Source organism: Numida meleagris, chromosome 2 (assembly GCF_002078875.1).
Source record: "Numida meleagris isolate 19003 breed g44 Domestic line chromosome 2, NumMel1.0, whole genome shotgun sequence".
Classification (NCBI taxonomy): domain Eukaryota; kingdom Metazoa; phylum Chordata; class Aves; order Galliformes; family Numididae; genus Numida; species Numida meleagris.
The window spans coordinates 104,515,354-104,587,442 of NC_034410.1; the positions used below are offsets into that span (position 1 = coordinate 104,515,354).

Here is a 72,089-nt window from a genome sequence, read left to right on the forward strand (position 1 = left end):
GTCCATAAGGGTACGGACCCTTGCTTCATCATGGTTTACTTCATATTTTCATAGAATCATAGAATCATAGAATGGCCTGTGTTCAAAAGGACCTCAAAGATCATCGAGTCTCAACCCTCCTGCCAAGTGCAGGGTCGCCAACCTCCAGACCAGGCTGCCCAGAGCCACGTCCAGCCTGGCCTTGAACGCCTCCAGGGACGGGGCATCCACAGCCTCCCTGGGCAACCTGTTCCAGTGCGTCACCACCCTCTGAGTGAAAAACTTCCTCCTAACATCTAACCTAAATCTCCCCTGTCTCAGCTTAAAACCATTCCCCCTTGTCCTATCACTATCTACCCTCACAAACAATCGATCCCCCTCCTGTTTATACGCTCCCTTCAAGTATTGGAAGGCCACAATGAGGTCTCCCCAGAGCCTTCTCTTCTCCAAACTAAACAAGCCCAGTTCCCTCAATCTTTCCTCATAGGAGAGGTGCTCCAGCCCTCTGATCACCTTGGTGGCCCTCCTCTGAACTCGTTCTAAGAGCTCCACGTCCTTCTTGTGCTGGACACAGTACTCCAGATGGGGCCTCACAAGAGCCGAGCAGAGGGGGACAACCACCTCCCTCTCCCTGCTGACCACTCCCCTTTTAATGCAGCCCAGAACATAGTTGGCCTTCTGGGCTGCCAGCGCACACTCATTTTCCTCTCTATCTAGGAAAAGGCACCAAGATGGTCTGGCCCTTCCTTTTCCTTCAGAGCAAAGCTGAGTCTGTGATGAAAAACAGGTGAAACTTGCCTTAAGCTGGAGTTCTATGTTTAATCATGGCAGGCATATCGAGAAATTACAAGGTCAGGGACAGTGCTTGGGGGACACTGGTGGATGGGAAGCTGGACATGAGTCAGCAATGTGTTCTCACAGCCCAGAAAGCCAACTGTGTCCTGGGCTGCATCAAAAGTAGTGTGGTGAGCAGGGCGAGGGAGGTGATCCTGCCCCTCTACTCTGTGCTAGTGAGGCCTCACCTGGCATACTGCGTCCAAATGTGGAGTCCTCAGTATAGGAGAGACATGGATTTATAGAATCATAGAATCAGCAAGGTTGGAAAAGCCTTCTAAGATCATCTAGTCCAGCCATCCACCTGCCGCCAACGTTGCCCACTAAACCATGTTCCTTAGTACCACATCTGCATCTTTCTTGAATACCTCCAGGTACCATGACTCCACCACCTCCATGGGGAGCCCATTCCAGTGCCTGACCACTCTTTGGGAGAAAAAGCTTTTCCTAGTATCCAACCTGAACCTCCCCTGGCACAACTTGAGGCCATTCCCTCTCATCCTATTGCTAGTTACCCGGGAGAGGAGGCTGACCACCACCTTGTCCCAGCCTCCTTTTAGAGATTTACAGAGAGTAATAAAGTCTCCCATGAGCCTCCTCTTCTCCAGGCTAAACAATTCCAGTTCTCTCAGCTGCTCCTCATAAGAACTGTGTTCTAGACCCCTCACCAGCTTTGTTGCCCTTCTCTGGACATGCTCCAGAGCCTCAGTGTCTTTCTTGTAGTGAGGGGCCCAGAACTGAACACAGTACTCAATATGCAGACTCAGACCAAAGCTGAGTACAGAGGGATGATCAGCTCCCTACTACGCTATTTCTGATACAAGCCAGGATGTCACTGGCCTTCTTGGCCACCCAGGCACACTGCTGGTTCATGTTCAGCCGAGCATCCACCAACACCCCCAGACCCTTTTCCTCTGCACAGTCTTCCAGCCACTCTAACCCAAGCCTGTAGCATTGCATGGGGTTTTTGTGGCCAAAGTGCAGGAGTCAGCATTTGGTCTTGCTGAACTTCATCTCACTGGCCTCAGCCCGTGATCCAGCCTGTCCAGATCCTTCTGTAGGGCCTTTCTACCCTCAAGCAGATCGCCATTTTCTCCCAACTTGGTGTCATCTGCACACCTACTGGGGGTGCATTCAATCCTCTCACTCAGATCATCAATAAAGAGATAAAACAGGACAGGCTCCAATACCGACCTCTGGGGAACACTATTCATGACCATATGCCAGGTGGACCTGCCAGAGTGCCTCCAGAGGAGTGCTGAAAAAATGATCCAAGGGGTGGAATGTCTCCTGTACGAGGACAGGCTGAGAGCTTGGGCTGTTCAGCCTGGAGAAGAGAAGGCTCCGGGAAGAACTGAAAGCAGCCTTTCAGTATCTAAAGGGGGGCTACAGGAAGGAAGGGGTCAGACTCTTCAGCAAGGTCTGTTGTGTTAGGACAAGGGGAAATGGTTTCAAACTAAAAGAGAGGAGATTTAGACTGGATATAAGTTAGACATTTTTTGCAATAAGTTTGCTGAGGCACTGGAACAGGCTGCCTGCCCAGAGAGGTGTCCTGGAGGCACTCAAGGTCAGGCTGGATGGGGCTCTGAGAAACCAGATCTAGCTGTAGGTGTGCCTGCTCACTGCAGCAGAGTTTAACTAGATGGCCTTTTAGGGTACTTTCCAGATCAAATGAGTCTATGATTCTGTTATTACTCATCCTGTCGAAACTGGGTATTCTGAAAAATAGTGGGCTGCAGTGATCTAAGTCATTTCCCTTATGAGGACAGGCTGAGAGAGCTGGGGCTCTTCAGCCTGGAGAAGAGAAGGCTCCAAAAAGACCTTGTAGCAGCCTTTCAGTACCTGAAGGGGGCCTACAGGAAAGCTGGGGAGGGACTTTTTATAAGGGCATGTAGTGACAGGACGAGGTGAAATGGTTTTAAACTGGAAGAGGGAAGATTTAGACTAGATATTAGGAATAAATTCTTTACTGTGAGGGTGGCAAGACACTGGAACAGGTTTCCCAGGGAGGTTGCGGATGCCCCCTCCCTGGAATCATTCAAGGCCAGGCTGGATGGGGCTTTGAGCAACCTGGTCTAGAAGGAGGTGTCCCTGCCTGTAGCAGAGAGGTTGGAACTAGATGATCTTAAAGGTCCCTTCCAACCCAAACCATTCTGTGATTCTATGATTTAGATTTCTTGGGTCCCAAAAATGTAGATTTTTACTACTCTGGTCAAAGGTGGAGTTTAGACTGCAGATGACGAGTCACAAAGACTGTAGGATGACTGTAGGAGTGAAAAGAGAAAATTTTCTATTTTTGAAGGGTATTTTTCCTCCTTCCAGAACAAATTCAGGCAAAGGATCCTACCCAATACTTTTTCTTTTTTTTTTTTTAAAAACAAAAGTAGACTGTTCATGTGGGCAGCAGACAAAAGCAGAGGCTGCACATTACTCAGAAATACATGCTGGTCTCTCTTCCTGCTCTTTCTCTGCTTTCCAGAGTGTCCATATTGCAAGCTCTGGAGCGGTTCCTGAGCACTGCTATGACAATGTCAGTTACACTCATTCAAACTGAAATCCCCAAAAGCTGTGTCTCAGAGGTGGGCAACAGAACAGACTCTGACCAGGAAGGAAGATAAGAAGATGCTTCCTGTCCTCATTCAGGGTGCTGTGCAGAGAGGAGGAGAAATGAAAACCAATTCAAGTCTGAAAGAGGCGCATAACATACATTGGAAAAACTTGTTCTGGGGTAGGAAACGCAAAGTGAATGTTTGCCTTGTGCCTGATCAGCTGCATTAGCACATCTCAGTAAGAGGAGTTCCCAATTTTGAACTCATTCCTTTGGATGCCGCCAACCCTGATAGGTGGCTGCTGAGCTGAAACTCGACTCAGCAAAGCCAGAACAGTTACCTCCAAAGAGAAACTGCACCCAAAGCTATAGCAGAGGCAGGCAGCAGAACTACACAAGCTATTCAGAAAAAAAGGTGCATTTTCATTAACTCTAAAATCTCTCTCACACACACACACAAAATCTCCTTTGCAAGGTGCTCCAGCAGGGTACCCATAAAGAATAAGGCCTTGAATAGGCACATGGGCAACGCATGTTGAATGTCAGCTTAAAACACAGAGATTTCAGCCTTGTTTTTCTCTTGAGTTCCTGCTTCCCCGGGAGGCTTGAGCATAAAAGACCCAGCTGATAATTAGCCTCCCTCCCCAGCTCAAGCAATACTACCCAGTTGCACAGCTTCCTGATTTTTCCATGCGCTTCCCATTGGTTCCCTCTAAGTAAATTTTTGCTAGAGGTTCGCCCTTAACGTTTAGTAATTCCTTGCCACTTGGATTTGTTTCTTCCTCCACCTTCTGAAGCTTCTTGAGTACTTTTGCTTGAGAGAGTGGAATGGTGTTGGCTGGGAAAAGAGAAATAGAAAGAGGGAATTTCTCAATGATGGAACCAAGTAGGAGACCTCTGAAAGATCCAAGCTGTCTAAGCCATTTTACTCACTCCTTCCTGTTTTCTCCTGAACCCAACCATTCAGAAGGGTAGGATCTTAATCTCTGGGACCTCCTGAGAGCAGAGATCATCCACACAATCTGTCAGGGTGAGCCACCCTTGGACTCTGAGGCTGCTTAGAACCTGAACGGACCCCAAGGACAACAGATCTATGGAGGGGTGAGGGTGGGGTAGGGGCATGGCAAGCAAAAATCAGTTCTCAAATAAGTAAATGAAATGCATAATTACACAAGAGCACTGAATAGAGATTTCTGTTAATCTATGATCCTATAATCTGCTTTCGTTGCCACTTAGCAACAGAATTGCAAATTGAGGACAAAAAGCCAGGGTGACTTAACATTCCTCTCTTTGTTTAAAAGAGGGGAGAAAAGGTCCCCCAGCAGGCAGAGCAGCATTTTCAGGTGCAGGCTGTGCTGTGCTTTTCATCACTATTATGCAGAAACCTGAATTCCAATTTGCCTGAAGTCCAGTTCTGCTGGGCAAAAAAAAAATGTTTATAACAATTTGGAAACTTTAATCACAGAAACACAGGATTAATTCAAACAAATATATCCATGGACTAGTGTTAAGGTCATACATTGTAAGTAGGAGGAACATGGAAGGGACTTGTACCAGAAATTGATCTTGATTGGCAAACAGCAGCCCTCACACCTGTGGGTTGCAAGGTGCCACAGGGATGGTAGGGGAGTGGTGCAGGAGGGCATCACCCTGTGGCTTCAAGCTATCAGAGCCACTGACCTTCATCATCCTACCCTGAGAGGCTCTCATGCCCAGCAGTGCCAGCCTACCTCAGCCCTCTCCTAGACTCAGCTATTTTCTTGAATGGCACAAAAAGTTCTTTCCATCTCAGCCTGTTTTTCAGTTCTTCTTCTTATCTTTTTTTCCTTTCTTCTTCTTACCTTCTCGTGCTTTTTTGCTAATGGGCCTGGGGCAGTCACACAAGCTGACATCTTTTGCAACATTTCTATGAATCTGGTCCAAAGAGGCAGGCAAAAGACATGCTATGAGCTGCCTGGCAGCCAGGTTCAAGCCATTTTTGAGCAGTTGATAGGACTGCATGCCCTGTTTGCCATTCAAACCAGAGGCAGATTCTCCCTCATAGTCCAGCTCAGATGTCTGTTTCCTTGCACGTGGCCTGATCCTCAGAGGCAAGGCTCCAGCAACAACAGCTTCTTCCCTTAAGTGCTGTGCTCCTCCTGTACTGCAGGAGGGATGGGCTCCCATGTGCTGACCAGCAGCAGAGGAGAGTGGGGAGGTATCCCAGCCAAAGGGCAACAGAATCAACAGTTAAAATGAAAGTTTCATTTAATATTTACATTTTAACGGGATTAACTTTCACCAGGTTTGTTTATCTTTCATCAAGGGCATGTTTGTTTTTCTTTTTTTTTTCATTTTTACAGTAGTGTTTTGCTCCAAAACTAAACAGCCAAGACCTTCTTTTATGCCAGACGCATTCACCCAGTTTAACCTACAACACAACTCTCATTCAGATTTCCCAGGCCAAACTAATCACGGAGGCATATGTCTGGCCATCGGGATTACAGAACGTCACAGGTTCCCCTCAGTAAGGAGATAAGGGACAGATGAATGGGAAGGGCAGAAATGGGCACTCTACTTCTTTGAGGTGGTTGGCCAAAAGGGACAGCCAGAGGAATTCTGGCTTTTCAAACAGCCCAGGGGATGGTTTCACAAAGTAATTTCACCTGTAGATGTTACTGGAGTACATAGAGACGTCTACAAGTCATAGACATACCATCCACAAGCCTGCTGTATGCATGCTGTTATGCATTCCACTTCAGGTGGGAGGAAAAAAAAACCTCTAATAAGCCATATATATATGCTTTCATGAGTTCAGCTTATTCCCAACTTCTGCACACCAACCCTGCATTTTCAAAAACAAAAAAAAGACAAATTGCTCAAAAGAAAGGAGTGTGACAGGCAATCACACACTTCTACTATTTACAGCCTTCCTCATGTAATGGTACAAAGGAGCAAAAATAGTACAATGTTCCTGTTTTTATATGACTCTCCACAGTTTGTGAAGGAAATCAATAGACCCATCAAGCTGATGCTAATAAAGAAAAGATCTCCAATTCTGTCTGTAGTCAAATATTCCCCAGCTAACAGTCGTAGGCTGGTGCGCTGGTGTTATTTGCTATTTTTTTTCCTTCTTAGTCTATGCTTCTTTCATCATTATTTCAAGATCTAAAGCACATACCTGCGGAGTATCATCTTAAAGAAATGGCTCAAATTAGCTTCCTCCCTGTCAACCAGCACTCAGTGACTGACAATGTCAAGCTCACAGGAAATTGTAGAATTGTTTAAGTTTAAAGGGACCCTTAAAGGTCATCTAGTCCAACTCCCTTGCAATGAGCAGGGACACCTACAGCTAGAGTGGGTTCCTCAGATCCCCATCCATCCAGCCTGACCTTGAGTGTCTCCAGTAACGGGGCATCCACCACCTATCTGGGCAACCTGTTCCAGTGCCTCACCACCCTTATCGTAAAAAACTTCATCCTTATATCCAATCTAAATCTCCTCTCTTTCAGTTTGAAACCATTTCCCCTTGTCGTATCACAACAGACCCTGCTAAATAGTCTGTCCCCTTCCTTCTTATAGCTCCCCTTTACATACTGAAAGGCTGCTATTGGGTCTCCCCAGAGCCTTCAGTCATCAGTACAAAGCAGTAGCTAGTGGCATAGAGAAGTCTTAAATAGAGGACTGAGGGAATCTTTTAGATTGTGTGAGGGAAAGCAGAATACAGACATTGTCCAGAGTGAGTAAGGCTTTTGTCCTCCGTTCATGAAGAATGGAACTGGCAAGGATGGAAAAGGATTTTGACCTGAAACTTCAAAACTTTTTGAAGGATCCAAGAGATCCAAAGGACTTCTGGCTACACTTGACAGTTACTTAAGGCAGTGTGGGAACGTAAAATGTGGTAACTATTCCGCTAGGTGTGGACAAGCTTTCAGCCTCAGCGCTTTCTCTGGTCAACATGAAAGAGGATTAAAATTCCTTTGAAACACATTCAGAGGGGAAAATCACAAATGAAGAGGATTAAATGAATTTAGTTTACCAGCACATAGTTCCCTAAGCTAGTTTCCAGTGACTCTGATGTTATGCGCTTGTGATGGATTTTCAGGAAAACATGGGGTTCTGTGCACTTGTCATGTATCAGCAAAGGGACATACAGGGTGAGCAGCACCCACCAGTTGTCTTTGGGCTCTGCAGGAACACTGGAGATGTCCAGAGCAAGAGTGGTCCATGACCTATGGTCTTGTCTGTGTTGTTAGAAGGGCCAGTACAACAACCACGGTCCAAACAAGGACTTCCAGGTCTTCTTGGATGACTTTACTCAAGTGATACTGAGTTGTTCAGATATTTTAGGAGAACAAGCTCAACTTCTGAAGGAAAAAAATGTCCCTAAAAGCAAAACGAAACCTTGGCCTTCACTGGAAGATTCTACAGTACAATCTGCATTACAGAATTTATAGATTTTAGAGTCAAGCAAAAAGTGTTTCAACTAATTGTCTGAATATGAAAGACTTGTGGACTTATACTGAAGTCACTGACATATAGCATTCACTGGACAACATCCAACATCAAGTGATCTTTGGACAGCTCTTCTGCTAGCTCAACTTGCTGCAAGCAAGGAAGAGGAGCCTTCAGAGAACACTACTTGAGACCTCTATGTTTCATGAGAGTGGTCAGTGGGAATAACACCTCAAGATAACCCCATGCTCACCCAGTACTGCAGATCACTGTGCTTGCACTGTGTTCTTATACAGAGTATTTAAAATCACTATGTGAACTCCACATTTCTTATGCAAGAGGTTGGAGCCTAGAAGTAAAACTGTTTGCCTCTCTGACTTGGGTACACGTCATCATTTCGTATCTCTAGCAGAAATCTGACTGCCTGCTATTGTTTCACTCCCTGGGCAATACATCCTTCATGATGCTTTTGTTCTGAACTAGAGCATGCCCCTGCTTCATTACTGTTACTTGGATGTAGAATACAATGGAACTGTTTCTCAGCAATGGTATGTAGCAGTACTGTACACTGTGCAGACCAAGAAAGAGAAGGTATACACTTCGCAGGAAGAACAGACACAGACACAGATCAGGGATAAAATGCATAACCCAGCTGCAAAACACAGGCTTGTAATTGCTGTGATTGTGAATTTAGAGCAGTAGTGCAACAGCCATACCTATAGATAAGTTGAAACCTCAGCCATTGTGTACTTTATTTATGTGCTATAAGAGGTGTTCTGAACATAGTTTAGAGATGGTGAGTGAAGAAACTGCTATTTTTGTCCTTAGCAAGAGTTACACTAAACTACTGACAAGCTTGCATTCTACAAACCTGAGCATGTACGTGCTACCTGATTAGAATTTGCCCAACTTGGCTGGCAGTAGGTAAAGGGGTTATAAGCATAGACTGAAAATATGCACATGTAGCCTCTGTTGGTCCCTTTAAAGTAGCAATCTGGGTTTGCACTTTATACAGAATGCCCAAGGGAAAAAAATGGTGTGTTTTCATGTGTTGACAGTGACAGGACAAGGGGAAATGGTATTAAGCTCAAGGAGGGAAGGTTTAGATTGGATGTCAGGGGAAAATTCTTCACAGAGAGAGTGCTGAGGTGCTGGAACAGGCTGCCCAGAGAGGCTGTGGATGCTGTGTCCCTGGAGGTGTTCAAGGCCAGGTTGGATGGGGCCCTGGGCCCCAGATATAACCCAGGGACAGCTTTTGGCTCACGTGAGCTTATCTAGGAGCAGTGACTGACCTCCAACAGCTATCAGCTCTTTTCTTGTACTTTTCTTCTGCTTACACATCATGCTGTTGCTGGTTCTGCAGCACTGGAATAGTTCTTAATTCTTCTTCAGGAGTTTTTCTCCTTGAACTGGTGTAGTACACTTTGTTCTTGTTGAGGAAGTGCAAAAAAAAAAAAGAGAAGAGGAAAGTCCTGTTTCAGACGTAAGGTCCCTAATTTGCCTTGTTGCTGCCCCTTAGCAACCCTTTTTTTCTCTCTTTTTTTTTTTCCCCTAAGAGATACGGGGTTGCTTCCTCTTAGTTCCATTTTCATATGGTGTACAACTATTTTTGCCAGAACAGTAAATCCAGTAAATGGATTTGGAAACTGATGCAAATGTTCAGTGAAGCCCATGAAAGATACAGGCACACAGTTTATGAGACAAAATGGGGCAGGTCTGCAGGAGCATAAAAGGGGCTGGGCAGCCCAGGATACACAGTAGAGCATAGTAGGCACTCCAGCAACAGTTCACTTCAGAGCTCCATCCAGACGAGTCCACGTGATGATCTCTTTGTATTGATCTCCACTGAAGAAGAAACTGAGTAATTTAAATGACATTATAGGATGAATAGGCATTGGCCAATGCCTAGTTTGGCTCTGTGCAAATTTGAAGAAGCTTTTGAAGAGCCTATCCAAGTGGACCTGCATGCTGGAAAAACAGGCATTTCCACACACCTATTTGTATTCAGGTACCAGAATGAGGTGTCTGGGAATAAAGCCTTAGACTCAGCATTTTGCAATCTTAAACAGCAAGATGCAGAACAAAGTGCACAGCTGTAATAGCTGACACAGGACCTTCAGTAAATATATAGGTAACCTAAGAAAAGATTATAATTTAACCCTACAGAATCTTTTTAATGGTCATCATACATACAGGGAAGATTTTCACTGTCAACAGTGTTGGGCCTAAATATTCATTTAACATCTGCACTCTGCTGAGGATACATCATTAATTTGTGGAGATTCCCTTAAAAACTTAGCCTAGCAAAGGTCCTGTGAAACTCATGTTCTCTGTTATTGCTTTTATGCTATTAAAAACACTTGCTTTGTGTTGTGGATTTACTGTGTACCTCTTACTGTAAGAACGGGACAAAAATAAATGAACAACTTTCACCATTTTGCTATCAAAGAAATTGACCTTTAAAAAACATTGATCTCACGGCAAGTTCAAAGCATTTTTCAACAATACAAAAGGTTAAGTCACCAGGGTTGGCACAAGGATTGTTAAGTTAGTTTTGTGAGTAAATTGGTATGGGGTTTATTTTTGCAATCACTTGTCTAGACTGATGGATTAGTATGTAAACATGAATCCATACTGAAGCTGAAGAACAGAAGCTTGTTTTAGAGGAAACACAGGGACTGCAGGGGTACTAGCAAAGTAGCTGTTGATGAATGCCTAGCCACCTTGGAGCTGAAATACTTCAGAGTGGAAGCCTGCTCAGATGAGAAGGTGTCAGGTGAATTCAGAAATCACAAATGCCCCAAAGCAACCATCGTCTATTTAGATGTTTCAGTTTTGTAGATGCTGGGCTATGTTCAAGGAGCATCCTGGGATGTAACTTTGAAACGATCAAAAACTGTGGTTTTTTTACCAGAAACTTAACCCAACCCATCTGTCATCTAAGTCATTTGCTAACAGACTAATTGTGTTTCATACAGTGTATAAGGTAAGGATCATTTTCTTATTTTTCTATTTCAGAGCAGTAGTATTTCCTTACTTCCCACTAAAAGAGCCAATGTTATGAACAAGGCAATTTGAGAATGATCATTAAAACTCTAAACACAGACACATTCCCTAGACAAAATCAAAATGTACAGCAGACTGACAAACATGGACTCACCAAACACCTCTGAACTCACACTATTTTTAAAGCAATTCTTTGAAAACTGAAACTCAGCCTCAAGCATGAATCTCCCTGAGCACATTTTTAGTCAGAAAAGTACTATTCCTGGCTCTGCAGAATGGAAAAATGGTGCATCATTAGCAAATAGCAAAATCAACGGAAAATCTCTCATTGACCTCAGCAGCTCCTGATGTGCCAGAGCTCAGCCACAGCTACTCAGTGGCAGATGCCTTTTCACGGGGAATCACAAGCACACAGTCTATTTTCCTTTTAGACTGGTGGCTCTGCTAATAGTTCTCGACTCTAGTTCAGAATGTTCAGGCAAACTTAGTCAAGAGGTAAATCTTAGGTCTTTTCCTCTAAGTACTAATGGAAGGTGACTCCAGAAAAGTCTGGGGGGGAGAAAAGTGCAATAGTCTGTCTTATAGAACAGACTTTTCTGAGCTCAGAAAATCATTACTTTTTTAGAAAAATTGCTAAGGAAATTTATCCAGATTACCATCTATCACCCCCTTTCCTCCCAATGTCAAATGAGTAGCTTACAGTACTTTATGGTCAAAGTCAGATGCACCAGCCTGTCTGAACATTATGCCATGTAGAAGCAGTTGGCTTTCTAAATAAAATAAAATAGAAGAGAACGGAGCAGAGAATAAAGAGATTATCTGTGTAAAATAAATAAAACTGTATGAGACTAAGCAGAAGGGAGAGAAAGGTATACTGTAAAGCAGTTGGAAAAATCCTTGACATAAACAAAAGTATTAGTGGGACATGTTTGTTCTTGAACTGAACGCTGTAAAGCTTCCAAGCAGGGAACATGCTTTCTGTAAAAATAGGCATTAATTCTAATTCTTCAGAGATGAACTTCAACTGATTTGGAATTCAGATAAGCTTTAAAGTATTTAAATATTTGAGGATTATCTATTTTTTTCCACAGCTGGGGGGGTCTCACACCTCTTGGCTTCCGTAAGACCATGGTTACTGCGTGCACCAGGGACTCTGCTGTTCTCTCATACAGCTTTCTAATCATTCTGCATGCTACTCCCTTCCTCTGGGTTCGGAGTGCCCCTCAGCCCCAAATAGCCTCTTTCTATCTCCATGTTAACTACATGACTCTACTTTTTCTTCCACACCAGGATTCCTAAATATCTTTTAAGGTGTTTTCAGTGATTGCATTTACTCTTTCCCTACAGTAGGGCTTTTATGCTACTGCCCCATGCCTAAGGCTCTGTGTTGTAGCCCTTTTCTTATGGCACGTACTCTGCTAGCAGAAGCTCCAGGAGATGATCAGTTTCCTTCTCTTCATGGCTCTTCCCATGGCCCAGTTTCCTGCTCTTCCCTACCGCCTCAGAAAACTGAGTTTGCTCTTAGCCCTACTTGCTCCTCAGTGCTCAGCTTCTTTTCATTTCCCTTATAAATTCAGCTTATAAACAGATAGAGGGTTTAGAAACAATAGACAGCAGTCAGTCATCACTTGCAGATGCTCAGCAGTTACTCATCTCCTTTATCCTTCTCTCCCCTACAATCAAGTGTTTTGATTCTTGCCCAAGGTAGTAAGATTTCATTCACTGAAGTGGGTACATTCTATAAAATGTTCATAGAATCATAGAATTAGCTAGGTTGGAAAAGACCTACAAGGTCATCCAGTCCAACCATCCACCTACCACCAGTAACCCCACTAAACCATGTCTCTCAACACAACATCTAAACATCTAAACGTTTCTTGAACATATGTTAGAGCTCAGCTGGATGCAGATGTCAAAAACTGAACAAACACACACGCAATCTGGATGATAGCAATTTTGCAGCCGTGTCCTTTAAGAAATACCACTCTGTTCTCCATTTAAATCCAGCCAAATAGGAGCCTCTATCTGTTTTTTTTTTGTGTTGTGTTTTTTTTTTTGATGTCATCATTTCTTCTGACTCCAAACAGATGCCTTTTTCTTTCAGCTAATACTTCAGTGAGCCAGCCTTTCCACATTCCTGGGTTGTCCCATGCATTTTACCCAAACTATTTCACTTGCAGTATTTGTGTTAATGTATGGAGACTGACAATGAAAGGAGGCAAGTCTGACTATCAACCGTTTCACTAGACTATAGTAATTTTAAATTAGGTTCACATGAGGCTTTAATAGAATTTTATATGAATTCTAGATGTTCAATGACCTTCCAGATTGGAGAAATAGTAAAGACATTTACCTTTACACAGAGAATTGCATACACACTGAGTTTATTTTCCTTTCAGAATGGTGGTCCTGCTAATAGTCAGAGAATCTCTATTTAAATTACAAATGGATGGAATGGGGAGAATCCAAAAATAAATAAATAAATAAAAAACAGCAACAACAGAATACAACCTGTCAGGGGAGGAGGAGAAAAAAAATAAAATAAAATAAAAATTATGTTAGGAGTGTTCCATGCTTATCATCTGCTTAGAAAAACAGCTACCAAAAGGTCAATGTTTTAAAAGAGGAAACTAAAATAGATAATACAGACAGATGAAATATACTGTCCTTTTAGAGCTGATTTTTCAGAAACTCCTATCTTGCAGTAAAACCTAGTAAAAATAATTTTTTTTTGAAGTCATTCTCCCATAAGAGGGCAATTCCAGGTGCAAGCAGGCTCATTAGCTCCTTGACATTTTTTCCTTGCAGAAAAGCAGATAGCAAATGAGAGGACAGTCTACTTCAACTGAAACACAGATCATTTTTCTTCCTGATGTACAAAGTTTTACTTCTTCAGGGAAAAACTTGCAAACCAGTGAGCAAAATAAGCAAATATAGCACTGATGCACTGATCTAAGAGCAGTATTTACCTCTCCAGTGCCTGAAGAGAACTCACAAGCACTAGGCTGCAGCTTGTTTTGTTATAGCTGGTCACCTTGCACTAACTTCTATGCATGCAAATTGAACACAGAATGCTACCTACGTATTAGCTTGCTTTGCTGTAAGTCCAAAGGGCATTTTGATCTCTGTTCAGGAGATTACTGTAATATAGATTTTTTTTCCAAAAAACAACTTTTCTTAGAGAGAATAGACTACTTAAAGCCATCTGAAAGCGTGAAAGCCTCTGGAGAATATTGTCCGTAAACTCTCTCTCTCCATCATAATCCTACTGAAGGTAGGAGGCAAAAATGTTCTTTGTTAGAATATTGTGAAATGAGAACTAGGCTTATCACCTCCAAAGAGCAGAATTATAAAGTCAGGGTTCTTTAGGACACGGGAAGAAGGAAATGCCAAAGAAAAATTTTTTTTCTCATTCAACAAGCACAGGCAATGCAGACAAGTTTTTTGTAATGCAGCTGAAGAAACCCAGCTATCCCAAGCGTATTTCTCCAACAGCTAACTCCTTTCCAGTTTACGCTGGGACCAAATTCATCCTTGAAACTACTCTTATCTAAATGTACATTGCAGAGCATAACAATATCTCTGCCAGGATGATAAAAGTTTGACAGTTAAATCATAACTTAAGCTACTAATCTCTGCCAGTTGGCTTGGCTTATTCTGGTGCGCCATGGAGAAAGAGAGGACTGCTGTCACTTTTCTTAGACCTCTATCTTCCCAAGGGGACAGATCATTCTAGGTGTCTCTCCAGTGACTAAGAGGAAGCTTCACTGTCTGTCTGAAAATTAAGCATGATGAATCCTTAGGAACTTCTAAATTAGGTTTCAAAAAGAAACATTGCTCCTTTTAAACAAGCAGGATCAGACGTGGGAATCTGTCTCCAAGCATGGACCATTAATGCTGCCTGAGCTAGACAACAAATGAACTCCATCACTCATATTGAGTCCACATCTCTATTTGGGAACTAGTCCTTGGAAAGCATTAAATAAAGTGAGGAGAAATACGGAGCACATACAGAGAAAACACTGGGACACTATCGTGCACAACCTGAGGGCAAGGGAAGATCTCCTAGAACTGGTTGGACTTCTAGGCAAAGAAACGTTGCTTACATTATTTTTTGAAGGGCTTTCTACAAGTTTAATCTCCCCAGGCAAGGGTCATGTTTGTGTCCGTTACTTATTCTCTTTACTCTGGTTCTTCCATTGACTGCAATGGCAGCATTATTCATGGACTGTCTCTAGGATTGGACTGTTTACTAAGCAAATAATCAGAATCAGCAGATTTGTAGTCATATGGGCACCCAATAAGCAGCCTGTTTTCTTGTAGGGTTGGGTATAAAATCCCAAATCTCATCAGCTCCTAGCTGTTGGCACCACGACTCACTAGCAGCAAGCAGAATGGCCTTTCACTCTACTCTTCTTGTTTTCTTAGCTGGACTGGTATTTCTCTCTGAAGCTGCACCACTGGTGAGTCTTTTATTATTATTATTCAAACTCAATCGTTACAAGAATGATTACCACTGCTTTCTAGATGACTAGCATCTTCCTCAACCATGAAATTCTGCAACCATTAGACTGTCCTGAAGTGTTATTTTACTACCATTTTTTAAATAGCTTTTCTTTCGCCATTTACCTACCTATTGTAGGATACTACAAAAGGATCTGGGGTATAGGAGATATGACCTTTTATTTTTCTGTTGCAGTCAGTTTATGACTCACATCCTATATCTTCAGAATAGAGATGGATTTTTCACCAAAGAAGTGTTTCTCAAAAGAAATAAAAATATTTGTAAAGCATGACTAAGTTTAAGGAAACAACATCCTATCACTCTTAGTGATGTTGTTGGTATTTCTTGCTGGTTGCCTAGGGTAACATACTCTGCCTGCACTTATAATAATTTACTGCTTTATTATTTGTGTTCTCATTAAAATGGTATATTTTCTATAATATTTTTTCCAGGACTGCATGGAACTCTAAATAGTTATAAAATAGTGTGTGTATGTGTGTGTGTGTGTGTAAAATAAAGTGATCTGTGTAAACATCAAAGATGGTCTTCTGTAAGAAAGTACTGGGGACAAAACAAAAGTTTGGGGACTGGCTTTGAACATCATTTGGCAAAGAACTTCCTTTCAAGTCAGCATTAATTCTGCAATAAGAATCCATCTACTCTTTCAAAGAAGGTTTTTGCACATCTAGTGAACAGCTCCTTTACAACCTCTCCTGCTTTCCCCCAGGTCTCCCATGGCTCTGTTGATTCCAAATGCCCTCTCATGGTGAAAGTGCTGGATGCAGTCAGAGGAAGTCCTGCAGCTAACGTGGCTGTTAAAGTCTTTAAAAAGGCTGCAGATGGAAGCTGGCAGGACTTTGCTGCTGGGTAAGTTATTTATGTGGTCTTACCGAGACATTTTTTCAGAGTGCCTTGAGTAAACAAAAGAGAAATAAAGGGAATGGAGCTCTGGTAATGTTTTTTGTTTGATTAAGTTTTCTATCACATCACACTATCACCATTAACAGCATATGAATTCTGGTCTAAAACCCATCAGATTCAGGGAACGAGAAAGTTAAGAGGAGAAACAAACACCTTAATTCCCAAATACTGAATGGTAATACAGGAACAAATGTCCCTTGGAATGGATTTATATACTTCAAGGAGAAAGCCAGAGAAACTCTAAAAACTGACGGGTTGCTTTCAGGGGAAGTGGAGACAATGTTATTGTTTTGTTCTGAATGAGTATTTGTACTATTGTTAGGAAATCCAGATTATTTTGCACGTTTCAGCAATTGGTCTTGAATATGTAATAAAAAATAGAATTTACACTATAATAAGATAAAAGCAACATCAGTGTTAAAAATGGTCACATTCTGAATGTAACAGTATTGTTCAGTTCTCAAGGCTGCTCTTAAGAAGCTCAAGGAGACAAATCGTGCGGTGGTTCTTAGCCAAGTTCTTTCGACACTTCACAGAGAAAATCTGAGAAAAATTATGTATTTAAATTATTTAAATAAATAAATGAGATAAACCATAGGTAAGAAAGAAGCATTTTGCCAGTGGAAAGCAATAAAGGAACATTAAACCACCATTTTTATTGCAGGTAAAATTTGTGACCTCTCTCTTGACTCGCATCTCAACCAAGGCTGCTATCAGTGACACCACTGACTTTAGCTGAAAGCACTTGTTTGAAATAGTTTTTCACATGTAATTTCAATGTTCTTATTTTGGAAGAACAGAGTTTATCTGTAATAAATATGTTGAAAATCTGAATGCAATCAAGGAACACGATCTGTTACTAAAACTGTCAGGTTAATATTCTGAAGTTCCACATGCATCTGCTAGGTACTGTGAAAGTTCCCTTTTGTACAGATGTCCATAAAAGTTTTTTGTTGGGGTTTGGTTGTTTTTGTTTACTTGTCATTGCTCAGTTTTTCTAACAAGTTTTAGGAAATTAAGCAAACACATCTCACAGCTGATGGATGTGGATAATTACTATTTAAAAGCCAGGGAGGAAGTTACCATAACAACAGTTGATTTTATTAAGAGGGTTATTTCAAAATTAGTCTGGCCAAAATATGCGCAAAAAGCTTAAGTCCAGTTGAGGTACTGTCTGAGGAAGGCCAGAGGGCACAGAGACGTGGAAGGCATGTGACCTGTGTTCTATATGCGCTCTTCCCATGATTAGTTTTGACCTTCTTACTCCTCACATGTTTTAGGAAATCTGGACCTTACAATGGAGTTCAAGAGTTCCATTCATCAAACATTTCTCATGTGACCTAGGCTGTGAATCATCAAAGAAAAAAAAAGTCACAGCGTATTTGACATAAATACAAATGCTCAGACAGAAATACAAGTGCTGCTCAGAAGGAATGACTTGAACTGTTTTGCTACCAGGGCCAAAGGCAGCGAGTCCTCTGCCTTGTGCTAACCCCATCCAGGATCTGAATCACGTACTGTCCTGCTGGATGTCACTGCAGCAGTAGCCCTAAGTGTTTTGCTTGCGAGACCACTGGCACTGAATGACTACCCCATATTAGCTAAAATTAAAAAAAAAAAAAGTGCCATGAACTCTTGGTAGTGAAGAATAGTCTTGCTTTCCATTTTAAAATTCAGTGTCTAAACTTTGTTACCTGAACAAACATCTTTCAGTCAGACACCATTTTTGCTTTTAATTGGTTTGTATCTTAATTATCTAACTTCTAAGAAGATATACCTTAATTGCTAACTTGCACTTCAAACAATTCTGCAGAATTTCAGCAATTCCATTTCACAAGTCCAAGGACAAATGAGTACTCACCAATGAATTCTTCAGCATTTTGCCTATTGCCTTTTCTTAAGGCAAGATAGATAAAGGCTGGAAGTACTAATTAAATTAAAAGAAAATTTATTCACAAACTGCCTGGAGCCAAGTTTCAGCCAGGGCTTGGCTTCTCTGGAGGTTTGGTCTTCCCTGGATACAGCTGATTTCACCTGTACTGGACTTGTACTGTGATGCTTTGGTCAATCTTCAAAATGCTAGAGTTGGAATGTTAAGAAAATCTGAGAACTACCATAGTGTTTTCTAAATTCTTACTTTAAGAAGATCATAATGTAGACTTTTTGTTATTCACTATCACTAACCAAAGAAGACAATTGAGACAGAGGAGGCGGGGAAAGAAAAGCTGGGATAGCACAATGGCTTCTTTCTCTGATAAGAAGCTGTAGGTCACTGTGTTCTCCCCTCTTTCTCTTCCTCCTGTTGCTCTTCTGTCCTCTTTATAGAAAGTTATTCCTTTCCATAGGTTTGGCAAGTCCCAGTAGTTCTTCATGTCAAGGTTTTAACTTTTCCTTCAAATACATCAAGTGATTATGAAATGTGATATTATATAAATATTTTTAGTAGAAAAAGTAAAATAAGATATGAAGATTGGGGGAACAATATGAAAGGAGAGGCATAAAAGAGGTTTAGTAGCTCAGTAGCCAAATGTTTAAACAGCTGTCATACAAAGCTTGGTCTTTTTCAGACTGTACTATGCAAAACAGCTGTATTTCCTTTTGCTTCTGGATTTCTTTCACCCAGTATTTTGTTACAAACTGAATAAATAGCCTCTCTGAGCTGGAAATTCCTATTTCTCATTTACATGACATCCAGTGGAAGCGGTCCCTGCTCTTTGACCAATGCACTGTAATTCAAATTACCAAAATGTGTGATGCTAAATTGCTGTTCCAAGACATTACCATTCAGGGTCACATAAAAATCTGTCAGTGCTTAGATGTAAAATCTATAGTCTCAGTGCTAATATCTACTGAATAAAACCATTTTCCACTAAAAGCTCTTTTCTCTAATTATAATTTGAGATTTGGCGTCTTGCCTTTCATCATGACAATCCTTTTCCTAAGCCACTGACATTTGGTTCCAGAGAGCACTCAGTACAAGTTAAATGCGATAGGAAAACAGGGGCCTTAAATATAACCCTGCCATAGCAACAAAAATGACCAAAAGAAGCCAAACAGCTTTTATTTGTGATGTACATGAATAAGTTGGTAGCTGTGACAGGTTCTGCAATACGGAAATACACAGGAGGGAATTATTTCACATGATTAGAAAGCATTCACTGTCAAATTTGGCTGTGCAGCGTCTGTGCTATTTAACACTCAACATTGACTGTTTCTGCCTAGCATTTAAATGACAATACAAAATATTTATGTAGATTTTTTATCATTACAGGAAAACCACAGAGTATGGTGAGATTCATGAGCTCACAACAGAAGAACAGTTTGTAGAAGGAGTATACAGGGTTGAGTTCGACACCAGTTCTTACTGGAAGGGACTCGGCCTTTCCCCATTCCATGAATATGCTGATGTAAGTATCTGAGAACACACCTAGTAACCTATATACCATGTAGTGGTATCAGCTGGACACAACAAATACAGTTCTTTGATACTGAAAGAGAAGTAAAACAGATCATTGTCACATTACATTGTCTAAATATGGCAGTATACAGACAGCTAGGCTAGAGGAAGTATCCAAATTCCCTTTAAGTATGAACTGATACAGCTCTTCCATAGTAGAGCTTTTTGCATTCAGAAAAAAAAAATAGAAAAAAAAAGAGAAAAAATGGTGCAAAAAAAGAAAAAAAAAAAGGAAAAAAAAAAGAAAAAAGGAAAAAAGGGAAAAAAGAAAAAAAGGGAAAAAAGAAAAAAAGGGAAAAAAGAAAAAAGAATAAAAGAAAAAAAGAATGCTATTTACTGTTATATTTGCTGAAGGAATATAGGGACTTGGAAGGACTCCTTTTATAGAAAATGAGCTCTTTTTTTTAGTCAGGGGAGTTCCATCACACCACTCATTTGAATTCTAGTATGACTGGTAATTACAAGAAAAGATTGTTCATTTTGGTGTGTGTTTAAGTAATGCTCAGTCCTGAAGTAGTCAACAGAGAAAAAAAAGAGGTGTTAAAAGATGGAAAATAATCATACTGGGACAGAAAAAGTTTCACAGATATCCAAATTCCATACTCAGCCCAGTGGTTTAAATATGTCACATGCCTCCCTTTTCTTTCAGCCCAACATTGACTTAGTGCATTCTTTTCCATGATATTTAGTCAGTACTTCCTAAAAAAAAATTGTTTACATTCTGGAGGCTTACTCTGCCACTTAAGTTTCTTTGAACATTCTATTCAGTGTTCTGGAACAGCTACAGAATTACTTTGTATAACATGCTGAATTGCAATTCAGAAACAAATTACTAAAGCCCAAATCTATAGAAGCCTGAAGAGCAAGTTGAGCCATCTAGGTCAAACAAACAATTCTGAAAATATTCCCTAATCATTTGGATATCTGAAAATAGAGATGGGGCCTAAGACCTTCACCTCAAGAGGTGCTTAAAGGTGCATGGTTGAGATTGTACCAGATAAGTTGTTGAGGATGCTTCCCTTTGACGTAGTAGTGTAGCTGAAAGGAGGTTATGACAAGGTGGATGTTTGCCTCTTCCCCCATGTAACTAGCAACAGGACTAGAAGAAACGGCTTCAAGTCATGCCAGGGAAGATTCAAGTTGGATATTAGGAAACGTTTTGTCTCCAGAAGAGTGGTCAGGCACTGGAATGGGTTAAGTCACCACCTCCCTGGGCAGCCCTGGTTGATCTGGACAGGCTGGATTGCTGGGCTGAGGCCAATGGGATGAAGTTTAACAAGACCAAGTGACAGATCCTGCACTATGGCCACAACAATCCCAGGCAACGCTACAGGCTTGGGGCAGAGTGGCTAGAAGACAGGGTAGAGGAAATGGTCCTGGGGGTATTGGTTGGTGCTCAGCTGAACATGAGCCAGCAGTGTGCCCAGGTGGCCAAAAAGGCCAATGGCATCCTGGCTTGTATCATAAACAGTGTTGCCAGCAAGAGCAGGGAAGTGATCATCCCTCTGTATTGAGCCCTGGTGAGGCCACATCTCGAGAACTGCATTCAGTTTTGGGGCCTTCACTACAAGAAAGACACTGAGGTGCTGGAGCATGTTCAGAGAAGGGCAATGAAGCCCTTATGAGGAGCGGCTGAGGGAGCTGAGATTGTTCAGCCTGGAGAAGAGGAGGCTCAGGGGAGACCTTATAGCTGTCTACAACTACCTTAAGGGAGGTTGTGGTGGGGTGAGAGTTGGCCTCTTCTCCCGTGTAATAGCGATAGGACTAGAGGGAATGGCCTCAAGTTGCACCAGGGGAGATTCAGGTTGGACATTAGGAAATTCTTCTTCTCCAAGAGAGTGGTCAGGTGCTGGAATGGGCTGCCCAGGAAGGTGGTTGGGTCACGATTCCTGGAGAAATGTTTAGATGTTGTACTGAGAGACATGGTTTAGTAGGTAGATATTGATGGTAGGTGGATGGTTGGACTGGATGATCTTAGAGGTCTTTCCCAACCTTGGTGTTTCTGCAGTTCTGTAACTCTGTAAGTCACTTCACTGTCCTGAGAAGTGGGCAAAGTTTAACAAATGAGTAAATGGTAACTGTAGCCCACGGTCTTCATGCTTCATCAGTTTAGAGACTGGCAGGACTAGGATGGACGTAGGAGGGAACTCTCTAGTCCTCATATGTAGGACGTACACCATGGTTCCAAAAGTAGTTCAAGTATTAGACTAAAGAAAGTCAAAGAAAGTGGGAGCTTAACACAGTTGATGGCACTTTCCTGGGAGCTGGGTATTCCAACTTCTGGGAAGTAACTGGGAGAGCAGCAAATATGAATTCTTTTCAGACAAGGGTCTTTCTGCTCTTGCCTTGCATGTCTAGTGACTCAGTTCTTGCATTAAGAACTGACTCATCACCACTGCCTGTCTTGTTTGGACACAGTTGTTGTATTTAAGTTAGAGTGTTTCACCTCAGTTTTTTTTAGTGGTTGGTTGAGTTACCACCTTCTCATCCTCCTACACCGAATCACAAACTGGAACGCGCATGCCTGATTCAGGTACTAGGTGTCTCTACTGAGCTTCACTACAGCTGAAGCCCTCTGGGGACTTGAGGGCAAGTCCCACTAATTTCTCAATCTTCAGTTTTACAAAGTAGTAGTGAGTATTACACTTTGCAAGGGTGAAACCACTGAACAGAACTGGCAAAGCAGTTCACAGCAACTAGAGTATGCTTCCTAATTTTAAATGTTAAGGTAGATTTGAATACATGTTGTTCCTCATGATTGCAAGTTTTTTCTTTTCCAGGTGGTGTTCACTGCTAATGATTCTGGCCACCGCCATTATACCATCGCTGCTCTCCTCAGTCCTTTCTCTTACTCAACAACTGCCGTTGTCAGTGATCCCCAGGAATAAACACATACTGTCATTAGACAAATACCCTTCTCTGCTAGGACTATTATAGGTTTTTAGGAGGAAGGTTTTTCCTATTCCTAATGCATATCCTTTTGCTACATTAGTTGTTTTTGTTTTTGTTTTGCATTTTGTAACCTGGCAAAAATTCAGACAAGTCAATAAAATGTAACTTCTTTAAAACAGTTTTGATTCTATTGGTGAAGTTTTATTATATTATAAAGTATTATGATTTGTGCTCAAGTACAAAGGACATCTGGAAACAGTGTGTGGCACAGGGAAGTAAATTAACACTTGATTTGGTTCTGTTATCTTCCCTCATTGTCTTAAAAAAAAATCTTAGCAAATGCATTGGCTCGAAGTAAGGTTAGAGTTCTGCTATCTATCAGGCAAACGCACTGAAAACAGGAAACTCATTCATGTTGTTTGGTTTACACACAGAAGATATGGTCCCACTGTCAACTAGGTCACAGGGTAAACAGGAGAAATTCTGAATACCAAGCAGCAACACAAACAATATAGAAAGAGTCTCAAAATATACAGATGTAGAGAGCTGAGCTAAAATCTGTGTAGCTTTACTTAAAATTTCAAGGCAAACTTCATTGATTTGAAGAGGAAAGATTGCTGGTCACTGAATCTGGGAAGTTCTAAAATAATTTCATTATAATTGTATAATGAATTGATAATTCATCAATGTAAACAGCTCTGCTCTTTAATACAGTTGTCTACCACTAATAAGTCAAATTTCTGTCCATAAAAAAAGCACATTCCTAAAATGGAATTACCTTAATAGTCTCTTCTAATTTTTGGAAGAAGGACAAGGTAAATTGTAGAAAGACTGTGATTCAAATAATGTTGTTGATAAATGGACCCAAACATTTGAAGGCTCTAGCAGTAATTTCTGTAGAATGATAGCTGATTGTATTTACAATATCCAGAAGCAGAGAATTGTTGTTTAATGGGATTACAGAAATAACATATTACACTATTGAACTCAGCCATTCAAAAACTATCAGTACTAATCTGCTACTGACCTTGGAGCTAATCTCTACATAGGAGCCTGCTGGGATGACTCTATACCAAGAGAATTCACAAGGTTACAAAAGCCTTTAACATTTCACTATTTGATTACTTTTCTCCCTGATTTCTGGACTCTACCACAGTTACACAATTCTAGCAGACAGTGCAAACAATTTCAAAACAGCACCCATCTTAAAGCATGAATGCCATTTCATGAGATTCTGCAATTCCTAAAGCTTGAAAACTAGTAGGTTTGATTTGCAATGGACTGTGACCAGCCTTCTGAACAAAATGTAAATATATTCCTAAAAAAGTTACTGTCCTTACTGTGCGTGTAGATATCCACAAGTGTAAAAACAATCTCATTTCTGGAAATAATATTTACCTAAAATTAAAAAGAGACTTTCTGGTGGAGGCTGACTTGCAATTGAACAGGTAAAGTTCTTAAGTTGTATGGAATGTAAGGAATAACTAAAGTAACAGAACTTAAAATGCTGTCTAGCTGTGCTCCAGAAATGGGTATGTAAGTATCTAATTATCGTGCTAGAAACCAAACATAGTATTTTTCCTCCATGGGAAAAAACAGAAAACTAGATAGGTCACATGGTATATATTTACCACATAGAAATTGCTTAATAGATAAACACGAATAAGTTGATCATGTCACACTATAACCACAGAGGAATTCCCAATGAAACAGAAATTTTGAGTTAACAAGAAAATTCTATTTTTCTTAACTTTATGAGATTTCAACAGCACTATTGTAACTACTGTTCAACAAGAGGAGAAACAAAACAGAATAGACATTGCTTCAAGAAAACAGATTGCTGCAGTTAAGCTAGGCAATATTCACTGTTCCCACAGGCATTAATTGAAGAGATGTATTTTCACAGATAAGGTTCATGTTTGTATGGGTTACTTATTTTCTCATTATTTACTAAGTAAATAGTAAGAATCAGTATGTTCAAAGTCATATGCTTTTTTTTTTATTGATAAGCAGCCTTAGTCTAGAGGCCTTGATATAAAAATCACAGATCTCATCAGTTTTTACTTGCTGCCACTGAGTCTTCCTAGTGATAGCCACAATGGCTTTTCACTCTGTGTTTCTTGTTTTCTTAGCTGGCCTGGCATTTTTCTCTGAAGCTGCGCCACAGGTAAGTGCCTGAGGACTGAAGTTGAAGTCCTTCATACTGATGTAGTCCCAGCCTTTTTTTTTTTCCTTGTGCCTTTTCTCTTAGATACTACAATTAGTATAAGTGAAAAATAGAATATTCCATTTTACTGCAATTATTTTGATTCTGTGGTATTACTGACTTTAGTTCTCTCTTACTGCACTTTTTCTGGTCCTTCTTTCTCCTTCTCAACAGAGAGCGTTCTGATTAGAGAAGCAGCACTTTCTATCAGACTCAGCAACTACATGAAAAAACATGTTAGAAAAGAAAGGGAAAAAAATACCATAGTCACTACACAAAAGCCTTGGGCTTCTCAAAAAAACAACTATAACCCTTATAACACAATGAACAAGGTTGTGAGGGATTTCAAGGCAGTTCTGGCAAGTTCTTGCAGTCCTAGCATTCTCTGTTGTACCAGCATTTCCTCCCTCTTTAGTTTTAGCCACATTGGCTGAGAGGGATCCATGCTGGAATAATGTATTTCCTAGTTCTTTCCCTCACTGCTACCATGCAGGCAAGGAGGGATCTCAACACTCATTGAAGCAGACTCTCTCTCTCTCTCTCTCTCTCTCATATGGGTGGTGGTATAGATACATGCTGATACACTTGTCTGACACAGTGTAGGGTTCCTGGCTTATGATATATTCAGTACGTTAGAATGAAAGAGGCGATGAATGAGAGGGCTCAGTTTTTGCCATCTACATCATGATTCATTTCCAATGATTAAGTAGAGATCAGTGATTTCTATTTTGAGCTGATCTCTGATTAGCACCTTCTACATAGCTCTATTTTCTCACTTTTCACTTATAGAATTAGATAATGGAAAGTTAAAGCCTTGATTCAACTTTCCTTTTGAGAATGTAAAACCTTATGCATAAACACCATGCCTTGTGATGAATGCAATTGGAGGGAAACTATTACTATCCCATGTCTGAGGAAAAGTTTTTCTCTTCTACCCATGCATAGCTGCCTGGGGATGAAAAATCTGGTCCAAAAAGGTATTAGAAAAGATTCAGTATATGGTAGTTGTCAAGTTCACAGCTGAATTAAGATAATTCTTCAGTATAAGACTACATCAGAAGCCATCAAATTCAGAAAGTTTTGCTCAAATCACCACTCCAAAACAAGGGAAAAATTACCCGATTTTTAAACATTCCTGCTACTTTTGATAATTCAATTATTTTGTGTTCGGGCCACAATTTAATTAAAAATTATGCTGGGAATGATGTGTACGTGAGCCATCCCAAAGGGAAAACAAAAAGGCATTTTCACACACAGTCGCGGCGTCTCTATATTGCACATGACTACTTGACTCCCTACAGCTGCTGATATCCTCCTCCCTGGTTCCACTGTGTCCAGCCTTGAGTAACCTTCAGGCTGTATTTCTGAGTACACTGTAATCTTGTTGAGGAAAAGACTATATATTCAGTAAAGCTAAAGTATAAGACTCCTTACTGCTTTATTATGCCCCACCACTTACCTTTCTTACAACATAAACAATTCTCTCTCCCTACCTGAAGGACTCTTCTGATTCCAAGCATCCTCTTGTTGTAAAAATTCTGGATTCAGTCCGAGGAAGTCCAGCTCCAAATGTTCCAGTTAAATTATATAAAGCAGCTGCAGATGGATCTTGGGAACTGTTAAATTCAAAGTAAGTCATACTAAAGTATGAAGTGAGAGAAGGGAAAGGCAATGGGAAAGCCAAGAGTTGAAAAAAAAAAAAGGTTGCTTACTTTCTAACAAACGTCTTCTTTTTTTTAAATCAGAGAGAAGACACACTACTGAATTAATTACATTTTATTTGTTGCAGGTTGTCTTTTAACAGTACTACAGTTTCAACTACCAAAATAGTTTTATAACATAATTTTATTACAAAGGGTCATATTTCTTTTCAATATCCACCAATGAAGCGCTGCACTATTACCAGAGGAGCCAGACAGACTCTTTTAGTTTGAAACAAAGACTCTGAAAATTCTACCTTTATTGTTTGTTTTTTTCCTTTTTTCAAATGGGTTTCATTTGCTACAACAGTACAGCTTTAAAAATAAAACACACAATTGTTTTAAATGTATACCACATAATAATTGATAGCCTCCTTTATTTTGAGGAAAAGTTATCAGCCAAAATGAGAAAGTGTTGGGACCACCTTCCCCAGAAGAGCATTGATGTCTAAACATAAGATAAAACGGTCTTCCAGATACTTCAGCATTGGCATGTCTTTTAAAAATATCATTATATAATTTCAAATATGGACGGGTTTTTCAGATCAATTTTAATATATACTAACACTTCAAAAACTCAAAAGTAATTCTTACTTAAAAGCATATGATATGAAATGAAGCTCATTAAAGATACAGGGCTGAACAGCTGGATGTTAATCACAGCCTTAAAACACACTTCATGTTGAACAAAGTAACTGTAAGATGAGGTGTATGAAAGCTGTGATAATACTAAATCAACCTCTCCAGTCCTGTTAGTTTATAAATAATGGAAATTAGGAAGGGTTTCAAAAATAACTGTTCTCAATTAAATACATGTTTGGTTTTACCTGAGAAAGCTTATTAAACACTTCTTTAAAAATAATCAAGCCACGACAAAGGAAAAATATATTTGAATGGTTAAAAAAATCTGTCAACTGACTAAAAAGCATCGCACAAGTAGCAAATGACTTCATAGTTATAAGCTACATTAAAGTACAAAATATAAGTGTAGCGGGCAATGGCACAAGTACCATTCCAATCTTTACTTTTTTTCTGCATGCAAGTTGAATAAAAGTTTTGGCAGCTGGAAGACAATATAGTGGTTTGTGACTACTCAAAGCAGGCAGTAACAGCAGTTATTTGTGAATAACCTACTCAGTGAAAAACCTAATTTCATATAACTTAAGTCAGAGAAATAGATTTCAGCCAAGATATATGTTTGAGAGACAGCACTCAGTATTGTTTCTGGTATCCCGGTTTGGCCAGTGTTCCAAGGTCTACAGTTTCACGCCAGTTCTATGCCCTTGGATAGCACCAATAGCACCTTTAATTCCAATAACATCTGTTTTTTGAGGATAGAAAAACAACTAATCACCAAAGACACCGAGGAATTCTGTAAGATTATACTGTTGGCTGACCTAGAATCACTTCCAATGGATTTCAAATTTAAAATTGCTGACTGTGAGAAATATTTATATTGATAAAACAACTCAACATACGTAAATAAAAAAACAGCTATGGAAAAATCAAGAGTTGACCCTACTCGCTCACATAGTTAAATGCATCACAGAGCTTTTACATTGCTTACAGCATCGAAGTTTTCCCTGTGAGTGAGTTCATTTAATTAACTCCAAGACACTGCCAAAAGCCTACGAACAACTATGCCAACACTTGGCTCATCCCTAAACCATGCAGAGTAGCAACATGGCAGGCAGCCACCCACTGTTTTGATTGTGGAAGCAGTAAATGCCAAGATAAGATCTGTAAGATATGCATAATGCAGATGGACATAAGTCATTCGGGATCAAAGGAGGTATTCGTGACATTACTTAAGCTACACGACATCATTTATGTTCAGTTGCTGAAAGCTGAATTTTTTATTGGGCTTTTAATCAAAATATACAAGCGCATTCTTCTGCCATCACACAGACAAACCAATGAAAACGGAGAGCTTCAAGAGCTTACAACTAAAGAGCAATTTGTAACAGGGATGTATAAGATAGAGCTTGATACAGCCTCTTACTGGAAGAAACTGGGCTTGAATCCCTTCCACCAACATGCTGATGTAAGTATTAATGTTATTCTATATGTTAGTTGCAAAGAATAAAGATACCTTATATGTCTAGGATTTGATTAATAATTACACATGTTGAACTTTTCACTTTAAAATATTTTAGCATTAACACTTAAAATTTGCAGTCTCAAAATATTCTGACAACATGCTCATGACAAAACATAGTTACCAGCTTCCCCATTACTCTCAGTGAGCTCTTAGATGCATTACTTACAAAGGTTTCCCATTCTTCTGCTTCTGCTGAAGCCTATGATTCTTTCTCAGGCCAGACACCTGAGAGAGAAATAGGTAGACTAAGTCTACTGGGAAAAGGATTTTTCTGCCTTTTGGATCCAATATTTGTACAGGTGCATATAAAGTTTATATTTCTAAATAAATCAAAGTGTGAACTGTTTTCTGGATGCTTGGATCCTCAATTTACAACTGAATGCTGCATGGGACAAATAAACTGGTTAGATAAGAGTGGTCCAAACCAGGTATCAACCAGCTCCAGTGTTTGGGACTCCTTGGAGACAGTCCTCTTCCCCTTCATAGTATCAGCTCCTTCACATGTTGCTACACTGCAGTAACAACAGCAGATCTGTATTAGCTGTTTGCTGGACTGTGACAGATTGGTAAGCACCAACAGCTGTACAGTTTGCAATTGCTGCTCAATCAGCTACTCCATATCTCTTTGGAGAAAAGGTAACAAGCACCCAGATCAAGAGATAACATTCTTATTCTAGATGACAATGAATGCTAATGCTGGACAATCTTGCTTTCTGGGATAACAGAAATAAAAGAGATAAGATGCAAGATTTATAACACACAAGAGAACTGATTATACATCAAGATAATGTTAATTTCCAGTCTGGAACATAGACATAAATTTAATAGAGTGAAAGAGCTACCTTTCCTAAGAATAAATCTTTGTAGGGATCACATTTCCTTCAGTTCACTTTGAATAATAGGTATGAATTTTTATTACCGGTTGTTTCCATCTTCATATGTATTCTTTTCAATTAATGTTGAAAGGAGCACAAACATCACAGTGTTAATGAATTATTTTAAATGTTTACATTCTCTAACGCTTATTTTCTCTCAATATAAAATAATCTACTAATCTAGAAGGAGGAATCAAAGAACAGGAGATGAACTGGTGGAGGAGATGTTAAAAGGGCTATTGTGAATAACTCTCCTACATAAGGTCATTTGTCATGGCCAAAGGACTAATGCAGTCCTTCTGCATCTACTAGAAACTCAACTAGGATAAAAAAAATGCATTGCTTTATATTTTAGACTGAAGATATTGGCTATAATACTGTTTAATTCTGTTTCTCAATGTTTAGGACTTCATAAGCACAGCAAAACTGTTCAGATACCTGAAAGTATACTTTATTGTTTCTTTTTCCAGGTGGTGTTCACAGCTAACGATGTTGGTTATCGACATTACTCCATCAATACTGTCCTCAGCCCCTTTTCTTACTCAACCACAGCAACAGTCAGCGAGCCAGTGGAATAGGAACTTGACATTAAGCATCAAGATTTAGATGTGTAAATTAAAATTTCCATAAACTCTAAGAATAGTTTCTGACTGTGGTAACAGTTTTAGAATTTGCATAGCAATCAGAGTAAATCGCTAACAGTAACCGTCAAGCTGTTTATTCTCTTTGTTAACTTTAGGAAGATGTACTGACTTTGTTTTCAATTACTCTCGTGAATAAAAGTATTCAGAGAAATACATAAAGTTTTAAAAAAAACATACTGACCAAAGTCTTCTGTGAAGTTAATAAGCTACATTCCTTGGAAAAGAAGAGAAAAAAATAAACCTGAAAGGTATCATGGTAAGTGAGCACACAGGAAATATTAACCACCACTTGCCATCACCTGCACCTTATTATTAAAGCCTACAGTGGATGAAATCACATGGGCCACACATATAAAAGTAGCTTTTGTATGACAAAAAGGTAAATAATAGTACGCAAGAATTCTACACAAATTCAAAAAGCCTCCTTTCCTACTCCTAAATATAACAAGTAACACTTTCAAGGAGAATCTGTATTTTCAAAGAAAATCTGTATTTTCTACTATTGCAGAAAATTAAAGCTATCAAACATACTTGAAGTTAATTGTGTACTCTCAAAAGATTCATAGAGCTCTGCAAATGCCTTTGCCTTCAGTTTAAGTACTCCCAAAAAATTACATACCTCGAGCATTCAGACACTTCTCTAATAATAACTCTAAGATAAAAGGAAAAGGTACGGAGGACAACTGCTGGTTCCTGAGAAAATCAGCTTCCTATTTAATGCCAAGAGATAGGATTCATGCACAAGGAAAACCACTCTTAAACAAACACAGAGAAAAGCTATTCGGAGAATTAACAGAACAGTCATCCCACCACAGCCTAGCCTGATCTATTTGCTGCCCAATTTCCCCTTCCTCTTCCTGTCATTCTGAGAAATCATGCACTAGAAAAATCAGCATTTTGTAATCAAAACACAAGAGATACCTCTCCAGAAAGCCTCAGAATAAACAAACCAACACAATCTTCAGAACATTGTATTTCATAAAAGACAATGATAAAAAAGTACAAACATTCTCAAGAACAACAAAAAAAAATAAAATTATGATAGTACACAGGAAATTCCCAGCATATGTTTCAGTGCATTTTTCATTAAGCCTATCTTACATACCTCTACAAATAAAATAATCTTAAGTACACTTCCTCTTGCCGATAAGCAGTGGGTGCTTTTAACATTTTTAACTAACTGGCTCATTAGTAATCCACTACACCACAGTCATTAGTAAACGTAATAGAAAAATAGACTGGCAAGATCTGAGAAAAAGGTGATTTCACACATTTTTCAATATATGCTCTGTTTTGAGATGGATTTTATATTCTCCTATTTAAATTTAAATTACAGAAAATGGGCTTAAGAGTATCTTAGTATATGAACCAGATTCCACTGTTAATATTTCTGTAAAAATTTTTACTCTCCTTTGCAAGACCTTCAGAATCTTGTAAAAATAATTCCTCTTTCTTCTCTCTCCAAGTCAACTCCTTGAAGAGAAGATGCTCTTTATTTGCCTCATCAGCAATGCAAAAAACAATGTGCTTGGCTTCTCACCACATTTTACAAGAACTATGAAAAATATCAAAAGGAATGTACAGAACTCTTAGTTCTGCATCGCATTTATTTTGTTTGAAGGCACTGTCTAGGTTAAAATTCAGTACAGAATAGTACTGAGCTCAAGCAGATAGCATACAAACATTATTTTGATGTAATTTAAGATGGCACCTTTGAAAACTTCTCAACAAAGTGATCAAAGTCATTTAGAGAGGAGCGTTGGTTAATATTTCATAAGGTAGAGTCCATCACTTCGGGGCACCAAAATGTAAACTTTTCAAGAACTCAGCTACGTGTCATAATCCGCTCACATCCTGGTTTAAAAACATAGTTTTCCTAAGACCAGACATGATTAATCACGTATAGCTGTAAAGTTATATTAGTTCAGCCCTCAGCTGATGTGTAATACATGATGTATACATGTTTCTATACATATGTATGCATTTGAATTTTTAAAAATTGCACATTTCACAGAATGCCTACCAAATGGGCACAAAAGTGTGCTTCAGAAAACAGTACAGACCTACAGTACCAAAGGATGTTTGGTAATCATAGGTGTTGAATTGTAGGTGAACTTGTACTGAAAACCAGAAATCACTTCAAAATTACAACAATTTAAAATTTATTCAACAGTTCTTAAAGAATTGTATTAGTCTGTTATGAAATAAGACCAGTTTTATTTTGAAGATGTAGCCGATCATACATATATTATCTCCCTTTATCCATATGCTTCAGAATATCCTATACACTCAGTTATAAAAATATATCAGGAGGTGATCTAACTTTTGAAAAGATGTTCTGTTCACTTTATATTTTTTGTTATTTTCATTGCATTACATCATTGCCAATGCGTATTAGATAAACTGGTAGATTTTAGGGTAATTCCCATAAGGTTTATCCCTTACAATTGTTCTCAAGTACTACAATTAAATCACTACATTTCTACAAAATGTTTGGGATGTCTACAAGTAAAATCTTAACTTTTTACTTAAGAATGACTAAGAGCAAAATTTGCTGCTGGGATGTTGAGAAAATAAGAAGTGTTTACAGCAAACAAAAATATACATAGCACCACACTATTTGTGGCAGCAATTGAAGAAACCAACACATAGTAATGAGTTAGTATTTTTTGACTACACTCTTACAGAACACTCTACGGATAAACAATCCTATCCTGCTTTCCATTGTTTACAGGAGCAGAACTCAGTCTTTGGTTCCTAAAGAGTTGAATAACTGCAACAAACAAAACAGATCAGGAAAACTTAGTCAATGTATTTGCATTAACATAGAAAATAAATGATTCAGTCCTTTTCCTTAGTGTTAAACAAAGGATGCTAAAAAAAAAAATCAGGAAAAAAATAATACTTAGCATTAAGTTACTTACAGGTAGCCTAACATTACAAGCAAACAGAAAATAGGAAAATAAGATATGTTTTTCATTCTAAGCCAAGGAGAGAGGCTAGTTACGTATACATTTTACACTGCAAAAATAGAGAAACAAGCAGGACCAGTTCTTAGTGGGACTGTGCAACCTCAATCTCATTCAAAGTCATAGACTTGAGGATACTTAGTGCATCATAAAAGCATTCAGCACTGTACTGGAATAGGCCCTTAAATAGCTAGATTGATTAATATAGGTGGAATTTTAAAAAGCACTTAGCTTAATTTCAGTTCCAATTATGCAATCATAAGTGGAACAGTTTGACCCACACCATGTCTCTGAAAACCCCACACTGCAAGCATTAGAACTATGTTTTATTATTTTCTTAAAAATCTAACTTTAATATTCTTCCAATGAAGACACATTTTTGGCTCTTCTGATTTTGGAGGAATAAAAGTGCTTTTCAAGAGTATTTAAAAAAAGACAATACCAAAATACTGTACGCACCCAGACACATTGTTTTAGCATTAAAATCCCTGACACTGACACTAGTGGCACACGTGGAAACATTTAAGAGTTCCTGTAGATCATAGTATGCAACAACCGCAAGATTTTCCATAATACACATGCAATAGGCATATAAATATGATTTAGATGGCAGGCAGGGTATTGTATAATTTTGCTGGCAATAAATAAAATTAAAAGCTTTCTTTTGAGAAAGTTCATATATGAATTTGATTCTTCTATATAGATATGCAGGAGGCCTAGAGCTCAAAACTAGTATAACAGTTTACAGTCATAGCTGGCCAACAATTAGTATTTCCTTCATTTCACATAAGGTATAACCTTTTTTAAGGATACTTACATTTTACACTTGTTCTTTCATGCTAATAAAAACATTCCTATAGAATTCAAACAAGAACACACCCAAATACATACTGAAGCATAAAATATTGAGCAATTTAAAAGCAATGTACACACATTAATTTACATCACATATTTACAAAACACATTTTAAAAAGGAACAAAAGCATTCATTTAAATACAGGAGGGTGGAGTGGGAGCAATTTAGTATAAAAAAAAAAGTCCTGGAAGAAGAACGTCTCTACTTCCGGTGAAGCTGCAGTTTATTTAGCTGAGTGGTTAAGATAGAGAATATGGAGAACGAAGGCTTGAACAGTAGTCCCATGCTGTAAACATCTGAGTGGTAGCTGCTGGCTTTTCTTTCAGAACAGAATGCACGGTGCATACAATCATTTTACTTCTCATCCCAAATATGCATCATCAAATGGACAAAAATCCCTAATTCTAAGACGTTGATTGTTGTGGGTTTTTTGTTTTGTTTTACAGTGTCTTCAGTGTCTATTAATAACTTCCAGTGCATTAGAAGTTTACTCCAGTAGGACAGCATGTCATACCATTTCCATCAATAGTCTCTAATAGGAGCAAGTTCTGGTATAAGATTAACAGTTACATTTTTATACAACCTACTGACAAGTATTTTAGGAGTATATACTAAATTGTTCAACCCATCAATATACTGACGTTCTCTGGAATACCTCAGAAGCTTATATCTGTAGAGAAAGTTGGAAAAGGGAAACATGAAAAAGATTTGCAAGAAGCCATTCAATTTATGTTAGGCATGATACAGTAACAGCCACACCAGTTTGACAGACTACAACCTTTAAACCCTGAAACTATCTTTCAGTTTTTTGAAATCACTGAACTATTTATCTGAAGTTTAAAGTCTGCCGCTTGGGTTTTTGTTTTTGTTTTTAATAAAGACTTGCACTTTATGTTTACGTACACAAGCTGATCTCAAGACCACGTAACAAGATCAGAGGTGGATGTTGGTAGTATGGTAGCAGAGGCTGAACCATTGCTGGCAAAAATGCATAGCTAATGGTGGTGACTATGTTGAAAAATAGCAGCTAATAGCTGAGAATCTGCTATATCAAATAGTCCTATTGTGCTCTTTGTATCTCCTGTAGTTTTTATGGAAAAAAATGGGAGGCTTTACTTTTGGACCAATCCACATACTTTTTGTAGCTCCAAATCAAACTCCTTTTTACAGAACATTCAATTTCTTCACTATTTTTTGCTATAAAAGTCACTACAGAGACAAGATCTAGGTGCCTTCACTGTGCATCAGCACACATTTAAGATGTCTGAATTTCTTTACATTTCATGTTTCAGATTTCTGCACTTGCAAACATCTAAATTGGAGGTGATTATAAAGCAGTTTTCCCTCCTAGGCTACTGATATGGTCAACGTGATTGGGAAACAAGAAGACCTTCATCTCAGAATACAATGATACATGATGGAAGAAAACAACCCTTGAGGAGTCATAAAGTCTATTTTCACACAAGTCATTATCCCCAGCTGTACTGCTTCCTTATGCAGAATATCTAAATCAGCAAACTAGAAAAGCTCTTCCAGCACTAATGTCCAAACTATGAAGGATCTATAACTTCCCGCATCAAAGAGAATGATAACATCTCCTGACACACAAACTTTATCTTTCTCACAGTTAAATAAAAAATACCTGAAAGCAAAACATAATATGTTCAAAAGACAAAGAGTTGAACACTGAAGAGGGAGCAACACTTGCAAGCACTGACTGCTTATTTGTATGTGCAGAAGATATATATAAGAAAAATCTTTACATCTTTAGTTGCAGTATTTTATTAGTTTTTAGTTTTTCTTACCTTCCTAAAAACTGGACTTCACCTCTGTGATGATGAGGGATGGACTTGTATTTCCCTAAATCTCCCTCTGGTCTTGTTACATTGTACCCAGCATAGTGAACCCTACAGTGCAATAAACAAAATATCAAAAAATACTTTTGTTTTTTATGTTACAGCAAAAGTGAAAACTACGCATCAACTGTTTTAAAGCTCAGCCTTTGCATTCACTGACATTCTCTCCCTTAACAATCTCTCAACAAATAATAATGCTGTCAAAAAACAATTAAGTGGGAAACATTAATCATCATATATTTAAGGCACAACAGGATGAAGAATACAAGAATAGCAAGGAAAAGAGAAAAATAAATTCTTACTTTAAAATATCCCCCTCTATACGTGAACTCATGTTTTAAGAACTCCACTGGAATTTACAGCTGTGCTGTCCATTATCCAATTTGTGTGTATCAGCAGTCACAAATTAAGTTACCACTCAGACACAGCTTATAAGATATTGAAGATACTTAAAATTCATCCTTACTCTACAGCCTGTAAGACAGTATTCTGTAATGCTAGCAGAGACATATATTATAATCAAAAAGCTACACACAAAGGACTAGGAGCAATGAGAGAAATATACTTAATAGTATTATCTGTTGTTATATCTGTTATATGTTAAAAGAGCTCTCTCTTAAAAAAGTCTGTTACATGTCTCCAAACCAAAAGGGCAAAGAAAAAAATGAACGTCATACTCATTGTTTTATTCTTTAGAAACAACAGAATCTATCCATTTAAAACAAAAAATATTTAATTGTTCATAAGTGTTGGATACCATAGAACAATCAAAAAGTTATAATAAGTACTGAACATTCACCTGTTCCAAAGATCATCATCTTCTCCACCCCATCCCCAAAAGGCATTTGGAAATCCATTAATCTTCTTGAATTGTTCCACTGTCAGTCCACTTACACCACCAAAGAACTCATTGTATGGAAGACTGAAAAAGAAAAGCAAATTTTGTATTCTTATCACAGAATCATGGAATGGCCTGGGTTGAAAAGGACCTTGAAGATCATTTAGTTTCAACCACCCTGCTGAGTGTGCAGGGTTGTCAACCACTACACCAGGCTGCCCAGAGCCACATCCAGCCTGGCCTTGAATGCCTCCAGGAACAAAGATAAGTCTATCTGGACTTAGATGAGTAGTCCTCTTGAGAAATACCTGTCAATAAAACTCAAAGAATCCATAACTGATGACATGTACAGAAGTAGAATGTGTCCAATAAGAAAAACTGGTTCACAGATCACTGACATTAAGTAATGTAAATTGAAGTTGCCTAAGATGTTTACAGCAGTAGTAGGTTTGCATGAAAGATACTCAGACTGTAGCTCAAACTTGTATCCTCACATGAAACATGTCTATCACATATTCCAAATGGCTGATTTAGATCCAAAGGCAGAAAGAATGAGATGAAGCCTACCAAATATTGTCTTTTGACACTACTTAACCAAAAAGAAAAAACCCTCTTTATTTAAAAAAGCAATATAATAATAATAAATCAACTAACTATCAGTAAAGCACTGATTCAGTAGTTTTAATTCCCAGCTGTATTCTATGGAACAGTTAGAAAGGAACGTTTAAAAGTATATATTCAACTACAGTAAAATATATATCTATTTAATAAATAATGAAAAATCAGATTTCCAGTTTTTAGGAAGTAAATTTTTAAATCACAAGTATGTATAGGCTTTTCTTTTCCAGTAAGCATGCACTAAGTACTAGCACATAATTATTAAGTAATATGCAGCTGACCAACAAAAATAGCCACTATTCCTACATAATGCAATATATATACGCCAGGGGACACATGCAATGTGATTTCCAGTCCTCAAAATATATCATCACTATAAAATCAAGTATCAGTATTAACTTCCGTGATATTTTAGATACATTCTTTACTCAGCAGCTGCTACAGTGCAGTGTGTTTTAATGAACATTGTTTCAGATTTTATTTGTTTCATCTACTGGATTTACTATGAAAAAAATTATATACGCTTCAAGAATGTTTGTGGATAAAGCTAATTACTTACATGTACATGTATTTGTCCAGCTTTGCTGCAAAATGACGTGGCATTTCTCCACATCCATAATAATTCCGGTCATTTTCAGGTAAGTGATCCACATCATGAAATATTATGCAGTCCCAGACAACATCCTTCATAGCCTCCTTGAAGCCAACGTTAAAGAGCATTGCACGATTAAAAGGTTGTGTACCTGTCTTCAAACAGAAAACAAGGAAGAAAGAGACATACTTTCAATACCAGAGAAAAGTGTTATATTCCGCACAAAAAGAAAAGTATTCACAAAGTGCATGTTATTCCTCTAGTTAAACAGAGGAATGGATCTGGCTAACATCAGCTTCATCAGCTGTACCTTGTGGTTTATCAGTCTGAGTCTGAGCAGTCTGAGACCTTGCACAAAACTTAAGAGCACTAGCAGCTTACAGCATTTGATCAATACAGTATATAATTACCAGTTAGCTAAAGTATTTTAATAGTATCTGAAGCTTTTATAACTATTACATACTAATAACAATTAACATCTTAGAACTTAGTTCCAGTTTCTTAGAAACTTCTATGAAATTAGATTCAAATTCTTTTAATTTCACAATTTAAATCTCCATATTTCAATTGTGATCAAATGAGACAATATAACTTACAAGACCTTTTGATAAAGCAAATGCTTTCTACATGATTTTTTAATGACGATTGATCTTTTTCTTCGTTTGCTGTTTTTTCAATTGTCACCTGAAAATATTTCTCACTGTTTATCTAATGTTATAAGTCCAGTAATTCCTTTAGAGATCTACCTATCTACTAAAGCCAACAACAGCACAAATTCTTCCATTAATCTCAACTACTTTGTTCCTTCACTGTGACTTGCAGACACTTTTTGTTGGTTGGTTGTTCTTTTTTTCCTCCACATCCACTCCTCTCTGTTTCTGAAGAGTCTCTTAGTCTCTACCTTGTATTAGTTGGTAATTCTGTGTTATCAGTACCACCATTATATTTCACTTATATTAACCAGATAGCATACACATTAAAGCTATTGTCTTTGAATGGATTTCATTGACCACATACTGCAAAATGGCTTTCGCTAAATGAAGAATTCCCAAACCTTTCCCCACAAAACATGTTTGGTTTTTTTTATTCTTATCTTGAAAACTTACAAAGACAATAGATTCCAAGAAGCTGTGTTATGTTATCACTCACAAAATACTAGCCTGAACTTGCAAAAAAAAAAAAAAATGGCAACACAGGCTAATCCTTAGGATGAAGTCGAACCTTGCTTTTTCACTCAACAGATTGGAACACAGAATCATAGAATCCTTAGAATTGGAAGGAACCTTTAAACGTCATCTAGTCCAGCTCCCCTGCAATGAACAAGGACTCCACAGCTACATCAGGTTGCCCAGTGCAAGCATAACACCAAGCGTAACAATTTTTAAATTCTGGATTCATCCAAATCTTGGTTAAAATGTCAGATCTCCTTTAGTAAGGAATCCGGAAGATTCATTTTTCAAGTAAATGTTGTTACCTGTTCAACAACATAGAAGGCAAATTCCAGCCGCTGCTTCTGCAACATAGGTATCAGATGCCGGAAGAAAATTGGAAGATGCTCATGACGATTCCGAAAAGGAATGATGATCGCCACCTTCAAAAAAATTATTTATATCAATAATAATTATATATATATATCAAAATCAATATTTTTTAATGATAATGTTTTATTTAAATCAGATAAACTATTTTACCATTTCACATTTAAATTAGCTCAGTGTTCTACAACACATAATTTCCATTATGAAAGCAAGTTGTAATTTTGCTCAAGCAACCGAAAAGAGAAGAAAACGTCTAAGTAGAAGTTGAATATAATTTTCATTTTATGAAAATTTGCTTCTAGTTACACTAAGCAACACACACATTGGAAAAGTTTATGTCTACATGAAGAAATGTTTAATTACAGCTCATAACAATCCATTTCATGTTTTTGAACAAGCTTTAGTCTCTTTGAGCCCAGAGTGCACAATACACATAGTGTAATATACTACAGGTAATATAAAAATGTAGTAGTAAAAGATTGAGCGTTTGCAATTGAACACAAACAGGAGAAAAAAAAGCAAAGAAACATCTCACCTTCCATCGTGGCTTACAGTCTTTGGGTTTCCAGTGTCCTCCTGGTTTAATGTCTAAGTCTTTTGAAAATAGTGGCTGAATTTCATCAAAACTAATTTCACTCATATTTACATCAATAAGGCCTCCTATATAGAAGAAAAAAATATAAACTTCAATGAAGACAACAGATCTAACACTACAAAGTATATTACAAGCAACTAATATTGAGACCTTAAAGATTATCTAGTTCCAACCCTTCTACCACCTTCCACCAAATCACGTTGGCTGAAGTCCCATGTAACTTGGTGTCGAACACCTTCAGGGATGGGCTATCCACAATTAAACATACACACACAAAATGGGAAATACATGGCCATGATAATGGCCATGCAATAATCCATACAATGGATTGCATATTAATATGAGAAACTGTAATGTAATTGTACAAAAATGGCAAATGTAATTCTGGAACAGCTGTTGTGTTAAAGACAAGGTTATTACTGGTCTGGTTTCTTTCTCTAGTCCAGTAAGGGCTTTGGTTCAGTGTTGACACTTCAAAAGGAAATCAAATAAGAGAAAATCTACACTACGAAATCAAAAATAACAAGAAGTCAAAACTATGTACTCTAAAAAGGCTGAAAGAAATGGTTTATCTACAAAGGAGAAGACTGACAAAAACTTTAAGTCTTTTCCAAAACATAATAATTTGGTATACAGGTGTTAAACTCTCTTCCAGGCATTAAGGAGGATGACAAGGAGAAATCCAACTAGTTACTGGGGAGACTGGAGGGGAGTAAATGCAGGACAAATGTTAGGAAAAGCTCAACTATTCACTTGATGGAACATTAGAATAAAGAAGTTCTGGAGAACTTCCTCCTCTGAAGATTATTTTTAAAATACTAATAGATTTTTCTGACATCTATTAAAATGGTGAAGATATATTTAACCCCAGCGTACTGAGGTGACCATACTAAACATCCAGATATGACTTACAGCTCACTATGAACCAGTAATGAGACTTGCAGTGACTGTTGCAAACTACTAAAAAGTTGACATGACCTTAACATGAGAGTTTTATTTCATATAGCTGAAACAACCGATCTGTTTTTCATTTATCTCTTAAGTCAGAATTGAAATTATGCTGATTAAATATTCTTTCACACTGCTTCTATCTTGAAGCAGAGACATATTACTCCAGTTATGAACTATCACAGCAGTGCTCAAGCAGCGGGTTGTAACCTAAAAGACTGAGTCAAACAGAAGGCACTAGTTGCTCATATTTCAAGAGCATACATACCTGAGACAAAATGGGATGTTACCACACTCATTCTAGGATTAAAATTTTGAAAATTGAATTCAACCATGTGAAGAAATGTAGTTGATTCCTATAACAACCTTAGACTATCAAGGTCAAAATGTACATGATTCAAGAAGTTGTTTTCTGACTGACTCAGGACTATCTGCATCATTTTGCTGTATTAGATAATCTTGACGTTTTATTTAGATTGTAATTAAACATACAGATAGATATTGAAAAAGGATGCATGAAAATCCAAGGATGAAACACATCTTTTTGTTGAAAAGTAACTTATCCAGTGAATAACTTTCTATCAAAACTATGGTGTTCTTTTTTTTAATTAAATTCAGCAGGACAGAGTAAGTACAAATAAAGAGAACATTATTTAAAAAAAGATGGAAAAGAGAATAGCCATAAGAAGATCTATTGATAAATTCTGCCAGTATTACATACAGCCAATAAGGCTGACAGGAAGAATGGCAAAATACAATGCAAGTCCCTATTCTGACAATTGTAAATACAAATCAGTGCAAATAAACTCATATTAGTGATAAGACTACATGGTAGAACTAGACTGAAACATTGGCATCCAACTTGCCTTAATCCCTCCACTCCTGGGCAGTAAATTAACCCACAAGGGCAACAGTTCAGCAGAAGCCAACAAAGTTTTGAATTAACTAAATTGGCAGAATTCAACTATCAAATTCATTGAAAGTTTCCTTAGAAATAATAGCTTATATCCATTTTTATATCAATATAATAACCATTCTGTTTCTCTGATTTATATTTGATACTGTTGGAACTTTTTATTACATTCCCAAAGTAGGGTAACTAAAACATTTATTATTAAATTCTTCTCTTTTTTTTTTTTTTTTTGGATTAAAGTAATTACATTATATTTTAAGTACAATCCAATTGACCACATAAGCATTAAGATCAATTTTAAACTTACTCATGTAAGGCAGTTTCTCTGGACAAGCCTGGTAAGGAGAGTAAGTGAAGTTTTCTGGAAGATACATTGTTGTTTGAGCAACACAGTCACTAGAATTGTTTCCTTCCGGATAATCTTAAAAAGAGGAAATTATTTTTGTAAGAATCTTAGTTATCCAGTGATTTTGTATCATATTATCATGTGGTTGACAACATTGACTTTGTAAATAAAAAATTCCTAGATTAAAATACATTTTACCACAATAGTAGTAATTCATTTAAAATATATGTGTTACAACAATGACATTTTCCTTGTTAAAGTGAACTGATAAACATTACCTCTTTGGCCTTCTCTGTAGTCACTGAAAAGTAGGATGTGGTTCTAGGTTTTCATAATCAAGCTATGTCATCAAGGTTTGTTTGTGTAGTTCCCCCCCACTGCACCCCAAAAAGCTTTTCCAAAAATGAAATTAAATAAGAAATATTCTTACCTGTTCCATTCAGTGTTGAATTTTTGTTAGTATACAATCTGATCATGTGTCCTATTGTTTTTACATTTTCTCTCAACATTATGCCACGAGCTTGCACCATAAAGAGATATGTATTTGCTGATGAAACAAAAAGCAATTTTGATTTCAATTAAAATAAGGTTATTTCAAAACTATTCTAACATCCATTTATAATGTGCTCAGTATTTGCTATGAGGTCTGAATTCATAGCTAGAGAATATTAATCCTCTAAAATGAAGATCCACAAAGAGTAAAATTTAACAGCAGTAGAACAAGAACAAAATAAATTCAGTCACAGGCCTATTTAAAAGATAAAATCATAAAAAGTCAATATGTGTTTCATATGACTCTTTTCACTTTAGCTTACAAAAAGCAACCAACAGTGCAGGGAATCAACTGAATTTACTGAAAAAAAGGTTCTAATGTGCAGACACACACCCATCCATCTCAAAAGCATAGGATACACATTAATACATCCACCATAAAAATACAGGAAAAAGAATGTCTATACAGTCTTTAGTCACAGGACTATACCCCTTTTTACTCATTAGTTAACACAGCCTTCAACCAAAATGCACTGCTGTTCTTTCTCCCCAACTGCTGTTTCATTATACAATTGCTACAAATCACTGCCAATCTTAAAATATTAACGTTTGATAATTAGATGTATTTATTTTAGGCATTAAGCATGAGTAAATCAACATTCAAAGTAATTACAACACTCACTCATAGCAGCAATAGGAAATATTAGTTTGTCTCAGCTTTGCATTCAAAGCCAGAAAATACCAGAAAAAAAAACAAAAGTTTAATCTTAATCTGGCCTAAATAGATTGACAGAAATTAGAAAGTTATCTCAGGAACTCCACTTCTACTATCTCCAACAGATGACCCGACAACAACGGCATGACACGAACACAAAGGAAGGCTCACGATACCAGAGGCGGATGCTGGTGGTACAGCAGTAGAGGCTGAACTTTCCCGCCAGTAATATTCGGTTACATGTTGTTGTCTTGTGACAGATGGCAGCAGAGGGGCAGTCTGACAGAACAGCATCCGACATGGAAGTGTTCATGAAGCAAAGGTATGGAACTGAATTCCTCCACGTGGAAAAACCTGGCACCCACTAATGTTCACTGATGCTTGCTGAACTTTTACAGAGATCAACCAGTGGATGTGAGCACAGTAAGGCAGTGAGTTTCAGCAGCACCAACAGCAACATCAAGACAAGTCACGTTCCAGATGGCCATACACAGCTGTCACATCATGAGATGAAGAGTTCATCCATGTGAACTGGATAATGGTGGTGATTATGTTGAAAAATACCGTTTTTGTAGTTGAGAATTTGTTCTAGCAAACAGTGTCACTGTGCCCTTTGTATTTGTTGTAGTTTCCATGGAAATAAATAGGAGGGACTATTTTTGGAGTAAATAGTGTAACTCTGAATCAGTTGAAGTCTTCTCACAGCACAATACAAGAGAACTTTTTATAAAGGGCAGGAGAGCATTTCCAAAAGATAATATGATGACTAATTCCACCACATTAGCAAACAATACCAACTGACTTCCACAGAGATCTAAATACCTACATCATCATTCAAGAAATATTTGTAAATCCTACAGTAATGTTGTGGGATTTTTTTTTTTAATAATTTATGGGGAGTTTTATTGGCATTCAGAGAATTCTTTATTGATAACAAGGGATACTATTACTTAGTAGTCAAGCTCAGAACATTTCAGGTGCTGTGCATGGAACATAGTTCTCAAACTCTTGATCAAGATGACTAGCTGTTTTGACTCATGAGAAAATGTGTAAAAATTATTCCACTATTGGGATTGATAATTTGTGTTAAAATCCCACAGCCACTAAGAAAAAAAAAGTTTGGCCTGATACTGAAGGTAGGAGATCCAGCAATGACTCTTACAGGGATCCAAGACAACCAGGTCCAAAACAACAGATATCATTCAGTGTTCCTCAAAGAAAACTTGGATGAAAGCTCCTCAAAATTTTACTCAATTCACTATAGTAGCATTTTTAAGTTCTAATTGTTTTCTTGCTTTGTAACACTTCCATTCAAATTATGTTTTTAGGGTGTTTATATTAAACATTTTGAGGAATCTGTAATATTCATGAGGTCACATATGAATTTGCATCCTAAAGAAACCTTCCCAAAATTTCTTCCTAAGTACCTTTTTCTCCACAGCAGTTATTGTGTTGCTGTGTTGATGCTTATACACCTCCATATGATAAAGGCAGATTATGATTTTACAAAAGACCACAGACTGCACATAAACAGCATGGCAATGCAACACTGACACTAGTTTAGTAAGCTGTGTCCTAGTCACTAATAAGGTTTTTTTAGAGGTATGTTAGACTCAGTATTGTGTTCTATGCCTAGACCTCTTTCAGAGGGGCTATAAATGATTTCACTAGCTTTGTGCTCCTTTTACATTAGAAACACTACAAATCTCTCTTCAAACTTCCTACTAATGATCTCAACTTTCTTAATAGGAAAGCTTAATGCTTTTTCTTCTACTTACACATTCACCAGCCTCGGGAATTTTTTTCTCGCTGCTACCAAACACATTGACTGAAAACACTTCAGCTGTTACACAAATATTACACAAACAACAGAAACTGCAGACACTGCACAGGCAGCAAATATATTCTCCAGAATTGCTTCTTCTATAGCTGAAAGGAAAGATTTATTCCAGAAGTCACAAGAAAGAATATTAGAAAAATCTACTCCAACATGTTACCATTATTGTTTTAGAAACCTAATGTTAAGTACAGAACTAAGATGAAGACCTTGGAACAAGTCCACAGGAAAGACAAGAGGGTCATAATAACTGCCTTGAATTCCTGTGGGAAACTTTATTCTAATCCAGGTAAGAATGCAAACATAAACCCGGGTTAAACAGATTTTCTGCGAAAGCATCAAACAGGTTCCCTTTTTTTGAAGGAAAATTTGCTTCTTCCGAGGAAAAGGAGAAAAATGAAAATAAACACACCAGACCTTTGTGACAGACAAAGCTAGAAAAGACACTTCTCTAAGAAGTAGGCTTCATGAGAATACAGTCAGAATCCCAGAAACAATCAGGCAAAGCCTGCTATCAGTCTTGGCCTAGATTGCTCTTGCTAAGACAAAGATCCAGTCTTGTCATGTTTAAATCAATACATCCGTGAAGCCTAGTCCAACACCTCATATTCCTGACTCATCTGCTTGGCAAGCCACCATTCACTTCTACCCAAATACATAAACACAATGCAACAACTTTCCTTCTTTGCACTTACTTTTTACACTCTTTGTGCCAGCTACCTGGGACTCCAGCACAAAAAGGAGATAGATTACAGACACTCCAGCAGTTGTGTGTTCTCTGGTTTATACCAGAGAACTCCTTGCAAAAAAAGGTGGGCAGAACTCAGTTTCTACTACAGAATCCACAATCACACTTAAATCTTCCACAATTAAACCTCTCCCTGACACTCTCCCACAACAGGAGGCTCTTCTGTTGAAAAATAAAGTTCTGTGTCAATATACCTGTCATAATTTTGTCCTCCTGAATGGTCTACAATAGACCACAACATCTTATCCTAGCATACCCCAGCTGTCTCTCTGTTATGCTCATCTCCTTAAAAATGCACTGGAGGGCAGAGCAGGAAAAAAAATAAAGCAGTAGCCAGTCTCAAAACCAATAGAACATTGCATCTTGCCATTGCCTGTTCAAGTTTATATTCTATTGTCATTCAACAGCCACTCAAGCAAGAAGCAGATCCATGAGTTGCCAATTAATTACTTCACAAGCTAAAAGCATTATGTGAAATCTTAGTCCTAAAAGTAAATCTGGTCTACTAGCACAGGCTTTTCAGCAAAAAAAAAACCGTGAAAATAGGCAAAGGTTACACCTCATACTATCCAGCAGTGACAGCAGCAAAGCGCTCAACATAATCCTCAACAGACTGAAGTGTAACAGAAAAACATCTGTCTACCTAGCGTGTTGAGGGAGTGAGACTGAGAGCAGAATACTCAGGGTTACAGTTGGACAACTTCTCACAGCGATCCTCTTTTCAACTGCCAAGTGGTACTTCAACATGGGTCATTTCCCTGAGCTTGGCACACACTTCCAAAAACACTGCCTTGCCCTATGAGGAGCGACTAAAGGAACTGGGGCTGTTTAGTCAGGGGAAGACAAGGCTGACAGGAGACCTTATTGCTCTCTTCAAACACCTGAAAGGTGATTGCAGTGAGAGCAGGGTTGGTCTCCTCTCACTGGTGACAGGACAAGGGGAAATGGCCTCAAGCTGTGCCAGGGGAGGTTAAGGTTGGATATCAGGAAAAACTTCTTTCCAGAAAGGGTTGTTAAGCACTGGAACAGGCTCCCCAGGGAGGTGGTTGAGTCACCATCCTTGAATGTGTTCAAAAACCATTTGGATGTGGTGCTCGGGGACATGACTTAGTGGTGGGTTGTTAGAGCTAGAGTAGTATGGTTAGGTTGCGGTTGGACTTGATGATCTTGAAGGTCTTTTCCAACCTGAGCAATTCTACGATTCTGTGACTATTTTTCTGCATTTGTACCAATCACCATGCCTGTCACACTGCAAAGCAGCGAACAAAACAGGAAGTCAAATTTTCAAGTAATCACTCACAGTCAGTTTTCTTCATATTCTCCTTATTTTATATACATGGTCCACAGCAAGTCAGAAATACAGCACTCCAAATTCAATGTGTAGAACCCAGAGCGTCACACATTGTACACTGTTATGCAGAAGTGCAGTTCAGATACCAAACAGCAGGTCCTTGCAGGACATTTAGGAATAAGTTCTGTACTCAATGTTCTACCTAATCCAACTGCAGTGTGAACATAAGCTCATATCTAATTCAGATGGATCATTTTTTTCTTCAGTTTTAAAAGACCACTAGTTATTAATAGCTTTCTGTGTTAGACCACGAACAAGACAGTGGAAAAAAATTTTGCACTAATTCTTAAAGTGCAAAAGTATCTGAAAAAAAGCCTCAAGTCTTTTACATCAGGCAGCTTCCTGTTATTTAAATACTCACTTGAGGACTATTTAAACCTTTATTAAAGCAAAAAAAGGCACCATTCTCAGATCATTCTCCATTAGGAAATCAAGCTCCTTCCAGCAGTACACTGAAAGTTAAAGCACTTTTTACAATACTACGTAAGTTAATCAACCCTCAACTTCACAGAAAAAGTGCATGAGTTACTTTCAGATCAAAACTTAGTAATTTATTATTCTGTACACATACACCAAAGAGAAGCCAAAACAACTTGCTACACTTAGAAGCAATCAAGATAATACAGTATACAGCAGAACAATTTAAGTTAAAAATAGACTAATAACTAACATTCTTTAGAACAGAAGGAGGTAGATAGAACTGTGATTATTTTAGCAAAACGGTCAGAAAAACATAAATGAGATTACAAACTATGATTTTTAAGATGCCAAAGAAGAAAGAAGTAACCCACCTGGAAATTACAAATTTCATTTAGAAATGCAGCTTTTATCATTAAAATAAAAAAAAAAAGGAAAAAGTCTTACATCACATACACTTCCACAGCAACTGGCAAGAAAACTTAGAGCCAAATACTTGTGCAAGGGTGGTGAGACACTGGAACAGGTTGCCCAGCAAGGCTGTGGTTTCCCCCTCCCTGGTAGCACTCAAGGCCAGGTGGGATGGTGCTTTAAGCAACCTGATCTAGAGGGAGGTGTCCCTGCCTATAGCAGAGGGGTTGAAATTAGATGATCTTAAAGGTCCCTTCCAACCCAAACGATTCTGTGATTCTATGATTCAAAAATTAGGTTATGTCAGTGCAGCCTCAGCAACACTACACACTGCTCTTCAGAAAAGAAAAAAACATACTGAGAAGCTCAGATAGGGGATACTTGATAGAGAATCCAGAGACACTGTAAAATTAAAATGCAATAAACACTGCTTCTATGGAAAGTAGGTCTTGCCAGTGACCATTTCCCCCAAAGTTATACATCTGATATTCAACACTTGTTTTCATAAGGCTTCTGAAATGCACATTCAACCCATTGCACAAAAAATTGATGTGGATTCAAACTGGTTAATAGAGAGACCTCAACTAGTAACTGTAAATGGTAAATAATCTCACGGGGACATTTCAAAAGCAAGTCCTGCATGGATCTCTTCTCATCTCAAGGTTATATCATATTATTATAAGTAACATGAAAGATATAAATATGCTACTGGCAAACTTCATGAATGGCAAATTAATCTAGTGTTAAACACGAAAGCATTCAGATTAAATTCTAAAGACTAAGCTAAATATATAGCAAATATAACTCATCTTGAGATGGCTTCTAGAGTCAAGAATTTAGGTGCTAAGAATATATTACATGCTACAGCATAGGGACTTTAAAACAGATGAAATAAATAATTTTCCAGTAAAGATAATCAAACTAAGCTAAGAATGCTGGAAATCAGTTTCTGTTCACAAATTCGAATCTACCGAGAACACAGATAAAATCAATAGCAGTGTTCAAAATCCACAGGATTTTATCGCTACATTTGTTGTTAATCAGAACTTTTTAAAACACATGCATCAGTCAAAATAAATCAAAAGTGTGTAGGTCTTGAAACCTATTGTTGGCCTGATTTATCGTTGAACATTTAAAAACAAATGTTCACTGTTTGTAATTTAATAATAAATGTACACTTATTTCATGGGTATGGTGAGATTGGTTTCAAGTTTATATACATATATATCCTTGTAACAAGAACATATTAGAAAGGCATAGATCACCCCAATCTGTAAGAAATATCAACAACAACAGCTGTTTCTGGAGGTTAATAGAGATCATTCCTATGATGCAGATGGACAAATCTTTACCAGCTACCACAGAGAGGCTTCAGATTTGTTTAGAGTGGTGCTGTTTTTTCAATACTCCAGACAATGTCTGTACACTTGCTGTCACAAAGAATATGCCTAACGGATGAGTCCTCTGGCTCCAGGTCTAAGGGACTGAATAAACGTCAGTTATCTGCCTAGCAGAGCCAGTAAAAAAGGCAATCATACTGGTCAAGTCTCCACTTAGGGGGGGGGAAGAACAAAAATAATCAAAGATTTTAAATGTGATACCCAAAACAATCTTCAATACAACTTCTAATATACTTCATATGGAGTTAGATTCATTGTATGTCCCTTCTACCTCAGGATACTCTGTTCTGTCCTCCATCGTCAGACGATTAGCTGATGTTATAGCAAGTTAAATAATTCAGTAGCTAATTCTGAAACAATTTCCTCCAACTAAAGCCTTTGATAATAACTGAACCTAAAATCATTGTGGCACAACCAGCAGCACACTGCCATTGCACTAGCAACAGCATAGCCTGCAGTCAATAGTATCAGTTCTCCTCTGTACAGCAACTTGTGAGACCATATTAGGGTACTGCAGATAGTGCAGGGATTCCAGTAAAAGAAAGATTTCAACATACCAGAACAAGCTCAGAGGAAAATCTCCATGACGGAACAGGTAATATAGAAACAGAAACTGAAGGAACTGAGTTTTTCACTCTTAATTAGAAATGGCTATGAGGAAGGTGAATTTTTGGTGTCTTCAGTCACGGAGTGAAAATATAGAGAGAACTGAACGCTTCTTAGAGCTAGATTAAAAAAAAAATACACAAGACAATGAGCATAAGATAAAAAGATGGGAAATTCCAGTAACATTACAGCTTTCTCAGAGTTGTCAAACACTGGAACAGGTTGTTCAAAGAAGTGAATCTCCATTCCCAGAGATATTTGAAACTCAACCAGACGTGGCCATGAGCAATCTGATCTAGTACGATCTGCTTGCAGCAGGAGGTTGGATCAGATAACTTCCACAGGTCCCTGCCAACCTAAATTATTCTGTGATCAAACAGCAAGTCTTTGGAAACATTACAAATGACACAGATGCTGGGAACACAGAGGCTGTGCCCGTATCTATGGGCTCAGCACCTGGAACCACCCATTGGCAACCATTTATCTTGCTGATCACATTTTCAGTTCTTTCCTCCATTTCCGCCCAAGTAGAAAAGGATTGGTCTTTACCTATCAGGAAAATTACTTCCTAATACTGAATAGGGGAAGAAATAAAAGATATTAAATGTATCCACTTGTAAGCTGAAACCAATGGAGATGTTTCAAAGTTCTGCCTAGTTAGCAAGTTGTTCCTTGGTTAGGAATGAGAGAGGAAATCAATAGTAGCTGTGTTTTTTTTCAACAGTCTCATTCCACTGTTCAGGATTTCTGGTTACTGAAGTCAAAAACAGACTGCATCTTCCATGATCCCTGCACTGCTTCATATCCAGTTCCCACAAGTACTATAATGCCATTACGTCCAAGCTGGCTAAGTTAGACTACAGTTGACTACTGAAAGCTTGAAGATGCTGGTAAAAATATTCTGCTGGAGTCAGAAAAAAAAAACTCAGTAATGAGTAAGACATTGCTGTGTAAAACCAATTGCAATGTATGAGATTTCAGTTATGACACTGACAGAAAAGCTGAAAAGCAAAGTAAGAAGAAAAATCTCCCTGGCAATTCTCAGATTGGCTTGGCAGTGAAATAAGATCAGCAAATGTTCTTTCTTGGTCACCACAGCCCTCTATCTTTTGTCTGATTCTCCTCATCTTTGGAGACATTCCATAATGTAAACTCAAAACTAAATGTGTTTTGAATAGCTGTGAGCACCAGACATCAACTACTCAAGTTGCTGTCATCAGTACTGTTATCAGCAATACTGAATAAGATGAGATTCCTGCCGAAGATTCCTGCTCTGCTAGCTTCCTCAGTCTCTATGTACAGGATATATTTGCAGTAAATATGTATTTGGAACTTCCAGTGAAGCTTCAGAATCATGTGCCATCTTCATTTATCAACTCAAAATAAGCAACTTTCATTTCAAGTACCTGAGAAGGAACAGCAGATGAAGTGGTCTTCCTGGAGGAGCGGAGCCTGTTACTTGCTTCCAACAAACACAGATGAATAGTACACAGAAGTATTATTTCAACACTTAAAAAACTTAATTTTCAAACATTTAAAATGTTTCCTGCCATTTATTTTACCTTACTGTCCTATCTCTCTAGGTTTTGCTTTAAAACATCCAGCCAATTTAAAAGGGAAAACAAAAATGAGATAAAATAATTTTCTTCTCTCATCAGCATTCAGAAGATTGAACTGTTTCAGCCTCAGTTCTTCTGGCTATCAAAAGAAGACAGGGGTGCTGAGGTAAGGTTGCAGCCATCTCTACTCCCCTCCATCTTCTGTTCTTACAAAAGAGGAGATGCACAAAAAACAGTGTATGAATTTTTTTCAGTAAGCCCTATATTTTTATGTGGTGCGGAATAGTATATGTCTTAGTCTCAAAACACACAGTAGTGTCTGAAAACCTGACATCTAGACGCTCTTCTACTCCTCATATTCTGAAATACACAGCTTCTGTTTCCCCAAGAACTAATATTCTGCTAGGCCTCTACAAAAATAATAATAATAATAGAAAACCAGTGATATATATATAATTACTGTGCAAAGAACTATTTAAACTTTAGAAATAAGTAAAAATATTAAAATAAGTGATTGAGATTTTTCCTCTAAACAATCTGTATTCCAAATTCATAAAATCTGCAGATTCACTAGAAAAAAAATATGTATCAGTGCTATCTTCTAACAGAGAGAATGACAATAACCTCTTTGAAAACTGTCCAAGTGCTAAGGATTTCCTTGTGTAGATGTATTCTCCTTTTGATAAGCCACAAACTGTGCAAGGAGGGAATTCTATTCCATTAAACCAGTAAGAACTAAATTTTCACTCAGTTTTTGTCATTTCAGGAAGCCACGCTGCTACACAATGCATATATTCTTTTTATCACACTTTCCAGTACGCCATGGCCCCATGCAACTGGGAGACCAACTTCTCCCTTTCTTTTCAATTCCCATCTCCATCAGGAAGAGAAAACACTTAGGGATCAGCACCAAGTCCCTACAACACTTTACGGCTGCTACGTCTTGGATGTTGAGGAAGAAAGCGTTCTGGTGAACCAAGAATACGTTCACTAGAACACATCTGCACACAGAAATTATGACAGATCACAACTATTTATGATAACTGCAGAATAAAGTTCTACACATATCTCATTTTGTTTCAACTCTTACAAATTTCATTTTAACATTTTTCATTTGTAGCTATGCATTCATAAAATGCTGCTAATAGGTAAGCTGGCTGAACTTCAGTAAACTCTCTTTGGCATTCTTCATTTCCTCATGCACAATCAACTTTGATTTAGATACACCTATTCCACTACACACAATGGAAGGGAAAAAAGCACGTACTGCAATTTGAAAATAGCATGCGCATACCACATGCAATGTTTACATGAATCACCTGTCTAAACTTTTTCTTTCCTTCAGATCTTCCTTTATTACTATTTAGGTTTTCATCCAAGAATACTGCCAGGATGGCTGCTGGTTTTATTTTAAGATATAATATTATCTTCTTTCTCTCCATTGTACATAGTAATGTTTCCAGGAGCAAATTGTTGGGAAATCATCATCACATCTGCAATCTGGCAGGTTTGGACTACCAGCATAAAATTTTCCTACTGCCCTTCTCTTCAACATTCTGTATATTCACTTCCCCAGTAAGACCATCACAGGATGGCAGCATTTTGAACTCTCTTTAAAGGAGCAGAGACAAAGAATTGTTCTATGTTGCAGGGTTTGTATATGCTTAAGTTGAATAAGTCCACAACACAACTACATATACAGAACAGCACACCACTGAACAGTAGCTGGAAAGAGCTGCAATCTCACAAACTCATCTAACTACTGAAGATTTTTTTATTTTTTTTTTGCAAAATGAGACTTGATAGGATTGATCTCAGATGTATGTGTAAGTTTTTTATTTCTTTAATGTTGATTAGGCCCAAACAACCTACCCCAAGAATTCTTCTGGTATATTCTGTTGATTTCACTTTACTCCTGGTACAAGGAAAACTGAACAAACATCTAACCCAATAGCTAAGCAGCAAGACGTCAAGAAAGAAATTACTACAGACTGTGAATCTGAACGTGGTACTATACAAATGCTGTTTAGTAAGAAGATGTATTTCTCAGACATCCAGCTAAGAAGAAACATTTCAGTGATGCTGAAGAAAAATTCCTGCTGCACGCATTATGTATGTTAATGCTTTTGTTTAGTACAAAAATGCAAACAGGACTAAATTAATCACAGAATGGCGTAAGTTGGAGGGGATCTTAAAGCTCATCCAGTTCTAACTCCCCTGTCAGAGGCAGGGCTGCCACCCACCAGCTCAGCTGCCCAGGGCCCCATCCAACCTGGCCGTGAACACCTCCAGGGATGGGGCACCCACAGCTTCTCTGGCAGCCTGTGCAAGTGCCTCACCACTCTCTGAGTGAAAAACTTCCTCCTAACATCTAACCCAGATCTGCTCTCTTTTAGTTTAAAGCCATTCCGCCTTGTCCTATCACTGTCAGGCCAGAAACAAAAGTTAAGCTGAACAGCTAGAAGACAGCAGTCAGCAGGATGCAATTATTGCAAAGATTCAGCCACCAGACCAGTGGCTACGTTTTGCAGCAGTGACTGCAGAGAGGAGTTTTAAGCACTGAGAAAAGACAGAGAGATGACAGAAAGACAGCTTTACAGATACTTAAGAAAGCCCAGGCAAGTCCAGAAGCTACAGGAGAAAACATCAATGTTCTCTGGAAAAAGGGAAAGCATAGCCTAGCCAATAGACACACCACACTGCAAAATCCCACAGAGCACCACACACAATACTTCTTATCTCAGGTAACACAAGCCAGTTCTGAAGGACTCGTCCAGTGAGAAAGAGCCTGATGCCCTCCCTGGAACAGCACGAGAGAGTTAAGAACACAGCACCGGACCAGTTCTGTGGTTTGTTTCCCTATCAGACCCAGACCTGCAGCTGTGTTATGCAGCATTTCTTACACAGCTCATCTCCCCACTGCAGCAGTGATTTCAAAGGTAAAAATCAACCAAGTGTAAAGCCTGTGAAGACATGCCACTGACAGAAGAAAATGACAAATGTTTTAATTGATTCCCATTCCTGTTCTCATGCACTTTATTATTAGCACAGTTACTGTTGTCTTAAAAAGATGTATTCAAGCAACTCCAGCAGGCAACTCTGCAGCTCACTCCTGGCTCCTGCCATTAGCTTACAGCACGGCGTTACGGCGAGCAGCGCTTTCACCTCACTTCTCTGGCCTGGGAAGCAGGAATAGCACTACCCACGTCGCGACGCCAGATGAACCTTCTAGAGCGTCGGAAGGCAGCAGAACAAAGATGCAGGGTTACCAGCAGCGCGCCCGGCCCCGCACACCCCCACGGCAGCGGGGGTCCTCGAAGCCGCCCCTCCCTCCCCCCAGCGGGCCGGCTCCCGGCTCACCTATGCCGGGGGCCACGTAGATGAAGTAGAGGCAGGAGGAGGAGAAGGAGAAGAAGAAGATGAAGGCGAGCATGGAGCGATTGGAGACGCGCAGCACCTTCCGGAGCACGGGCATCCTCCCGCCGTCTCAGAGCCGCCCGCTCCCCTCAATCCTGGCGCGCGGCGGCCACGCTTCCCGCAGGGCGGAGGCGGGCTCCTCCCATGGAGCGGCGGCGGGACGGGGGCGAGGGCTACGCTCCTGCCGCTCCCACCGGCCGGCGGAGGGCCCGCGGAGCCGAGCAGGCGGCGGCCTAAGCGGGAAGGGTCCCCTAGCGCTGCCGCGAGGCTCGGGGGCCGCTCCCGCCGCTGAGCGCCCGCTCTCTCCTCGCAGGCGGCGGCAACAGCATCCCTGCTGCCGGCGGACGGGCACCTCCGCGCCCGGCCCGGCCCCTGCAGCCGCTCGGCCCCGCCCCGCCGAGCCCCGGCTACTGCGGCGGTTGGAGCGTGCGCGAGCCGCGGCGGCGGACTGCAGAACTGCGGCGGCAGGCGCGCGCCCAGCGGAGGGGGCCGGGGGGCGCTGGCGATGCCGCCGCGTTATTGCTGCTGCTGCCGCTACTGCGGGCCAATGGGAGGGGAGGGAGAAGCGAACCCGCCCTCCCGATTGGCTGCCGCGAGGGCTGGCGCTTGTAACGCCCGGGCGGGGGCCGCGAGGGTCCCTGTGCGCGTCACGTGACGGCGGGGCGGGAAGTGCTGTTGGGGCGAGGGGCTGTGGCTGCGCCCCTCTGTGTGGGTCCTGCCCGGCCCCATGCCAGGGAACTGCTCCTCTTCATACTTTAGCGGCCCACCCGGGCTGCCGCGGGTTGCTAGGTGACAAGGGGCAGCGCCATTCCTCCCCACAACGCCGCCAGTGACGGAGGCGAGTGCCAAGGCGCTGGCGGGCAGCCGGAACAGCAGCAGCGTCGGGTTGCATAAGCATCCAGGTCTGCTGATGAAAGGTGTTCGGCTCCGTCAGGCGTAGGGTGAGGAGAATGGAAATACAGAATTGCTGCCCAGTGTTGCTAGATGTTGAAATTAGACGTTTCTCTCTACAGTAGAATGCAGTACACACTGTAACAAACTGTAGCCACTGAGTTTCCTGATGGTCACTTTGGTGAACAGCAGACATACAGGAATTTCCTAATAAGTGTTTCCATGAGAGAAAGAATTCTGCTCTGCCAGTTCTGGAACAGATTTGTGACTAGTAGTACAATCATAGAATCATTAAGGTAAAGTGGAAAAGACCACTAAGATCATCTAGTCCAACCACCAACACATCCCCACCATGCGCACTCACCACATTCCTCAGTGCCACATCCACATGTTTCCTGAACACCTCCAGGGACGGTGACTGCACCACCTCCCTGGGCAGCCAGTGTCAGTGCCTCAACACTCTTTCTGAGAAGAAATGTCTCCTAATATCCAACCGGAACATCCTCTGGCACAACTTGAAGCCATTCCCTCTCATCGGTCACCTGAGAGAAGAGGCTGATGTCCTACCTCACCACAACCTCCTTTCAGGGGGCTGTAGAGAGCAATAAGGCATCCCCTGAGCCTCCTCCAGACTGAACAATCCCGGCTCCCTCAGCCGCTCCCCATAAGACTTGTGCTCTAGACCCCTCACAGCTTCATTGCCCTTCTCTGGACACACTCCAGAGCCTCAGTGTCTTTCATGTTGTGGGGGGCCCAAAAACTGAACACGGTATTCAAGGTGTGGCCTCACCAGTCTTAAGTATAGAGGGACAATCAGCTCTGGCTACACTAGTTCTGATACAAGCCATATTTTGATGAATGTTATTGCAATGCGTATCAGATAGATGGATAGATTGAGTGATTCATTTTGTCTGAAATGCCTGTAGGAGCTGGGCAACTTGATTTATGTCATTTGTTTTATTGAGAAGAGTATAAAATACAACACTGAACTATTTTATACATACATGACTTAAATTCGAAGCTTCAGATGCAGATATAGAGGGTCCATATGGACATGAACTTGGTTTCATGAAGCAAAAATGCACAAATATACTGTATTCTTATGTCTTGTTACTATCTCACATTAAAGTAGAATTTGCCATGCTTCTCTCGTATCGCACTTTCATGAATGTTTTTGATATTTGTTTAGAATTTTTTTCTATACAGAAGGGCGTTAGAATATCAATACAATGGCAACTTGAAGAATCCAGAATCTTGTCAGAGACAAGAGTGAGATTCACAGCACTTGACATCTTAAGGTTAGCCCAAACTTTCATGTGGAGGAAATCTTCTAAGTGGTGCCATACAGATCACTGGCTATGTATAACTAAAAGCAAGTGTCAAATCTTCAGCTCAACAGTATTAATTTTAATTGTATAGGTGGCTGGGTGCACTTTTGCATGATTCTAAATGCTACTGTGATAAGCACAAGAATACCTGTGGAATAATACCTTAAACATATAGAAACATATGTGGAAGAATATAAAAATGGAATTTCAATAGACAGATGTATCACGTTAAATTGAATCTCCAGCAGCAGGATGCTGGAGGAGCAGCAGCATGACTCACACACGGTTGAGGCAGATGATTACGTCCAAGTACTCGCTGTGAAAAGAATACTTAAAACACCCTCCATCTTCTTTAAATATTTCTTTCTTCAGTAAAAAGCTTACTCTACAACAAATAGACCACTCCTTTGAATAAGTCACGTTATTGGGATTTACTTATAGTAAGAAGGGGAAATTCAATTGAGTGTATATTGCTCTTTACCATATTTCATCCTGCAATTGAATTTACACAGAAAAGTCCTTAATTTAAACTACTCTGGAAAAGATATTTAAAAAAAAATCTTTCTCATTCCTCATTGCCATTTGAAGCCACAGTAATCAAAGTCTTCTTCAACACTTCTATTCCAAAATGTCATAGATTTTATCCAGTTCAGTAAATGCTGTCATGCAAAGTACGAGTGAAACTAAACTAACCAATACCTCCACAGCAGAATGGACTATCAACAAAAGGTATCAATGCGCATTTATCTTGGAAAGAACATTCTTTACTTCAGGTATTTCAGCTCCTTTCTTATAGAGAAGGGCACAAAGTACCTGCAAAAGCCAAGCACAAAACCACTGCAAAAAATAAAATTTAGACTCACATTACCTGTTAAGGCTAACAACTTTTCAATCTTTGGAGATATGAATGCTTTTACTTTTTTGCTCTAATGGATTAGCAAAATGAGGCCAAACTCAAGAAACTGCATCATGTAGGTTGGAAATTGCTGTGTGTTACTCAGAATGTATTTGACTGACAACCACAGACTGTTGTGGCTTTATAATGGTGGACACTGGGGGCTGTGAGACAGCAGGCAGAAAGAAATGCCAGAAAACCTTGAGGGAAGCAAAAGAATTTTAAACTGCTTTCCCACTGAGTGTGTAACCTGCTCCTGACACAAATATCACGGAGCTGTGTCAGAATTTCTGCTGTCTGAAGAGGTAGAAGGTGGTATTGTGCTTAAATCATTTGTTAGAGTTGGGGGTTACAACAACACGTGGAAATGTGCTGTCCATATAACATGCAGTTCTACATTCTGCAGTACTAATTTAAAATCTGTTTGTTTTTTTTTTTTCTCCTGGTAATTTACTGATGTACATTCATATTCTTTCTTACTGCCATTCTTTGAATCAAGTATATTCCCATCATTAACTATTAACTAGCTATTTCTATTTTTCAGTGTAATTATCTGTCTTCAGTTTGTCTCTCCACTCCTATACACGCTCCTAATTTGTCTTTCAACTGCCTGTTTCCTTCTCCTGTATTATTACTGAGACAGAAATACTGCAGGACTGTCACATTTTTTCTTGCTGTTTTTTTTTGTTTAAAACACTTTCTATCACCAATAGAGTAGCAAAGCAGTATGTAAATCTTGTAGCTTTTGCATTCTGTTTACTTTGTTTCTGCAAGTTTAGTCATTTATACCAACACCATTGTCTCTTCCTTATACACAACATGTAAAATCTAATAGTCAGTTAGATTTGCTTTCTCATGACTGACAATTTATCTTCACTTTCAGTGAGGCCAGTCCAACTGACTTATGTGGGCTGTAGTTAATTGCCCATCGATATGAACAGTGCTTTCACACAAGTTTGCAAGATCCCTCTTCCACTCAACAAATATTCCCCAAACTTCAGTTTTGTTCCTTGCCTTTTCTGCTTTTGTGAATTGCAGCAGTAAAAGCTGATAAATGAGTGTAATGTGGCTTCATTATTAATATGACATGTAGCAGAAGAATAGTTACTTTGTTAGTATTGCTCATCAGTACCTCAGTTGTTTGTTGGCTTTTTTAGTTACTTTGACAGAGCAGCCTGACTTTTTTTAAATGAAATTTTGTTGTGTAGGGCAGCAACATTTCAGGATTTCACGCAACAATTGCTATGTAATCCTTATTGCACAGTCAACAAACAATTAAAATGCCTTGGATAAAAATCTCAGAGTAAGAAGCACAAGAACCTGTCAGAGTTTCAAGAAAATTCAGTCTGTGTTAGGTTAGGGTAATTAAGATTTTTAAAGATTACATCAGATTGTTTCAGGGTGACCTACCAAGGAAAGTTAGTGTATCTCTTTGTGGCACATAAAGACATAAGACTCATGCCAACACACACTGAGAACTAGTGTAAGCTACTAAAGATTGAGTTCACGTGACCTAACCTCATTATATCAGTTATAATCCCATTATTAAATCAAATGTCAATTTGCAATTATAGATAGAATGTGTTGGAAATTTTCTGGTAATATAACTTTGGTCATGAAACTTATTTTTCACTAATTATCGTCTCTGAGATCTCGATTCAAAAATTTGTTTGCATGTTGTAGTTGATACCGTAGGAGTGTATTACTCAGCAAGAAGAGTTTATGCGCATGCATTCTCTCACAAATGTAATGAAAAAAATGAGACATCATATATCCTTTATTTCCATCATTCCTATCATCTTCACTTACGTTGACAGATAACAGCAGAGCTTATATTTCACACATATTTAATTTTTCTAGTTGTTATCGCTTTTTTGGTTTTAAGTAGAACCAAATTTCTTATAAAAAGCCTCTGTGACAAGCTTAGTAAAGAGTATGAAAGGCAACTTTTTCTAGTATTACTTGAGTCTATAAATCACAAGCATTTTCCATTGTAGAGTTATCCCATGCAAATCCTTACACAACCACACAAAGACATGGCAAGAAAGCTTAGTTTCTATGAAGGGTTTCATTCTAGGATCTCATGTTGTTTTAACATTGCAGATAATCCAAACTAAAGATATTTCTCTCAGTAATAGTTAATAATCGGGGAAAAAACATTTTGGAGGGTGTGGCTGCTTTTGAAATGTTCATGTTAAAAATTAGAAAGTTATATTATTAAAATGATGTCACAGTGTTATCTCTAGATCTATCTGTGTCCGTGACAGGGGGGCACCAGGCCAACAGGCCCACTGGCCCAGAAAACAGGGCTGGGGGTGAGGGGGGGAGGAGAGAGGGAACCAAGAATTGTGGGGGGGGGGGGGGGAATAGCAGAAATACAAGTTAAGTGCGGTTGAAGCTAATAAACCAAATAAATGAGAGGGAGAATGTCCAAAACTGGAGGCCTTACTCTAATGCTGAAGGTAAGACAGGGAGCACACACTGCAGAGACCAGCAGTAAAAGAAAGGTACAGTCTCGTGACTTCTGAGCAGTTTTATCTTTCCCTCTAAATAGAAAACAGAAACAGAACAGTGAGAGTATTCTGGGAGATGTAGTTCTTTTTCTCTTCTGAGAACCAGGTACCTGGAAATATAAACACTCCATGGAACTGGAGCACTAACTCTTTAACTCCTAGTGCACTACATGATGTGATGATGTGGAATACCAATAACAAAAAATCATAAAACCATGACATTCCACCCCTTTTTCCACATAACTACAACATGCTTAATATACTTACAAACAAACAATAATTAACATGCATTAAACACACACACATATATGTATATATACATATATATATATATATATACATGGAATTACTGACTGCACTCCCCCAGCAACAAATTCCCCTGTGGTACACATTGAACATCCCCATTTTTCTGCATCACCCACCAGGTGGACCCAGGTCCCTGAGCAAAAACAGCTCCATGGAGAGGTTTGCGCTTTCCATAAGATGGAAAGACCCAAACTGCTTTCCCCAGCATGCTCTTTACATGTACTAAAGGGACCTTATCTCCCTCTACAGAGTGTAGGGAGCTGGACTGGGCAGGACCACAGTGACTGATCGATCCTCGAATACTGACCAACCAGGTGACTTCTGCCAAATACTTCTCCCAGTGCTTAAATGTTCCACCACCCACTGCTTTCAACATCGTTTTTAACAACCCATTGTATCATTCAATTTTACCAGAAGCTGGTGCATGATATGATAAATCCACTCAATGCCATGACCTTTGGCCCAAGGGAATTTTTGAAATTAGTCCCATTATCTGACTCAATTCTTTCTGGAGTGCCATGTCACCACAGGACTTGTTTCTCGAGACCTAATATGGTGTTTCAGGTGGTTGCATGGGGTACAGGGTATGTTTCGAGCCACCCAGTGGTTGCCTCCACCATGGTAAGCACATAACGCTTACCATCATGGGTTCTTGGCAAGGTGATATAATCAACCTGCCACGCCTCCCCATATTTATACTTTTGCCATCACCCTTCCTCCCAGAGAGATTTCATCCTCTTCGCCTGTTTAATTGTGGTGCATCCATAGTTAAGTCCACCCTTCGGTCTCTAGCCCACGTATGTGTTGCATCTCTTCCTTGATGGCCCGAGGTCTCATGGGTCCACCAAACTAGAAATAATTCACCCTTGTGTTGCCAGTCCAAGTCTATTTGAGACACCTCAGTTTTGGAGAAATGATCTACCTGATGGTTATTTTGTTGCTCTTCGGTAGCCCAACTCTTGGGCATAGCAAATAATATACTATTTTTTATATATCCCTGCATTAGTAAATAGAAAGTTATGAAATTCTGCTGCCAACTAGAAACATTCAGTTTTATAAAGTCAAGAGACAAATATCTAATTGACTGTAGTAATACTTTTTGAAAGAAAATAGTGTGTAGTAAGAGAGCTTTAAATTTTTGAACTCTACAAATGAAGTTAAAATACTCCTGTTTAAGAACTTGTGAAAAAATTTCTGTCAAAGACAGAAAAGAAGACCAGTTCATCAAAGCAAAAACACTGGAACATACCAACTTTGGTGAAACTTTTATTGGAAAATGTTACTGATGTTGAGAATGCTATTTCAGAGGATTTCAATTTTCATTTCCTTGATTTCACAGCAGAGTGTCTCATAGGAGATATTTGGCAAAAAAAATTGGCAATTACAGAGTTTTGGGAGCAGGCCTGATTCTGTTTGCACGAATGTGTGTCCATTCCACTACAGAAAGAGAATGTTTTGCAGACTCTCATTTCTGCAGAGCTGAAGTCTGATGTCCTGTAACTTTTGTAAATTTTACACTTCGATGACTTGTATGATGTTATGGAAGTCTTCCCTGTCTTATCTTTCCAATGACAATGCGGATGCGTTCATTCAATTTTTCCAAGTCATGCTGGAGCATTTGCTACTTTTTTATCACTAACAAACTTATATAGTATTGAAAGGGCAAATAAAGGAAGACAAACTAAACAAAAGAGTTAACTGTGATCTCTGGATATACAGATGAGTGTTTCAACAATATCAGAAGATAAATTTCTCAAGGTATCATATGTCCAAATAATTATTGTATCTTTACACAGCAGTTAACTTAATAACTGTACATGCTTAGCATTTGTACCCATAGCACAGATTCAAGCCACAGAACACACAGAATCATAGAATGGCTTGGTTTGGAAGGGATCTCAAGGATCATCAAGCTCCAACCCCCCTGCCACAGGCAGACAAGACATGTTCTTGTGCAGTCCTTTATCGATACTAGTTGGAGACCTATGCATTTATATAGATGAGGAAATTCCATCACGTAACATTTTAGACTTTCTCACGTAATTAAAAGAGAGTAGGAAGTACATAATCTAGATGCTACAGACTCTACTGATGTTTTAAGGAGCATCAGTTAACTAGGCTTTGTGATTATAGGAATACGAAATATCCAGAATCACGTATAATCAATCATTGCCTTGGCAGAACTTGTCTTAGTGTTGTCATTGTGTATTAAAAAGAGAAATTAATACTTAATATAAGGATCATGGTCAAGAGATTAAACAATTAAAAAAAATTTCAGTGCTGAGGATAAAACTATTTGTTTATGCAGCAAATACAGTGTTTTTCATTATATTATTTGAAAAAGGAGTGTGACTAAGGAATCCTAAGAGCAGACTGCAGGTAAAGTTACACTCTTGGACTGCTTCCCTAACCTCACTTTTAAAGATGTAATTCAAGTCTTAGAAGTCAGAATACAAAACTACATCATGTGGTTTGGCTGTTAATCACTGCAGTGCTGATTTTGTGGAAGGCTTGAGGACTTTGCTTTGTGTTCATGACTAAAATCCTCAAAGATGCAATTCCTTTTTATATATAAATAGAAACAATCTGGTCCCACTCTTTCTACTGCAATTAGGGAAAAAGCAATCAGAATTTGTTAAACAGACTTCAGGGACAGCAGAGTCTTACGTCTTAGAAGGCAGATGTTTCTATTGAAATCTCATTTAGAAATAGCACAAGTCACAGATAAGTTTAGCAAAGTTTACAGCTGCAATTTCACTGCTTTATTCAGCTGTCAATACAAGCTTGGTCTAGTTTGTGAGATAGTGTTTAAACTGTTTGAACCCTCTTAAGAGCTGAAATAAAGGTTATTGTCCTCTGAAAAATTCTTTGATGTTCTGTAAACCTAAATAATAGAGTTTAACATTTTTCTAAATTATTGTTTCACTACTTTTCTGATTATACTATACAAAAAGGCAGTGCTAAAAGTGAATAAATATGTTCTCACTAATACAGTCTCATTTACAAAGAAAGTCACTTACCAAGAGTTGTGTAGAGATGGTGATGCTGACCAGTACTGTTGTTGCTTATTGTTCGAACTACAAAATCTGTTTATTTCCTCATAATTTAAGTAACCAATAAATTATTATGATAAAAAAAAATCTGTGTAAAGTGACCTTCCAAGGCTGAACTTCTCCCAGATCTAAGTAAAAAGTTCTGTATGCAAAAACAACAAACAAACAAACAAAATCTAGAAAACAGAACTCAACCCAGCTTCAGCCCCACCTCTCTTGCTTCCCAAGACAAAAACTGCAAGACCATTTGGACATAATTTAAATTATCCATATTCTGAAAAAGAAATAGTAGCCTTTTACAACATCTGTTTGCTTAGTAGTAAACATCTGACAAAACTGCAGCTGATTTCTTAGGACAAATAAAGTTAGAAAGATACTGTGCTGTTAAGCTATGTGCCAACCACTCAAAGTTTCAAGAACTGATGATAAAGTATTTCTGACAAAAGTATCAAAGATTCTAATAGTATTACAATTTCTGCTTGGGCAATTAAGACATTTTGGAAGGAAAAGATACTTAATGTATTATTACCTGATACAACAAGCACCTAATCCTTGGGCTTGTAGAAATAGCTACAAATTCGAGTGAATTCTCCAAACATTCAAGTCACTGAGTATCATTTTGTAGATGAGCACCCTTCAGTTTTTGTTTGTTTGTTGCCTTCTCTTCCCCCCTCTGCCTCTTGTTATTCTACTTAGGACAGCTTGGATTTACATGAACTCAGCACTTGATCTGTTTGCATGAGGTTTTCTACATATTTTTTTTTTTAATTTCTGGGTACTCCCCATAGTTTCCAGCTGACTGCCTTAAAAAAGAAGAAGAAACTATGCACAAGGCAATCAGCCAATACTGAAATGGTTGCCCAACATCTATCTGGTCTATTAATTAAAATTTCTAGACATTTCTTTTTGTACTTTAGGTGTTTTTTCAGTGAACATGATGTGATATTTGTACTTTCACAGATTTATTTTTAACTGCCTTGCTTTCTTTTGTTCTCTTTCTTCAGTTTCAGTTTCTTTTTCCTGTATTGTCTTCAGAGTTTACAAAAGTTAGCAAGTAAATACATGCATTTATGGATACAAAAGAAGCATTTGAAAATAAATAATCCCATAACACAAAGAAAATTAATTATTTATAATTTAAAATATTTGTTGTTCAGTAGGAAAATAGTTTCTAGCTTTAATTTCCTGAAAGTCATCCTTTCATTGTAGTTATTTCTATATTCAGAGTGGCTTAGTTCAAAATCCTCAGCTGATGATTTTAGAGCTCCTTATGTTCTGCTAAGTTTAGAGAGTTCAAATGACCCAAATGCTCTAAGAGGGGACACTAGCCTATCAAATTTCCAAGGCTGTTCTCATTATCCTAAATGCACAGGGAATTTGCAGAAAGGTAGAGATGAAAATACTCTTTTGCCATCATATATTGAACTTTACTGTGTTCGTGTTCACAGAGGTTTCATTGACAGATCAGGAATTAAGTAGCAAATATATATTTTTCAGTCTTTCATAAAGAAAAAAAATCCCATTTTCAGTGGATACATGCCTGGTTGCAGTTCTCATCATTGTACTTCCAAAAATATCATCTAAAGGGTGAGAAAAAAATTTTAAAAAAGAAAAGTGGAGCTCTGGATGGCTTTTGCACCAGGGAAACTCAGTGAGTTACAGCTCATCAGTCTGGAATCTTAGAGCAAGGCAATTATTATTAATTATTATCAATAATATGTTATACAATAATTTTAATAGTTGTTATCAATAAAAACAGGTTGTTAATAATTATAATTAATACGATATAATATTGTTGTTGCTATTATTATTATTATTATTAGTTTCCCTCTGACTACAGAAGCTTGGAATGCTCCAACTAAGTAATCATTTTCATACAATGCAAAATTAAATTTCAGAGCTCACTGCAACAGGGGGTCATAGGAGCAAAATGTTAATGCTAGAGAAAAAAATGTGTCACACTCATAGGAGAGAGAGATGTCTAATAATTACTGATGGACTCAATGGTTCTGTCTGAATTTCTGGTTACAGTAATCCCCAGCCTGCTGACCCCAGAAGCTGAGGAATTTCTGTGTCATGGAGAAGCAAATGTAGCCAGGCTCTTTCTTGAAATAGTCCTTCAGTCTGGGGCAGCTTCGTGAGCTAAATGAATCCTGGCCATTATGGGCATTCAAATTTGGCAGTACACATAATCACAGCAGGTTAATAAAGCAAATAAACATTCCATTAACAGATCACAGTAAAATGACATTTTAACTCTGAACCTAAAGTTGTGAACTATTCACCACTTCAAATAAGTGATAAGAGTTCTTTCACACATAAAGGGAGACACATGAAAAGGTTGCCAAGCCACAGAAATCTAGAAAACCAAAACTGTTATTATTATAGCTTTACTTAATATAATTGCAATTAAATAATATCCAACTATTACGTTCAGCACACACATGAAAAAAAGTAATCGCCTTGAATGATGAGGTCGCTCTTTAAAAGGAAAAAAAAAATACAACTTAAAAAGAGGAGGTAGGCCCAAGGCTCAGCTTTATAATCCACATTACTGAATTTGTGTATGGACAATCGGAGGGCTTACAATAACTGAACACATACACAGTCTTGTCCCAAGTGAACACAAAATGATAAGTAGGATTGCACTGAAAGGTTAAGCCAAGGCACACTATCTTGGAGTTTCTTGTTCCTGCTCTATATTCTGTGCAGTTGATTAGGAACAGCAATGTCAGTGCCATTTTATTATTCAGAAATATTTTAAGCTGTTAAAGCTCAGATTCCCAATCTCCTTCTTACTTTTGAGTGATCTTGGTTCTAGAATCAGATCTGTTCAGAAATCCATTGATATGCATGAGTATGCATGACCAAATTATGATGATAGAGAGAAGAAAGGGTGGCATCTCCATTTACCAGAGAATGGGGATTAGAAGAAGAAAGCCCTTCCAGTTTCTGTCACAGAATTGTTTGTCTCTCTCTACTCCCAGTCCTCTCTTTTTGTCTCCTATGGAACAAGATACTTCTACTTGCCTCATTCATTCACTTAAGATAGTTGTCCATACTGTGATCTGCTGAAGACCACACATAGAAATAGCATGCAAGTATCCACTGCACCCAGTCTGTTATTACACTCTTTTCACAGCTAGGCTTCCAAGGTTACAATCATCTTTTTGCTTAGGCTGAGAAAGTGAAATAACTCAAATGACCCTTTACAGACACTACTGTAGTTATTTTTCCAAAATTTCATGAAATAAGACAAGAATTTCCCATACATGAACACTGAAATTCTGGCTGCACAATACAGAATAACAACTTTTAAATGCCCACTTTTAATTCCAAAAGGATCTGAGAATATGTTTTTGTTTGTACTTAGAATCTATGGTAAGAATAAAGTGCTGTAAGATGGTAAGCTGAACCAGCATTGAAAGCAAACTGATATCTCCCACTACAGACAGCAAAGGAACACTGGCATACAAGCACTTTCCTCCTCCTTTACTCTTCTGTCCCCTTTGTGCTTGTTCATTAGTCATAAATGTGCTTTCAGATCTTTATTCAGGTATCTACTGTTATAAAGACTGACTGCTATAAAAAAAAAACTGTTATATATTGCTATTCATAACTATTAAATCAATTTTGTGCTACACTAATGGACAAATGAAAAGTGGAAATTTTTGTCATTGAAATAAAGTGGCAATAAAACCTTTTTTTATCATTTTGGAACTGTCAGCTCTCAAGTTCCACTTGTAATGCATTCAGATCTTCTTATCAGGATGCATACTGAGTACATCAGACTTGCTGGTGATTCAAGTCTCATTTCCTCTGTTCCAGATGGCCTGGCCAGGCAGGGGAAGGACAGATAGCATCTGATATTATGATAGTAGGAACTAAGAGTGGAACGTATTTTCTCTTGTATGTGCTCTTCTGGTTGTTGTTGTTTTTGTTTGTTTTCTTTGTTTGGTTCGTCATTAGTTTGGTGGTTTTTTCCTCCCAGAAATGATATTTGTTGCTGCAAGACCACTTAGGTGATAGCAAGTGTTCTTTTAGCCCTTTGCCCTTATAATGGACAGCATCTAGGTCTCAAATACTGGTTGAAAGGACTGTAACAGTCTCTCAGACTCACTTTTTTGCTCTCTGATAAGATTACATTATTCCAGTCATAAAAAAGAACATATGTGACAGGCAAAACAAAGCAAAGCAAAACAAACAAACAAACAAAACCACATTAGTTTCAGATTTTAAGTTATCATATCCAGATAAAATCTTTCTTTATATATCCTACCTAATCAACTAGTTTATTCCAAGAATGTAAGTAAGTAATTACCACAAACCATTTGCTGCTCTCTCACCTCACTGTCTCATTTTACAATTCAGTGAAAAACATACCCTACAGACTTTTTTGTTGTTGTTGTTGTTAAGTGAAGTGCCTTTGTGAAGTTTCCTTTAGGGATATAACTTGAATTTCATGTCTTGGTGCACTACCTGAGGATACAGCACTGGACCAAAGTACATTTCTCCAGCTCCAATTGCTTATGCAGTGGATTGTGCCCTGAGAGACTATTGATAGCTTACTGTGCTGGCGTGGCCTCACCTCAAGTAGGTTTGGGTATCACAATATAAAGACATATGAGAGCATTCCAAGGAGGGCTATGAAGATGGGGAAGGGTCTGGAGAACAAGGTGTATGAGGAGTGGCTGAGCTCCCTGGGTTTGTTCAACCCAGAGGAGAGGAGCTGAGGGAAGCTATCATGGCAGCCTGCAGTTCCTCGCACGGAGGGGAGGGGCAGCGCTGAGCTCTGCTCTCTGGTGACAGCGACAGGACCCGAAGAACAGCACGAAACTGCGTCAGGGGTGGGTCAGGTTGGATCAGGAAAGGGATCTTCACCAGAGGGTGGTGGGCATGGAATAGGGACCTAAGAGCAGCGATCACAGCGCCAAGTACCAGAGTTGAAGGGGCATTTGGACATTGCTCTCTGATACAGGGTTTGGATTTGAGTGGTCCTGTGCAGAGCCAGGAGATGGTCTTGATGAACTTTGTGAGTCTCTTCCAACTTGGGATATTCTACTATTGAATGTGAAACAGAAATCTATTTCTTTAACAATAGTCAATGTCTGCTGTTTCTTCAGTTTTTAAAATAATAAAGTGTCATTGTCTGAATAGAAGGGAATAGACTTCAAAGATAGAAAGAAAGAAGGAACAAATTTGATCATCTGTGTTACAGAAGGCTTCCCAACAGGAAAGAAAATATCTGTGATAGAGATAGTAAACAAATGTAGGATGAAAAAAAAATAAAGTATGGCAGAAGGAGAATGGACTCCTAACTTACACTGCTGTAGTTTTCAGCAGAGATAAATATAACATTTTTCTGCAAAGCGTCAGGATAAATAAGATATCTGTCTTTCAGTCTACAGAAATAGACTGAGCTCTTATATTAACATATTGCATGAATAGTAGATAACCAGTAAAAATATATATATAGAAAAACTAGAGAGCTGAAGAGAAATATGAAAGGGAAAATCACACTTTTCCTCCATAATACCATAAGCTAGAAATGGTTTAGTGTCGAATCATTGTGAAAACAGCATTTTCACTCCATTATTTTATGCCATCTATGTCAACAGGAGAAAATGAAACAATTATTTAATTTAATGATTATTTTTATTCAGCTTTATCATGCCTATGTCACTTGCCTCTCCAGGAGCAAGGCAATGAATTTTCAAATTTCTGGTTTTAGACATCTGAAATAACTTAAATATTAAACTTAGAACAAGATAACTAGCTTTCAAATGACACATTCCCCACCCTCCCTGCCCCTCTCTCCCTCCTCCTTCTCCTTCTCTCCTCTCTCACCTCTTCCCTCCTACCCCCACCCTCTCCTGCTTTTCTTCCCTCTCCTCCCTCTCTTCTTTCCTTTCAGTTTAGGATTTTTACAAGTCAATTTTAGGATTTTCTAATAGATGACATGGGAATATCATTCTCTTTGAAAAGAATGGGGCAAGGATGAAAGACAATGAAAACAAGCCAAAATAATTTCTACATCTAATTTGGTTGAGAGTGGTTTGTGTTGTATATTCTAGGGCTTGTTCTATCAACAGAATGAGAACATTCTTGTGATCACAGCATTTTTATCTGATCCTATCATATCCATCAATTGTTTTAGGTTGGCCTTTCTCACCTGCCATTAGGATAATGGAGTACAATTTCTGTAAATGTGTTTTATTTTCCACATGTATTTTGTTGTATTTCACTTCCATATTTCGCTGTTCCTGCAAAAGAATTCATGGTCACAGGCCACACTTCATAACATCAAGACACTCTAACAGAATACAAGGTGACTAAAGCATAAAAGACATTCTTAAAGAACATTATAGGAGTTATTTGCAGCAAGTGCCAATTTTTAATGATCCAACACAAAATGTCATTAAATTTCAGATATTAATGATCCCTTGTAACCTAAGTAACTCATTTTAATTACATCTGCAAGAACAGAAAAGTCATCTTTTTAAAATGGACTGTAAGATATTTTTCTTAGTAATAACTTACCCTAGAAATTAACTATAAACTTCAGCAACAGAAAACTGAATGAAAATCTGGAGCATCCAATCTATCAAATACTGTCCTATTATCTTTTTTTTATTATACCCATTTTTTCCATGAAAATGAATTCCCCAAATGAAAATTATTAGAAGATAATGGATACATCATTATGTCTTTAAAAATCTCAAATATATGATTTAGAATATTAAAGGGATTTGAAGTATTATAATAAAATAAGGCAGTAGTACAGGAGGCTATCTAAACAAAGGAATTATACAGATTGTCTCATAAACTGACCAAGAAATTAGCTCGTATCAGCATTTCTTAGAATCATGTCGCTAATCTTAACTCCATGGATCTTTATAACACTTTATGACACTTCAAATACTTCTCATTTAGATATTATGTTAAAATATACTTTTTCATACATCCGCATGCATGTTTACTTTTAGTGAAGAACAAGTAAGTATCTAGGGATACTGTGTATTCTGAGAAGTTAAGAAAAAATATTCACTAGACTAGCCGTAAATCTACAAGGGTGATTTTTTTTCTCTACTGCCTAATGTTAAGGAAGTAAAAGAGAGATTCTGAAGACTTATCATCTTTATTGCATTATTTCCAAGTAGAAATTGAAATCGCTTTGCAATAGTCATTTTCATAAACACCATACAGTACAGAATTTGCCTTGATTTTTTTTTTTATTTACTAGGAAAAACCTTACTGATATCTTCAAATATACAAGGAAAATTACTCACATGTCCAGTATTCTAAGTCCCCCTTTTACCCTTTTAAAAACAAATTAAATTGTACTCCATTTTCTCATGTCCATCTTTTGATTTTTTTTAAACTTCTTTCTGCATCATTTAGAGGGAGGAAAATCTTCTATCTTTTGTTTCTTTTTACTTTTCCCAGCAAAATCATATCATAAAGTAAATACAACTGCAAACAGCTGAGAATCAGGCAAGTGAGTTTTATCACTATGTTATTAAAAGAAAAATCAGAAGAGAGTTAAAATTATAGTAAATATTCCAAAAATGGAACAACCGTAAGTTTGTTCCTTCTTCTTTTTCTTCTTTTTTGGGAAGTTCTAAAGTAGCACTATCTGCTAATGAAGTAGATTGCTCTCAATCCTTATGTGCAAACAGTTTAAAAAAATTAAAAAAAAAAGGGTTATAGGGTTTTGTTTGTTTGTTTACACAAATTAATTGGAGTAAATTCCCTAAATACAGATAACTTGATTGCCTATTAGCTATTTCTGAATTTGATTATTCTGCATTGTGTCTGAGTTACTTAGAATCACAGAAACTTTAGACTGGAAGGGACCTTTAAAGGTCATCTAGTCCATCTCCCCTGCAATGAACAGGGACATGCACAGCTACATCAGGTTGCTCAGGGCCTGATCCAGCCTTGCCTTGAAAGTCTCCAGGGATTGGGCATCCACGACAT

At 38.4% G+C, this 72,089-nt stretch overlaps 3 protein-coding genes across 4 annotated transcripts; 2 read left to right on the forward strand and 1 right to left on the reverse strand.

The window, feature by feature from the left end:
* LOC110394340 (transthyretin) lies at positions 15,146 to 22,753 on the forward strand. Its single transcript, XM_021388127.1, has 4 exons — positions 15,146 to 15,264; positions 16,033 to 16,172; positions 19,498 to 19,633; positions 22,464 to 22,753. Exons 1-4 carry the CDS (start codon positions 15,196 to 15,198, stop codon positions 22,569 to 22,571), a joined length of 453 nt encoding a protein of 150 aa, XP_021243802.1. The 5' UTR covers positions 15,146 to 15,195; the 3' UTR covers positions 22,572 to 22,753.
* Positions 24,465 to 30,264, forward strand: LOC110394045 (transthyretin-like). Of its 2 annotated transcripts, none has more exons than XM_021387666.1 (4): positions 24,465 to 24,748; positions 26,281 to 26,411; positions 28,390 to 28,525; positions 29,928 to 30,264. In XM_021387666.1, the coding sequence occupies exons 1-4, from the start codon at positions 24,674 to 24,676 to the stop codon at positions 30,033 to 30,035; spliced, it is 450 nt and encodes a 149-aa protein (XP_021243341.1). In that variant the 5' UTR covers positions 24,465 to 24,673; the 3' UTR covers positions 30,036 to 30,264. The 2 variants fall into 2 exon arrangements, with proteins under 2 accessions (XP_021243341.1, XP_021243342.1); XM_021387667.1 differs by having other exon boundaries at positions 24,465 to 24,742.
* Positions 30,450 to 55,493, reverse strand: B4GALT6 (beta-1,4-galactosyltransferase 6). Its single transcript, XM_021387665.1, has 9 exons — positions 55,067 to 55,493; positions 42,601 to 42,717; positions 42,132 to 42,245; positions 39,904 to 40,028; positions 39,305 to 39,421; positions 37,798 to 37,985; positions 36,582 to 36,704; positions 35,732 to 35,833; positions 30,450 to 34,596 (listed from the first exon to the last, which is right to left on the reverse strand). The coding sequence occupies exons 1-9, from the start codon at positions 55,179 to 55,181 to the stop codon at positions 34,449 to 34,451; spliced, it is 1,149 nt and encodes a 382-aa protein (XP_021243340.1). The 5' UTR covers positions 55,182 to 55,493; the 3' UTR covers positions 30,450 to 34,448.

Excerpts from the sequence above, each read along its gene's own strand:
- LOC110394340 (XM_021388127.1), top strand. The coding sequence starts at position 15,196 with ATGGCCTTTCACTCTACTCTTCTTGTTTTCTTAGCTGGACTGGTATTT. Across the intron at positions 16,173-19,497 it reads TGGCAGGACTTTGCTGCTGG|GAAAACCACAGAGTATGGTG; the intron begins GTAAGTTATTTA and ends TTATCATTACAG. Across the intron at positions 19,634-22,463 it reads CATTCCATGAATATGCTGAT|GTGGTGTTCACTGCTAATGA; the intron begins GTAAGTATCTGA and ends TTTCTTTTCCAG.
- LOC110394045 (XM_021387666.1), top strand. The coding sequence starts at position 24,674 with ATGGCTTTTCACTCTGTGTTTCTTGTTTTCTTAGCTGGCCTGGCATTT. Across the intron at positions 26,412-28,389 it reads TGGGAACTGTTAAATTCAAA|ACAAACCAATGAAAACGGAG; the intron begins GTAAGTCATACT and ends GCCATCACACAG. Across the intron at positions 28,526-29,927 it reads CCTTCCACCAACATGCTGAT|GTGGTGTTCACAGCTAACGA; the intron begins GTAAGTATTAAT and ends TTCTTTTTCCAG.
- B4GALT6 (XM_021387665.1), bottom strand. The coding sequence starts at position 55,181 with ATGCCCGTGCTCCGGAAGGTGCTGCGCGTCTCCAATCGCTCCATGCTC. Across the intron at positions 42,246-42,600 it reads TTCAACACTGAATGGAACAG|ATTATCCGGAAGGAAACAAT; the intron begins GTAAGAATATTT and ends CCTCTTTTTAAG. Across the intron at positions 40,029-42,131 it reads AGAGAAACTGCCTTACATGA|GAGGCCTTATTGATGTAAAT; the intron begins GTAAGTTTAAAA and ends TCTTCTATATAG.